The 72,089-nt window shown below is 38.6% G+C and overlaps 4 protein-coding genes across 9 annotated transcripts in view; 3 read left to right on the top strand and 1 right to left on the bottom strand.

Annotated features, from left to right (window-relative positions):
• Nucleotides 1–397, top strand: part of Smp_009310.1 (putative plasminogen activator inhibitor 1 RNA-binding protein (PAI1 RNA-binding protein 1) (PAI-RBP1) (SERPINE1 mRNA-binding protein 1)) — a gene marked incomplete at both ends in the record, with an annotated part of 1,837 nt that extends 1,440 nt beyond the window's left edge. For 3 of the 5 annotated variants that reach the window (XM_018798484.1, XM_018798485.1, XM_018798488.1), the window contains one exon: nt 1–397. This exon is cut by the window's left edge. In XM_018798484.1, coding sequence (XP_018653421.1) covers nt 1–115 — 115 coding nt within the window. The other 2 variants (XM_018798482.1, XM_018798483.1) reach the window with 1 other exon arrangement.
• A 31,660-nt stretch (nt 398–32,057) lies between these two features.
• Nucleotides 32,058–36,736, bottom strand: Smp_009320.1 (hypothetical protein; the record flags this gene model as incomplete). 2 transcript variants are annotated; one of them, XM_018798481.1, is made up of 3 exons in its annotated part: nt 32,058–32,560; nt 32,595–32,686; nt 36,564–36,736. In XM_018798481.1, the coding sequence occupies 3 exons, from the start codon at nt 36,727–36,729 to the stop codon at nt 32,549–32,551; spliced, it is 270 nt and encodes an 89-aa protein (XP_018653418.1). In that variant the 3' UTR covers nt 32,058–32,548. The 2 variants fall into 2 exon arrangements, with proteins under 2 accessions (XP_018653418.1, XP_018653419.1); XM_018798480.1 differs by having other exon boundaries at nt 32,058–32,686; nt 36,564–36,729.
• A 14,876-nt stretch (nt 36,737–51,612) lies between these two features.
• On the top strand, nt 51,613–66,765 carry Smp_127110 (hypothetical protein; the record flags this gene model as incomplete). The annotated part of the gene is made up of 7 exons (XM_018798478.1): nt 51,613–51,718; nt 51,775–51,838; nt 51,879–52,138; nt 52,963–53,276; nt 54,647–54,754; nt 58,520–58,637; nt 66,701–66,765. 7 exons carry the CDS (start codon nt 51,613–51,615, stop codon nt 66,763–66,765), a joined length of 1,035 nt encoding a protein of 344 aa, XP_018653416.1.
• Smp_101220 (hypothetical protein) lies at nt 61,339–61,497 on the top strand (the record flags this gene model as incomplete). The annotated part of the gene is made up of 1 exon (XM_018798479.1): nt 61,339–61,497. The coding sequence occupies one exon, from the start codon at nt 61,339–61,341 to the stop codon at nt 61,495–61,497; it is 159 nt and encodes a 52-aa protein (XP_018653417.1).
• Nucleotides 66,766–72,089: the final 5,324 nt, after the last annotated feature.

Raw genomic sequence — 72,089 nt, 5'->3', positions numbered from 1 at the left:
AGGTCAGATAAGGAGTGACGGAAGAGGTCGTGGTTTCGGCCGTGTTTTGCCTATTAACGATCACATTCCACCTCCAGCAATTAACAACGACCAGGAGTTCCCTTCCTTGAAGTGAAATCTCAAAGGAAAATGAAAACAGATTGTTGGGTTGATTATATTCTTCCTTGTCAACTTTTACTTTCTCTAAGGCTTTTAGTCCAAGCCTCTACTTACTCATACTCATCTTTCCCTATTAAACTTCAGCTTTGTAATCTAGTTTCTCCTAAAAGCAGTTCAAGGACTGGATTTGGCTGTGCTGCTGGAGATCTAATTGCAAAGCTTTGTACATGAGTGTTTTCAGAATGTCAGTTTTGCGGTTGAAGTGACCAATCGCCCCAAATAAAAATTAATAAGATGATCTTTTTCAGCCTTTTCACAGTACATTTGTACTGACTCTTGTTTGGGTATGTTGAACTGTTTGTGCTTTGGACGTACATGGGATAACGTTTTCAGTTACATACGGGCATTTGTGCCCGTCTAGTGCTCGAACATCGTGTACACATCGATGTGGTACGGTTGGATTCGTTTTCAGCTAGTATGTTCATGTTGGACCGCTTTCGCTCTCCATGATAGCTGTTAGTTGTCAGGCAAACCACAAAGTGGCTGGATCATGTTGCCGAGTGTTATTCTAAGGTATAGTTGTGTGGGTCTCTGACGTTAGATCCATGTCTAGTTTGGTAAAACTTGGTTAGGATGACTCGGACGGGGTGAGCGCTTGTATTGTGCTAGAACTCCAACAGACCAAGTGTGTTGAGCCTGACAACTCGCGCTTGACAGATATGAACTACACCGGTGGTGCTCTCCATATTGATTAGAATTTGCTCATACTTGCGACGCCCGTTAGCTGTACTGTGACTCACAGTCAGTCAGCTACAACGTAGGACCAGGCACGTGTATGCACCGGCCGAGTTGCCGTGCCTCACTAACGCATGATGAACAACAGGTCCATGGAAGTAGTTACTTCACTGATAGTAATACGTAGAAAGGGTTGCACGCAGAAATATGGTACAGGGAGAAAGAATTACTTCGTTGAAAGAAAGATATAGAGTAAGATTAGTCTGACGGTTTAAGGGAAGACAAAGTGTATACACATACGTCAATGTGACTGACTCTGAGCCATGTCACCCAGGCCCCAACCATTGGTTACGAAAGTCGAGCGGACCCCGACCAAGTATTTTGCATTCGCGAGATGACTCCAATTGTTCATCACCTGATGGGGATGATGGAAGGTGGGGAGTGAATCCACTGATTCGTGGGCGGTGGGACTCTTCACTTTGTAGAAATCTACGAGATCGATTCATTACATTTCGTAATGATTAGTTTTGTCTTGGGAATGCGTATGGTGATCGTGCCTGTGGAGGTCTCTCAGTTTGTGCAGTCTTTGAGTTAATCTTTTCATTTTACTGTTGACTCGGTATGTTTTAAGTAGTTTTATAGGTAGATATTGTATGCCTTTAATTATAGGGATGTGTTCCGTAATTTACTTGGTGTACCTTTCGTTTATGTGGACATGAAAATCCTGTTTGTAATCTATTAGGTTATTTAGTTAATATTTTTGATCCTAATTATATTAAGATAATGTTTTTGAGACTTCGCATCTTAATGGACTAGTTTGCTGTAAAAATTTGTCATCCTATTTACCATCGGAACTGAAACAGATTACTTCCGTTTAGTGTCGTGTTACGTGTATACAGTGATGTGCCCTATTCTGTTACGCTATCAATCTTGTTGAATGAATAGGCGCAACGTCATCAACTGATGATCAGCATTTAAGGAAACACATAACACTTGGATGTTTCTCTTGTTTATTGTACAAACTTCTTCAGTAATAAGGATAGAAGGTCTAGTGACCTATTTTAATCCTTGCAGTTTGTTACACTGTGGAGGTCCAATCTCGTCTTGAATATATCAACAGAAGGTGCTGATATTACGTGTTCTGGTAGAGAATTCCAGTAATTCACTACTCGGTGCGAGAAACGAAACTCCAGACGTAGACGATTTGATCTCGGTTTTTGGACTTTCTTTGAATGTCCTCTCAAATGCTCAGCCCTAGACGGGAGGAAAAGATAGGACATGTTAGTACCAAGGTCATCGTTCAGGATTCGATATGCCAATATTAGATCACCCCGTATTCGCCGGTAAGATAACGGAAATAAGTTGAGGTGTCTCAGTCTGTCTTCATAAGATAGGCTAGATAAGCCTTTTACCATTTTTGTCCCGCGGCGTTGGACTCGTTCCAACATATCCGCCTCATATTTGAAACAAGGACTCGCTGCTTGAATCCCATATTCCAAATGTGGCCGTACGAAAGTTGGGTATAATAATCTAAACATTTCCCCATCCAGATACCGGAAAGATCTACGAATAGACCATAATGCCCTATAGCCTTTTGCAGCAGCAGCCTTAGTGACTGGTTGTTTTGAGATCATTACTTAGTATGACTCCTAAATCTTTATAGTTTCTTACTTTGGGCAACACTAGTCCACATAATGTGTAGTGATACGAATCATCATAGTTATTTAATTGCATCACAACACTTTTATTAGGGTTTACTTCTAGTGACCACCCATTCATCCATGCAACTAGTGAGTTAAGATCTTCCTGTAAAACTATTCTGTCTGACATACTATATATGGGTCTCCAAATCTTAATGTCATCGGCGAATAGTGGGACGGATGACTTAGCTATAGCTGGTAATTCATTTATATAAAGTAAAAAGAGAAGAGGACCTAAAATCGTGCCTTGGGGGACGCCACTTTTTACTGGTTCCCACGATGAGAGAGCCCCATTTACTCTTACCCTTTGTCTCCTTTCATGAAGAAAGTCACTTATCCAGTCTATGACTGCATAATGGATTCCAAAACTTTCTAGTTTCAATTTAAGACCAGAATGGGAAACCTTATCAAAGGCTTTACTTAGATCTATGAAAATGACATCTACAGGAATATTGCGATCTTTTGCCTCAGCCCAATCTTCTCTTGCAATGAGAAGATTTGTCAAACATGATAGACCTTTTCGAAAACCATGTTGTTCCTTTGACAAAAGATCATGTCTTTCCACGTAGTTTATAACAGCCATCCGAATAATTTTTTCCATTAGTTTTACAACTGCACTAGTTAAGCTGACGGGTCGATAGTTACTAACTAAATCCCTACCCCCAGTCTTATACACCGGACTGATTATTGCGTCCTTCCAGTCTCTGGGCAATCTGGACTGCCGTAGGGACATATCGAACAGCATCGCTAAGGGTTCAGCAATAACATCTGAGAGGGCTTTCATAATCCGAGGATGAATATCATCAGGACCACTAGACTTATCAGGTTTGAGATGCTGGAGTAGGCTTAAAACAGTTTCTTTCTTAATAACTACAGGGTCCATCAACAAGTCGCCACAATCACAATGAATAGGTGATCGTTCCTCATTATTGGAAGAAAAAACTTTACTGAAATATTCCGAAAAAGCTTCCGCTTTTTCGGTATCATTTCTTGCCAAACTTAACGGATTTTCTTGTATCAAAAGTGGTGGTATTCCATCACTTCTCTGAGTTCGCCTCTTTATATACGAGAATAACCGTTTTGGACTATGTTTGCAATCCCTAACCAATTGTTTTTCGTATGACCGTCTAGTTCTACTAATTAACGCTTTACAATTATTTCTAATCTTACGATAACTAGATCTGTACTGTTCTAAGCCAGTAGAGATGAACATGTTCCAGTGTTTTTTTCTACACCTAAGGAGTTTCTTAACTTCTTTATTTATCCACGGTGGACTATTGTTCGGTCTACGTGGCACCAAGTATGGTATGAACGGGGACGTGACTGCACTAAACTTGCCTTTAAATACAGACCACGCCTCATCAACTGATGAGCTAGTATCTACTGACCAATCTATCTTAGTAGCACAATCCTGAATTTCTGGTATGTTAGCTCTCCATATGTTTGGGCGAGGCTTAATCTGATCGTATATCATATCGCTAGCTCTAAACGTGAATGATAAAACAGCGTGATCGCTATTTACTAACGGGGGAAGAATATTTAGGTTGGCAATATCCTCAGTCTCATGAGTAATTACCAAGTCCAACAGAGAAGAACCTTGGTTTACACCAAAACGTGTAGGTTTGGATACATGTTGTACTAGTGCATGTTCCATTACTGTTTCCAAGAGCCTGCTATCAAATGAGTTTATAGAGCATTTCGTGGTCATCTCAGTCCAACTAATGTCAGGTGCATTAAAGTCTCCTAATATCAAGCATCTGTTATTTGCACTCCATAGCCGAATGTGCTCTAAAATAAAGTCATCAGCTAAGCAGATTGGGCTGCGATAGATGACACCGAGTGCAAATGTACAACATCCGACAGTGAGTTCACAGCTAATGGCTTCACTAGTTCCACTATCATGGGATTCGCAAACGGAGGAGCGGATATTTATACTATTGGCTATGTATAGAAGGACGCCACCTCCTTTCCTGCATCTATGTCTATCACTTCTTAAACAATGATATCCGGATAATTCTGGGGTGATATCGAAGTCATGGACTAACCAAGTTTCCGTCACAGCTACAATGAGTGGCCTTAATTTGTCCACCAGTGTTCCTAGCTCGTAGAATTTATGTTTTAGACTACGGGCATTGGCATATAAAACTCCTAGGGGGAACGACCTATCCACACAGGCCTTGGTAGCATTCGCTTCCAAGACCTGACTATTCGAAAACCCACCAATCGGAGATTTTCTTCACCGTTTTGTCGACGGGTTTCTAGTTCAGCTAGTGCCGTCTTCCTTTTTATTCTATCTTCAAGAGATACATCCGGTCGCATTCGAATGTCAGAGTTGTCGTGACTTCGAGCGTTACTTAACAGAAGATTACGTTGTTTCTCCGACCCTAAGATTACCTTAAGGAGTCTACACGGTCGGGGTAGAATACTGTCATCGGCTCTTTTACCTATTCTAACTAATTTTTTGACCTGAACACCTTTAGTGTTATCTGGTAATATGCTACGGATATATTCTCCGAGCCTCTCTAAGTCATGGGTGTGTCTAACCTTAGGATCTGGATCGTTAGACTCTGGCAATTTACTCACAATAATATTCGATGATATTAAATTCCTCTCAGTCGCACTAGGATGATGATCTGCCGTTCTATCAGAGTGCGATAATGCATTGAGTGACTCAGACTGTGAGTTCCTCAATGGCTTGTCAACCAAGTGTGCTTTATCATTAGCTTTTTTTCCTTTCCTTTTCCTCTTTACTGCGGTCCATTTTTGGTCATTCAGGACAGCTGCATTGGGACTATTGGGGACGGTGACGGTTTTATCCGGGTCCTCAATTTCTACTAAAGATACATGATTACTCATGTCAATACCATGTGGTGATTTACTCCTCGTTGGTTGTAACGGAAGTTTCACTTCGTCATTAATTAGAGTAGGTTGTTCAGCGCGTTTTGTAACAGCACTTACAACACTGACACAGTCTTCACTGTCAGTGCTTGCGTTACTAGCGCACCCATTATCTTTCTTTTTACAGGCTAGAGCCAATAGGCTCATAGCCTCTTGAATTAATGTCGTCTTGTTAGTACAGCAGAACATACAAAGCCAGTGCGAGTTAGGCTTAGAACATCTTTTGTATGCAGCTGGACTGAGACGGGTACACATCTTGTGGTACCATTTTTTGCATTCATCGCACTGCATCCCTTCATCTACGGGGAATAAACAGTTCGGCTGTCCACATTTGAATGAACTACCAACCATTGTAATCAGATTAGGTTTAAAAACAATATGATCACAATAATAGCACAAGCGTCAGAGTATATGCAAAAGAAGGAACCAAGAGACAAAGTTTTCAATAAAATTTCAAACCTTAACTAGATTGATTTAAGTTAAAGTAGACCAAGAATGCTTTTGATACAGCAAATACACAAAAGCAACGATAATCACAACAAGTATGAAAGTCACTGCCCTTTTTGAAACTTGAGACACTGACTGCTTCGAAAGCATTATTGGTGATCTTGTTCTGGAGTTTTCTACTTGACAATTATATTTGAGGTGTCATAGACAGAATAATAACTTTAGTAGAGGTGTTACATGTTCATTCTTTTTGAATATGCTTCACTAGCGTCATAGTTTTATAGGAAGGAGTTCATGGGTCGACAAATCGAGTATTAAACTATACCGGCAGTTTCTTAATAAGCTTGACCATGTAACGTAAGCCGTGTTTCAGTTTCAGTTTAAAAAGGACAGGAGGCTTGATGGCCTGTGTTAGTCCTGGCAATGATGGTCTCTCAGCCGATACAACTTTCTTTTGAAGGAGTCGACGGATGGAGCCTCAACCACGTGCTAAGGTAATGAATTCCACTCGTTGATGATTCGATGGGAAAGTCGGTAGTCAGCTGACAAGTAATTCGTTCTGGGCTTGTGAACATTTTTGGAGTGTCCTCGTAGATTTTCTGTTTTGGAAGACAAGAAAAATGAGGGCATATCAGGTGCAAATTTGTGATTAAGCAATTTGAAAACTGTAATCAAGTCGCCTCTGATTCTTCTATATGACAGCGGGAATAGGTTTAGCTTGGTCAGTCTAGTACCATACGGGAGCTTCGCTATTCCGGGAATCAGCCTAGTTGCTGTTCTCTGAACCCTTTCCAAGAGTTCACTGTCTTTTTTTAGGCATGGAATTGCTGGCAAATAATTTTTATACTGTCCTAGTCCCATGACTTACTTTTTCAGCCTGTGGAATAGTATCCATTAGAAGTGTGTCACTAAATTGTAACTACTTAACTTTGGCATATTAATGTATATCGTCTGAGTAATTTTTGTGGATTACATTGTAATGTCGAGCATGATTTGTGGCAGAATAAATTCTCCATTTGCTTATGATAAGATGGATTTTACTTGCAATGAAAGTTCGTTTGGTTCATTCATCACTGTACTAACTGAAAGATAATTGCAGTAGCTCAAATGTATCTGTTCTTGATATTATTGTAATTTGTGTAACTGCACTGTCATACATACTTCCATTATTTCTAGTATCTTTTTATTACTCGCATCTTTGATTTAAAAACTATAATTTTCCTGGAGTTTCAGCAATTTATCAAGAGAATATTGGAATTTCCCATATTTCCAAATAGTTTGTATGCTACGTTACCATTTGTTGCAGTAATAGCCGCTTCTCTTAGTCTTAACATTGAGATTATATTAGGAAAACGGTTTTAGACTATTCTTTATAGCTCGATTCTCATAATGATGTATCAAGCTCATCATCAATTAAGCCTCTATATTTTATAAATTCCAAACCTGATTATTATTTAAAGAAAGTACAATAGTGCTTAAAGTTAGGTGGTGTCACTGCCTCCACACCAACAGGTTTGTAACCGATATGACACCGCTGACTATCGACAAAAAACATGAACAGATAACACGACATACTGTTCAAATATTAGATAGCATCATATTTTCACTGCCTAGAGAATCCTACTCTATTTCTTCACAATCATAGGTCAGTCAGTCACAACGTAGAACTTCGTACGTACGTACATCAGTTCAAGTTGCCATACCACATTAACACAGAGATGCAGTTGTCGATTCAATCCCATAGTGGGTAGAAGTAGTTAGACTAATAGCAGTAATGTGAAAGAATAGGGGCTTGGAGATGTATGTGAAGAGTAGTATCCAGTGAAATAAATTTGGAAAAGAGAAAAAGTTGGGGACATGAGGAATTCCCCATCATAGGGCCTACCAATGGCTGTTAGCATAAGTTAAATTAGTGATTTGCGATTCTGTGACTTACATATATTAAAGACCTACATATCCAATAATTAAGCTGTTAACAATCAACTTGTTTGTATATGTAATGAATGCGTGTTCACTTTATCCCTTTTAATTCATCTATTTTGGCTAGATACGATTTTCTAGTCTTTGATTTTAACTCCTAACTCAGTACTTCCAACAATAGAAAAGAGTTCAAGTATAGCAGATGTATTTTAAAGTTTAATTACTTTCCTATGAAATCAGATAATTTCTCTTTACGTTTAAAGTAAATACTTTACGACCCCTACAGGATGATCAGTAAGCTTTATTACTTTATGGTATTACTGATCACCAGCATTTATTGAAAATCAAGCAAACTTGCTTTTTAGAGGTCTCTGTACTCAGTATTCAGTCACGAATTAACATATTCGAACCCTATCTCGTCTACCTCGGTTTGAGAAATTGAATATGAGCATCACTAAACTTAACATAAAATATAACTGATGGTAGCTTGATCCATAAATCTATTTGCTTACTGAGCAAAAATGTCGCTAGTAATAGTGTTCATTGGTTTGTGTGCAGTAACTTAAGTTCGTGGTTGTCAAAGAAGTCGCGACATCCGTTCATGATGGGTAGTTGAATTTTCGATCTGAGCCATATCGAGAACTCTCTGATTCCAGTTACCACGATGACTATAGTCTGTAGTTGTAGTCGTTTAGTGTCAGAATTCGAGATTTGTTACAGTAAAGAAAAAAAACAATTGTTATCTCTCACGAAGTTCAAATTTTTATGTGGAATATCATGTCTTTAATTAGTTGACACAATTACTTATGATTCAAAGATTGGATCGTGTCCAGTTTACATATTCTGAGATGATCATTAAAAAGGAAGCTAGTCGGTCTTAGGATATGTCTACATTAGCGCATAAGCATCAGTTCAAGCTGTTGCACTTTATAAACACAGAAGTGAAATTGGCAAGGAAAATAGTAGCATGGTTAAATAAAAAAAACAGTAGTAGGAGTAGATGAGGCTAAACATGAAAAGCAATTCGAAAAGAAATAATAATACATAGATAGTGTAAAATAGTCTTAAAACTCAGGAGCTGAGGAGGGATACATAATGAATTTGTTTGTACCATTACAGCCTATTCTGAGCCATATCGCCTGACATCTGCCAACACTCATTTTAACCTGTTAACCCTTTCTAGGCATAGACCTGTCAGAGATCTAGCGAAACTTTGCTACGGGCTCTTTTCCAGCTTTCACCAAGCTCCTTTTATGATCATGTCCGCCCCTGATTGCATTCGCTCTGTTTCTTTGGTTTACCTCTTTTCATTTTGCCTTGAAGATTCCAATGTCTTGCCTTGTGATAGGGTTTTACGGTTTTTGTATATTGTGTCTTAGCCACTTCCAGCGGCTTTTTCTAGTTCCCACTTAAACTAGCATCTGGTTTATTCTCTGACACGGCAGGTTTTTGCTGATGGCTGCTGACCAACGAATCTGGAGTATCTTGCATGGACACCTGTTTATAAATATCGGTGCATTTTTTATGATAGTTGTAACAGTTCACCAAGTTTCAGCTCACTAAAATAAATCTTTAAAAGTACGTATCGGAATTCGGACTTTGGTGTTGGACGATAGTTATTCTGAGTTCGAAATTATCTTCAGTTGTAGCTGCGTTTTCGTTGCTTTGAGGATTTGTGCGCTGACATCTGCATTGGTTTCTCCTCGCTTATCAATGCTGGTGCCTAGTTATGCAGGGGTTTATCCTACCAGAGCTTCGCCATCAGTTGTGATTCTGTTGATAATCTATCCTTTATTTTAGGGTCTTGTTTTTCGTCTTGTGAATGTTGAGATCTATTGCAATGGAAGCCACTGTCATAGTGTAGCTCCTCTCACACATCCTGTATTGACGACGATCTTCTTCAAGTACTCCATATTGTCAAGGAAGATTCCTGCTACTCATGTTATAGGGCACTTTCTCTTAATCAAGGGCATTATATGGTGATGAGTTGCATTGTTGATTGTTTAACAATCACTCAGTGTTGCTATTTGGTTGTTACATGGAAAAGCCAACTTTTTCATCTTAAATTCCAGCACCTGATGAGAGCTTCGATTTGTTCGGTCACACTGTCGCCATCTGATCTGTGCACGACCGATCCTTCTGGAATCCGGCCTGAAGATCTCAAAGTCTGGCGTCTACTAAAGTGCTCTACACGCATGTTCCGTTGTTCTTGAGTTTCAGTGATTTATTTTCCTTGTTTGTTATTGACTGGTTTCTCTGGTTTACTATATTTCCCTATTATCTTCTTCGTTGTGTCATATAGTTGTTTCATATTTCCTACTCTTACAGCTTTTTCTGCTGTCGTTTATAGGTCTTTCACGTATTTCTACTTGTCAACTCCAATACTTCTCTTCACTCACCTGTCTGCTTCTGTGTATTCGACGTGTGCCTTGGCTCCCCCACTTCTGTTTAACTGTCGTTAATTGCTGTCATCTTGTTCGTTTTTCCTAAAATCGTGTCCGAAGTTTCGATTGAGAACCACTCCCTATGAATTTGTTCCTTGCAGCGTGACACGTTGGAGTTAATACTTCTCGGTCTCTTTCCAGCTGTCCTTCATAGTAATTTTCTCCTTCTGAGTAGATATTGTAAGGCCTTGGAACCTATTATCTTGAATTCGTGTCCGGCAAGGCCGTCTATTCTCTCCATTTTTGTTCAATTTAATCACAGATCTTACTTAATTACTCCTGTTACTCCTCGTTCAAGAGAATAGGCCGCCCACCAGCATTCTCCATTCAACCCCGTCTTGTGTGATCCTTTCCAAGTTCTATTCATCCTTCTCATGTCTGCTTTTAATTCCTCTTTTCTGTTTCTCATCAGGATTCCAAGTTAGGGATTGCCTCGTGATGCACATTGGTGATTTCCTTAATGTATGTCCTATTCACTTCCAGCGTCTTTTCCTAATTTCCTCTTCAGATGGAAGTTGGTTTGTCCTCTCCCATAAAACGCTGTTGCTGATAGTATCCGGCCAGTGAATGTTGAGTATTTTGCGTAGACAACTATTTATAAATACTTGTATCTTGTGGACGATGTTTGTAGTAGTTCTCTACGTTTCAGATCCGTACAGTAGGACTGTTTTGAAGTTCGTATTGAATATTGTGACTTTGATGTTGGTTGACAGTTGTTTGGAGTTCCATATGTTCTTCAATTGTAAGAATGCTGCCCTTGCTTTGCCTTTACATCTGCATCAGATCCTCCTTGTTCATCAATGGTGCTTCCAAGGTACTTGAATGTTTCCACATCTTTCAGAGTTTCTCCACCACATGTGGTTGGGTTGGTGTTCTCCGTATTGTATTTGAGAATCTTGCTTTTTCCTTTGTGTACGTAGAGGCCTATTGATGCAGAGCCTGCTGCTACATTTGTTGTCTTCGTCTGTAAGGCATGGGAAGGCTAGGTCATCTGAGAAGTCCAAATCGTCTAATTGATTCCGAGCTGTCCATTGTATTCCATGTTTTTTCTAAGATGTTGAGGCCTTCATAATCCAGTGAACCACGAGGAAAAAGAGAAAGGGTGAGAGTAGACAGCCTTGTTTGACTCCGGTCGTTACTGGAAATGCATCTGTGAACTGTCCTCCATGAACGACCTTTGTAGCTCGTGTGTGAATTCTGTATGTTGTTGACGGTCTACTCATGTACACTATAGTGTCGAACAGGGTTCCTTAAAGTTCTGTTCACATTGCTGAACACCCTCTCATAGTCAAGGAAGTTGATCTACAGTGACGAGTTCCATACAATTGCTTGCTCAACAATGATGTGTAGTGTTGCAATTCGGTCTGTACACAATCAAGCTTTTCTCTCAGGCAATGTCGTCCCATGATATCTTCATAAACGTTGTTGGCCATTTCGACTTTGGCGTTTTTAATCTCCCATCTCGATTGTCAGGTCCTTTCCTGTGGACTTCTCTACGATCAACTGCAGCTCCATAAAACTGATCTTTATCATCTTCGTTGTTATCGTTTATGAATGCATAACACTGGATAACATTCATTGTGAATACTTCATTTTATTTTGAAGAATCCTTTGATGATTCTGGATCCCTGGGATTCTTATCTTATAAGTGTATTTCGTGCTTTTTTGGATAGCATCAGAGCAACTCCCGCAGTATGCGGAGAATTTTCTTCGTGACCAGAGTACGGTAGCATCTCTCCTGAATCTAATTTTTACTGCGCAGCTTGAGTTTTATTAGTTCTCATTTGGAGAACTGTTAATTTGTATCTTCTCATTCCCATAACTATTTGATCAGTCTTCCTGGTCTCCCACATTGTCTGAACGTTCCATATACCTATAAAACTTGTTGCTCTGGTTGTTAGAAAAAGTATCGGCCTCATGACTTTCGAAGGATCTCGGCTTTCACCAAGAGGTTTTATAGTCCTCCTGAATGAAGATCCTTCAACTCTGAGGGTGGAGTTCAAATTGTTCAATTTATTCATTCTGGTTAGTGTTCTTTTAGTAAGATTATGTTCTACGAGATGAAGTTGCTAACTTTATAACAAACTCTCCTCTACCATCCCGTCTTAGGAACGTCAGTAACCCTAGAACGGCTACAGACGGAATTTAAAACAGAACATATTAAAATAAAAATTATCCTAAATCTTTTGTGCCTTACAAGTAACCTAGCGATCATTATTCATCTATTCACCACACTGTTAACAATCATTCCCGCCTAAGTAACACAATGTATATAGTGTTTAAATGCATTTTGCCTTCAAGACTACATTTGAAGGGAAAACCTTTATAATCATCATTTCTATCTAAAAAAGATAATATCTGTTAATGTAAAACATGTTTTAGATTATCGATGGGTATAATTAAAAATAAAAAAAATCGGTATATAATTTAATATCAGTAGGGGTTTTGTGGAGATTTCAGTACTTTCATAGTTGAAATCATGAGTCAATGGAAGCTAGACCACCAAAGAAAACCTAGAAGCACTGAACGACCGTTTCGTCCTACTGTGGGGCTCCTCAGCAGTGCGCATCCACGATCTCGCCTCGCGAGATTCGAACCCAGGATCTACCAGTCTCGCGCTAGAGCACTTCCTGGAGTTCTAGTGAGAGGCAGTGACCAGTGGAGTTCAACCAAGTCTGTTGTGAGATAGGGACTCATTTAAGACAATTGGTGAACGGTTGCTCAACTTCATGGATTGGTCGAAGTTAGACATTAACACCATCGGATGCCGGCTCAGTGGCCTATCGGTTGATTAGTCTGGCACGAGACTGGTAGATCCTGGGTCCGAATCTCGCTTGCAAGGCGAGATCGTGGATGTGCACTGCTGAGGAGTCCCACAATAGGACGAAACGGCCGTACAGTGTTTCCCGATTTTCCATGGTGGTCTAGCTTCAATTGACTCATGATTTCAACTATGAAAATACTGAAATCTCAACAAAATCCCTTTTTGATAATAATATTACAATTACCAAGATTTATTTCACTTTTTTGTTTTGTTTACAAAACCACTTTGATTTTGTTTTTGTAAAAAGTAACCCTCGATAAATACCCAATAATAATAATAATAGTAATAATAATAATAATAATCAATAATTTGCATGGTAACTATTTTAGTGTAGTTATGTTATAATTAGTGATGAAATACATATTACACGTTTCATTCCTTTTTTCCGATTCATAAATTAGATGTACCTATAATAGTATAGTTTATTATATTATAACTTAAATTATGTAACTGTTATTTTATATGTAAATAAAACAAAATAGACTTTCTGGATTTAGTTATTAGTTACTATGTGTAGATAGTAGAATGTATAAATGAAAACTGACTTAGTAACTAAGTGGATAATGTGATGGCGTTTGAAGTGAACGATAGTGGGTTGGAGTCCTACAGTGAACATCAACTTTGAGATGCAGGTACATTTAGATGACGAGTCCCATATAGGACGAAACGTGGGTCCTAGATTCCACTGCTAGTCACTATCCATCTTTGCTTATAAAGCTTGTGATTTCAGGCAATATCAAAGCAGTCCACATAGGATGTCCATATGCTAACAAGAAACTGATCAGCTGCAGTCCTTAATAACAATGGGAAGATATAAGTAAACAACACTAAGTGAATTTAAAAACCCTCTACGTTTAGGTCATCTACTCCTGTTGGACATTATCTAGCAAAAGGAAAATGATTACTTGTTATCTTGGATACCCCAAATGGATAATCAAAAGTGTTACTAATGAATATGATATAATTTATTTGAAATTATTTATGATGACTGGAAGTTAAGAGGAATATGGAGAATTTATAATCATTTGTCTTTCAGGAAGTCGGTTTATGACAACAAAAAAACGTTTTGACTTATTTGGTTATTAGTAAAGCTTCAAACTGAATAATAAATAAAATATGGCCGAGTGGATAACGCGATGGCGTTTGAAGCGAAAGGTACTGGGTTCGAGTCCTACAGCGAACATCAACTCTGAGATATAGGTACATCCAGCTGATGAGTACCAAATAGGACGGGACGCACATCCTGGATTCCGCTGTTGGTCACTATCCATCTTTTCTTACAATGCTTGTGAATTAAGGCTATATCGAGGCAATACGCACAGTATGCACATATGCCAATTAGAGACTGACCAGTTGCAGTCCTAACACATCAATGGGAAGATTCAAACAAACAGTACTATATGAATTAAAACGATGTTAGTTTTTAGTATAGTGAGTTTTACAGGTTGTAATTTGCTGGACCAAACTGTCTGAAGGTCGAATGGTAACTAGGAAATAAAGTGCATTGTTCGGACTATTGATAGGAAAGAGAACTAAGCACAATGTTCAGTTATTGTCATAAATATATTAGATTAACAGAGGTTTACACAATAATACAGGACTTCTACAATTTTCAGTTCCAAAGTATAGTGGTATAATTAGTTACAGACCTAATAATAATAGTAACTAACCAGAGATCATTCTTATGAATAAACAAGGAAACAGATATAAAAAAGACAGGACTATTTCTTAAGAATGAAGGGACTGAGATACTTTCAACCCGCACGATTAAAGAGATGGATAGAACAATTTAAGCAACAATATAATTGACCTCCAGCTACCTACTATCTTTAAACAACCTGAGTGATAAATTGACACGAGTCCTTTCACCTATAGTGAGGTTGAGACTATCATACCTAAAATGAAGCGATCGAGAGCAGCGGGATCCTAAACGTTGGTTACAGAGACCTTTCAAGATGATGTTTCAATTTTATTAGTCAAAGTGACTGAGATAGTACCCAGAGTTTTGGAGCTAAATATGAACTTGTCTGTCTGTCTCAATGGCTGGTCATACGAGTTCATAAGAATGAACTGAAGTCTTCTTGTTATAACCTCAGAGAAATCAGTCCACCTAATATGATGTCCAAAATATCTTCCTCAATAATAATCCAGCGCTAAACTAACACTGATATAGCCCGAACTCTGGAAAACAACACTGATTTCACACATGGTCATAAATGTGCTAACTAAATATTAACTTTTAGTCAAGTTTTAGAATGTGGGTTTATTTAAAGACCTAGGACTACAGTGGTATTTCTTGATTTGAAAGTAGCATTCGATCCCGTTTGTTGATAGGTTCATTAGTAAAGTTTATAGTTGAATGATGTGCTAAATAAGTACATTAGCCTTGTACAAGCTCTCTCCTTTAAGACTATTAGTCAAGTAAGATCTTATAGCAAACTACAATCAGAATCAGTCACACCAAATGCTGTCCGTCAGGGTTGTCTATTTCCCCATAGGCATCCTCTCAAAGATAATGCCTCCAGGGATTGATCATATACAGGAGGACTTAAGTGTTAACTTGATATACGCAGGGGATATAGTCCCGTTTGATGAAGACCCTAACAAAATATAGTCTTTTCATTATCGTGAAAGCATATGCGAAATATGCTCCTCTCTCAGTAAATGTAAAATTTTTCCTTCGGACAGGTTTTCCTTATCACCTAGTCGAGTATGTAGAGAAATTCACTTGTCTTGGTAGTCTTATTAAACCTGATAGTTTGGTGCCTGATGAAATCTGAGAATGGATTCAGAAAGTTCTTCACGTCTTTGCCCACTTATGTCACTTGTTAAGTAGGCGAAAATTCGTATTCCAACCAAAGGATGGGTATATTGATCAGCACTTTATTCTGTCCTACATTAAGAGTGTGAAAAGTGAACTTCAAAAGTAGGGCGTATTGGTTTGCTACTAGTACTTGACCATAGTTGTCTTCGAATTATCGCTCGCGTACACAGGAATAGCTGAGTAGACATTGTTAAGGTTAGATACAAGCTACAAGTGGAATAAGATGATCTGTTGATAAGATTGTGGATTTTCATCAAGTGAAGTGGTTAGCACATGTGATATAAAATCTCAATCACTGCCCAACTCGGGGCGTAGTACATGGAGGAGTATGAGTAAGTTGTTAGTAAAATTAAGGGCTGCTGAAACTGAATGTAGGATCATCTCATAAAATCATTAACTGTCGAAGTGATTCGTGTCGGTAGGCAAGAATTTTGTGATGAGGGTTCATTGCAATAACATTGATCAAATGTCAGATAATAACAGCTGGTGTCGGTGAAAGTGGCATAGATGTATTTAGCCTTAATCCTCCTCTAAATTTTGAGTTTCCAAGTATTTATCCCATTGCTACTACTTTGGTACTTATCTCAATAACTTCATCTCTTTGAGTGGACAGACTGTAGAAATTTGAAACCAGTGTACATACGTGCTAGACTCTGGATTGATTATGACTGGTTAACCTGTAGTGACCGGCTTGTCTCGACAAGAACACGATTGAAATAATAGGAACAATTATTATTATTGTAACCAATTGTACCAGCGATTGTTTTACTGTACTTGTTTAACTGTATCAAAGTAACTTCTCTTCTCGTTCCTCTCTCCATCTTGTTGGTTTGGACTCTCTTACGCTCTGTCCTTTTTGCCTGTACTCGTTGGCATGTCTCAGTATTCTTTCGATACCATGATATCGCCAATAAATATACTCTACTTGGACCAATCACAGTCTTCTGCTTTGCTAGTTATCAAAGGAACCAAGTGGATTCTGGACGCGTAATCTCATTGTAGTGGTGATCATAGTCCATCAAGACTCGACGCTATCTACAAACCTATTCATGTTCTTTGGTTTTTGATTAGAATTATCATCAAAGATGTTTAATAAAGCTAACTAGATAGGATCATAGAATTGACAGACTGACCCATTGAACAAAGTTATGGAATGAACATTATCTGTAAATAAGACCTAATTTTTCAACACGTTTGTGAAGATAGATATGATTGTTAACAACAAGTCATTATTCTGTTCAAGGTCATTATAGTTACAAGCAACCAATAAGAATACACTAATCTAGGTCATTGAAAATCAACCTAACCTTCAATAGAGTATATACGTTAGGAATCATAATAATCTAAGAAAAGAAACATAATTCATTTCAAGTATCCAGTTTAAATATTAATAAAAAGGTCATGATAAGTCAAACACTATATGGTCATACAGAGATAGTAATTGAGTTATTAATAAATATAAACAAAATGTGGGTATTATAAGCAAAGATGAATAGTGGCTATCAGTGGAATCCAGGACGCGCGTTTCGTCCTATTTGGGACTCTTCAGCTGTGGATTTAAACTTCACCCCATTGCACAAACAAGTGGCTTTAAGGACTCAGTAGCTATGTGGATAACGTGATGGCGTTTTAAGGAAATGATACTGGGTTCAAGTCCCAGAGTGACCATCAAATCTGAGATGCAGGTACATTCAGCTGACGAATCAGAAATAAGGCGAGACTCACGTCTTGGATTCTACTGCTAGCCACTATCCATCTTTGCTTATAATGCTTGTGAATTAAGGACATGTCGAGGCAGTAAGCACATATGCCAATAAGAGACTGATCAATTGTAGTCCTAAACATCAATGAGAAGATTCAAACAAACAATACGAAGTGAAGCTAAACCATCATGGAAAACCTGGAAGCACTGGATGTACGTTTTGTCCTAGTGTGGGACTCCTCAACAGTGCTCATCCACTGATAATAATCATATGCTCACTAGTGATTGGTTTCAAGAGATATTTCCTAGTGTTCTATTGAGAAGTAGTGACCAGCGAAGTTCAACCGGGTCTAGTATGATATAGTAACTCATTGAAGACAATGGTGGACGGTTGCTCAATTTCGTGGATTGGTTGAAGTTAGACATTTACACCGTTGGATGACAGCTCGGTGATTTAGAGGTTAAGCATTCACAACGGAGACCGATAAGTCCTGGGTTTGAATATCGCCAGGCGGGATCGCGGATGCGCACTATTGAGGAGTCTTACAATGAGACGAAACGGCCGTCCAGTGCTTCCAGGCTTTCCATGGTGGTCTAGCTTCAATTAACTTATGAATCCAACTATAAAATTACTAAAATCTCCATAAAACCCTATTTTGATAATACCAAGTGAGTTTAAAATGTAAGTATATTTTTCCAATGCTTGTCACTAAGTCATTTATGAGTGTGTAAACTACTTAAACAGTACTGGATACCAGATAAATAATTTGCAAGAAACAAAACAAGACAATTTCTGGTTTGAACATGAAAATCTTTTCTTTCTTAGAATGGTGATAATTAATGATAATAAGAAGATCTAGGTAATCAATGCTCTTGAGGACTTCTATTCTACTAGTGTTATAACATGTGAGTGCGTAGGTGCCCTGTTAATATATGAACGTTATAAGACCGCCAATCAGAGAGCCGCGATTTATCGATCGCCGAATGATACCCGAAAGCCGTATGAGCAGTCTAGAGTACTTGCCAGTCTTGCTTATACCCGGCCCAGCCAGTTAAGTCCAGAACACCCATAACAGCCTCTGCAATATGAATCCTTATATTTCGAACATACTGAGTTTATATACCAATCAAACTGACCACATCGTATCATAAGATAGAAAATAACATTTGTACAAGATTAAGCCAAATGTGGCTATGAATAAGGGGAACAGTAATTAATAGACTGGGGATAACTCAAGAATGGTAAATCGTACAGTAAGAGTCTATAGGTCAAAATAAAGCTTATAATAAAAGGAACATCAATATGAATAGTTTAGTTACTCAACAACTATACAATAGGAAATATACATATCACATTGGTTCATAGATAGTTCTCAAAGTTACCATTCATAATTCTTCACGGGATACAACAAGTAGCTTACTAGATTATTTACAAGAAGATTGAATTGATCAATTAACACATGGATGGAAACCAACTTTAGGTCGGTCGGAATTATAATGCCTAGTTTAGTTATATTGATCAATAGAATCAATAATTCCATATTACTTTCAATGGATAGTTGTAAACAAATTGGTCATCAATTCTGTCCACCTAAAATATGTGTAATGATGTTACTTAACAACAACAATGTGATAAAAACATGATGGGAATAATGATGTGGAACAACGGATTTTTATTCTTCATTGTCAGTAAGTATGTATTTGACAGAAATTATTGTTATATCCCGTGGAGATTTATGAATGGTAACTTTGAGGACTATTTATGGACCAAACCAAAACGTGGCATCAGTGGATGAAGTCACTAACTTCTAGTCTGAGCCATGTTGGTAGATACAGACTATTTGGTTGGGGTCCATGTGACTATCGTAACCAATGGTTGGAGACTCTAGGTGACATGACTCAGAATCGATCACTATGGCGTAGGTGTATACATCCTTTATCTTCCTTTAAACATTAAGATTAAAATTGCTTCATATCTGTCTTCCTTCCTATTGAAGATACGACGGATATTCTAGTTTTACAACTAGCAACCAGTAGTACCTTCTATATTCGATCGTTCCCGGCCAAAGGAAATCAGAAGTCAGACGAGAAGATGTAGGAGAGATATATTTGATACGTTACCAATATATCGAGAGGCGTTCGTTATTAGCTGACTGTGGAAACGTAGGAGCGGTGTCCCACGCCGAATTGCAACGTGATCTAGTACGGATGCATGACCGAAAGCCTTCAGTTAAACAAGTCCACTTAAACAAAGTGGTCAGCATCCAATGTCGAACACTTAATGAGCTATTGATTTTGGGGAATTATTTACAGCTACACTATACTATATCCTTATATACAACCTTTCTTTTATATACTACCACCACTAAATTAACTACTTCTATGAAATTGGTGTTAATCTTGTTGTGCTAATGAGGTATGGCAACTTGAACCGATGCATATATGTGCCTGGTCCTACGTTGTACCTGAGTGACTGACTATGGACCAATATGATATGTATATCCCCTATTGTATAAATGTTAAGCAACTAAACTATTCATATTGATGTTCCTTTTATTATAAGCTTTATTTTGACCTATAGACTCTTACTGTACGATTTACCATTCTTGAGTTATCCCCAGTCTATTAATTACTGTTCCCCCTATTCACAGTTACATTTAGCTGAATCTTGCACAACTGTTATTTTCTATTTTATGGTACCATGTGGTCAGTTTGATTGGTATATAAATCCAGTATGTTCGAGAATAATGATTCATATTACAGGGGCTCTTATTGATGTTCTGGACTTAACTGGCTGAACTAGGCAGAAAGCAGGACTGATAAGTACTCAAGACTGCTCATACGAATTTTGTGTATCATTGCTCTGATCGATAATTCAGTCCTCTCTAATTGGCGGGAATCATTACGTCATATATTATTAAACAGGGCACGCACTCAATCGATATAATAACAAATACCAATAATTTGAAGAGAACAGGGTTACTTGTAGTGAGTTCAAAGTGTATAGGTGATCAACTATATAGATACTGATCCTGATCATACAATCAATAAAACCAGGTTGATAAAAAAATTTCGTAATCAAAGATATATTAGTCAAGATTGAGTTGTCATTGAATGATAAACGATTTAAAGGGATACCTATCTTCGTCATATAAATGAAATACATATGGTATGTAATACATAATACATCCTGGGTTCGAATCTCACGAGGCGAGGTCGTGGATGCGCACTGCTGAGGAGTCCCACAATAGGACGAAACAGCCGTCCAGTGCTTCCAGGTTTTTCCTGGTGGTCTAAGCTTCAGTTGATTCACGAATTCAACTATGAAAATACTAAATCTACACAAAAAACCCTTCTGATAATAAAATCAGAATAATCATTAATTTGACCTACTTATAATATTGAAACTAGTTAGACATTGATCTATATATATCGTCATGGTGATATGATGGTTATAATAATTGTAATAAGATTGAAGATATAAAATCATATTTCAAATAAATATAATACACATGATAGTATGCCGTGCAATGCTTCGCTAATTGTTCACCTCGATAACCGTGTTTTCGATCTGAGTTGTGTTGATATCCTGTGTAGCAGATACTGATAGGGAATCTAGTGTAGGTATACTTCTAAGTCAGTCAGTCAGCTACAATGTAGGACCAGGCACATATATGCATCGGTCCAAGTTGCCATACCTCGTTAGCACAACAAGATTAACACCAATTTCATAGAAGTAGTTAATTTAGTGGTGGTAGTATATAAAACATAGGTTGTATATAAGGATATAGTATAGGAAGGAAGACAGATATGAAGCAATTTTAATGTCAAGGTTTAAGGGAAGATAAAGGATGTATACACCTATGCCATTGTGATCGATTCTAAGCCATGTCATCAAGAGTCTCCAACCATTGGTTACGATAGTCACGCGGACCCCAACCAAATAGTCTGTATCTACCAACATGGCTCAGACTAGAAGTTAGTGACTTCAAGCACTGATGCCATGTTTTGGTTTGGCCGCCCCCAACTCTCTTCCAACCATCCCCTACACTAGTCAGCATTGCACGTCGTGGTAATCGGTGTTCAGGCATACGTAACACGTGGTCCAACCATCTCAGTCGATGAAGATTCATGACCTCATCAACTGATTTACCATCATTCCCTAATACCCTGTGTCTAACCTCCCTATTACTTACCCAGTGATCCCAGCAGATGCGAGGTAAATTAACGATCCATTCGTGTATACAAGAAAAGGGATAGTTATAACAGTTTGGTTTAAGTAACCTAATTGAGCATTCAAGTCACCCGCTACGAGTACTATGTCTGAGCGCTTAGCTTTTTGAAGAAGTTCAGAGTGCTTTCCGTAAAAGTCATCTTTCATTTCATCTGGGCTGCAGTCAGTGGGAGCGCAAGCAGAAACGACGAAAAGGCAACGACGTGTGTGCATATACTTCCGAGTTCTTACGGAGCTATTTAACCGAATAGCACATAGGTAACTGTTAACGGGGACCCACTCTAATATTGCTTGTTCTGCCCTCGTACTAAGTGCTATGCATACACCTACAAGTCCACGAAAACTAACCATAGGGTCATCAGATACACGGAGGGTGCATCTTGTCGCCTCTCCGTTTTGGAGAGGTGAGGTCAAGTGAATGACCACACTAGGATCCTGTATGTGTGTTTCGGAGACACAGCATACATCATTCGTACGGGATTCTATGGTTTTAGCCAAGGAGGCCTGCTGGCCTATTCGGCATAAGGTGCATACGTTAAAGGCTCTAATGCGTAGTTTGGAGCGAGGTTTCAGTACATCTGGGACGGTGTTTTACGCACTAGAATCGTTAGCTATGGTGACACTTGAGGAGGAAGCCGAAAGATGTGGGAAGAACATTAGGAATTGAAGAAGGAGATTGATTATGAATACAATGATCTTGAGTGCTGTTAGAGTTATAAGGGTGATTATCACTTCTCGGTTCCCCACACCGTGGAAGGGTTCTTCTAGATGTACTTGAGAAGGAAATCAGATTAGAAATGGTCTTAATGACCTGAGAGCGTGACCGCAGTGCCTAAGGGACAACTGCTTGAGGTCGGTCACACACGACCTCTTTCTGAGTAGTTTTTGTGTTAGCTCCGTTCTTTAAAGGACCTTACCGTCGGAGACGGATATCCGTGGGATAAGGCGAGGTGCGCATTTTTAGGGTCAACCTTTTCTATTTGCACTCCTCCTTGTGAGAAGGCAGCATCGCTGTTATACTGGTTGTCTGAAAGAAACGCCTTACTGCCGTCACACCTCTGTACATTCAGCAGTACGACTTCGCCTTCAGACCTTAGGTTTGCTGCTTTTACTCTTACCGCTCCTTAACCGACCTATCTGGCATGGTAGGACCTTAAGGAGACGATTGTTCCACCTAGTATAGCTCGATTGGTTCATCACAATAGGCGAATGCAACCATCACATCAAAGTAACAGCAACAGTCAGGTTAATTATAGTTTAGTACACAATTGAATAGAAAGGAAAATATACAATAGAAAGTCATTATCTAGGTCAACAAATAAATAATGGAACAAGTTAAATGTGCCAATAAATTAATCTTCGGTTAAATGTACATTGAAAGAAATTTGGAAAAATAAAAATCGATCAATACAAGGTTGGAATTCAGGCTACAAACGATTGTATTTTCACACACACACACACACACTCATAGAGAGAGAGAATCATTAAAACAAATATCTAAGTGTAAATCAATTATCTTCGATACTTTTAAGCAACTTGTGACATGGTGAGAAACTATATTACTATTACTAATCACATGAATAATTCAGTATAGTATTCTATTGTGATATTAGACTTGTGCAGAAGTTATTCTAAGATTACTTACTTACTTACGCCTGTTACTCCCAATGGAACTCCGCCTGTAGCTCCTCCGGGGGCTACTGCCGGTCCCAAGTCCGGGTAAAAGAGGAGGGTTGGGCATGGGGTTAGCGACCCCATCCCGTAGAAAACCAACTTGCTAAAAAAACGCCAATCAGAAAAAATTATTCTAAGATAATGTTGTGAAATCTTAGATGTTGTAGAATTTATATCAACCTAACTGACACATCATTTGAAGATTTGTGATGATTTTGTTCTATTTTCTACCTTGTAGATTGTTCATTGAACTCCGCATGTAGCTCTTCTAGAGTTACTGCCGATCCCAAGCCCGGGTACGAACATCAAGACAGTCCTACTGTACGGATCTAAAACGTGGAGAACTACTACATCCATCGTCAATAAGGTACAAGTATTTATAAACAGTTGTCTACACAAAATACTCAACATCCATTGGCCGGATACTATCAGCAAAAGCGTTCTATGGGAGAGGACAAACCAGCTTCCAGCTGAAGAGGAAATTAGGAAAAGACGTTGGAAGTGGATAAGACATACATTGAGAAAATCACCAAACTGCATCACGAGGCAAACGCTAACTTGGAATCCGGAAGGGAAGCGGAAAAGAGGAAGGCCAAAGAACACATTGCGCCGGGAAATAGAAGCAGATATGAAAAGGATGAATGTTAACTGGAAAGAACTGGAAAGGAAGGCTCAGGACAGGGTTGGATGGAGAATGCTGGTGAGCGGCCTATGCTCCTCGATGGGGAGTAACAGGCGTAAGTAAGTAAGTAAGTAAGTAAGTAAGTAAAATTGTTAATGATTTAACCTGCAGTATTGGTTGCTATATTAAACTCACGTAGCTTATTCTAGTTTCTGGACTGGACTATAGTGGTAAATAACTCCTCAAAATCAGTAGCTCTGTAAGTTTTTTGACATTTAATGCTGAGCACATTAGTTTTAATGGACTCATTTAGCTGAATGCGCTCGGTCACGTATCCGCACCAGATCACGAGTGGGTACGCCGTACTTCACATCTCTTAGGATCACTAACCAGGTTAGATCAGTCACTTCTCGATATATTGGTAATCTATCAAACATATTTTCGAACCTCTTCGCTTCTGATTTGACTAGATTGGCACGTCTCGATTATTGAAGGTGTTATTGGTTAAGGTATCGTCAAATTCCAAATACTTATGGCATCTTCAGGCCAATTTATTCATTCTACTTGAGTCACTTTTTGACCTTGTTAATTATTCACCTATCAACCTTTACTGTTTTTATGTAAGTGTATGTGTGTGCGTTTCTTATCTTACTCATTCAATATTTGTAACGTATTCTTGTTCGGCTCTAAATATCGATTAACCCTCGAATAAATCGAGTTGGCTCACTCGCCTTCTCCATTGCGCGCCATTTTGTTTTGCCTCGCTTTCTGATCAACGATTGTACAAAATATACGTATTCAGACATCATTCGTCCGCCCCAATCGGAGTCAAATATAGGGCTACTAAAAACCAAAAGATGAAGTATTCTAGTTGGTGACAGAGTATGTGTCAATTAGACAGAACTTTACACACTACAGTGTATACTGTTTTTTTCGGGGGGGGGATGGGGATGTTTTTTAAATAAAAATGACATCAACAACACATACATACATACAATAATACTTATGTGGATATATAAAATTATTAAGAGAACAAACCAGATTTCAGTGGAGGAAGAAATCAGAAAGAAGTGGTGGAATTGGATAGGACACACATTAAGGAAAGCATCCAACTGGCTCACAAGGCAAGCTCTAAAATGAAATCCTCAAGTCCAAAGGAGAAGAGGAAGATCAAAGAACACATTAGACCGAGAAATAGAGACAGATATGAGAAGAATGAACAACAATTGGATGGAACTAGAATGGTAGGCCCACTACCAAGTGGGTTGGAGAATGCTGATCAGTGGCCTATGCTCCATTGGGGATAACAGGCGTACGTAAGTAAGAAAATTATTAAACGCACCATGTCAGTTTATAAGTTGGTGATAACAACGAAATAGATTGTAAAACTAAACATAATAAGTTAAAAGTACAAATTGCTAGAGTGTGACAAGAAGTGTACTAACAATGACAAGAATAATAAAGCTTTAAACCCACGTTTCAAAGTGAGAAGTAGGTCAATGACATTGAAATAACATTGATTAAAAAGTCATCTAAATCACGTAATAAGAAGAGTTCAAATCATTAAACAATAAAGTACTAAAGAGAAATAAATGAACGAAATTTGTGTAAAATAATCATAGGTAAGATTATAAGCAAAGATGGATAGTGGCTAGCAGTGGAATCCAGGACGCGCGTCTCGTCCTATTCGGGACTCATCAGCTGGATGTACCTGAATCTCAGAGTTGATGTTCACTCCACAACTCCAACCCAGTACCTTTCGCTTCAAACACCATCACGTTATCCACTCAGCTACTGAGTCCTAATAGCCACTTTTTTGTGTAATGGAATGAAGTTGAAATTCACTTGGTATTGTTTGTGGTTATTAAGACTCAGTAGCTGAGTGGATAATGTGATGGCGTTTGAAGCGAAAGGTACTGGGTTCGAGTCCTACAGTGAACATCAACTCTGAGATACAGGTACATCCAGCTGATGAGTACCAAATAGGACGGGACGCACATCCTGGATTCCGCTGTTGGTCACTATCCATCTTTGCTTATAATGCTTGTGAATTAAGGATATATCGAGGTAATACGCACAGTATGCACATATGCCAATTAGAGACTGACCAGTTGCAGTACTAACACATCGATGGGAAGATTCAAACAAACAATACTAAGTGAATTCGTAGGTAAGATTGTTTACTAAGCTTAAATTTAGGACTGGTTTTTAAAATATTACTTTTATTTTCTTCACTCTATAGTTACTAAGTATTTGGATTGTTATATTTGTGTTTTCCATTTATTGTAAGCTTTCGGTTAATTCATTAACTACTGTTATATAGTTTTTCTTTGTTCTCAGTCTATTAATTGCATCCTGCCTCATTCACAGCCACTTATGGCTCGTTTATGACGTGATGCAGTCCAGTATATCTGTATATACACCATGTCTGGTTGAAATATGATAATGAAAGTTGGCTGCTGACTATTCGGACTCAAGGTAGGGCATTAAGAAGAGGTTGGGAATAATGATTCAGTAGAAACTTAGCTTCGTTGTAGTACAAGGTCAGTAGTGCTGGTCGGGCACACTAAACTATAGAGGAAATAGTAGAGGCGAAGTTGACAAAAATTCAAATTAGGAACCTTATGGTGACTTGGCACTTGGTATTGGCCAGCCGTCTCAAGACACAACATACCACATGACCTTTATTGACCAAGTGTGATAGAATGGAGCTGTATATTGTTTTGGATGTATCTTTTACAAACCATTAAGGGAAATGTTCACTAACTAGTTAGGCCAGTTGTCTGGTTGTACGCCCGATACAGCTTTCTCCATAGGTGAAGCAGAATTCGTAGATGCACACGGATGTGAAAAAACCAGGTAACTTATCATTTAGTTGAGAAACTATTATAGGTCTTAGTAACTTATATGGAAAACACCCCTTTATGATAACCAGGACAACAATTAATATTAGGCACACGGAATATCCGGACATCGTGGAAGATCAGGAGGACCATTTAAATGGTCGCATAAATAAGAAGACATAATCGCCTTATTCTTGGAAAAAGTGAAGAGATAGTTTGTAAATAACTTAACTATTTACCTAATCCAGGCCATTGACCATATATCCCTGTCAAACTGAAGGAGTATAAATTTTGCGAGTTACAAATATTGTTAGGATTTTGACTATAAAGCTTCCTCTTCAATGGTCTTATTGTCTTTTTGAAATACCTTATCGGTTAACCAATGAGATTATGATCATAACTGGATCCAATAGGCGAACATTGGTTACCGTAGATCATTCACACTTAATACAACTTAATCAAACTTGATAATCATTGATTCAACTATTAAGAATATAATGCTTAACTTCTACCATAGCAGATATCAAATGCCTGTGGAAATAGAATAATGACATCATTACACAAAATAATTGAGCCACTACATTTGTACTGTTTCAGTCGATAAAGGCAGAATGGGATAGAGTGGATTGGAGAATGCTGGTCGGCGGCCTATGCTCCATTGGGAGTAACAGGCGTAAGTAAGTAAGTCGGTAAAGGCTAATATGACAGGGAACTCTATTTCACCCATATTTCATAATCATTAATATTCATTAGAAAGATGTACATATAAGAAGTTTCTATAAGTTATGAAATTATAGAAGGAGTATGGATATGTACGTTTAGTTACCTATTGGTTTCAAGACAAATCAATGTGAGAAAAGAGGTTCAATATGTTTTGATTATAAAATCCTCATAATTATTAATTTAGAATTTTGAAGGTTTCGTAGAATTATTTTTTTATTTATTTAAACACATAAATATTGGTACAAGGAAGCACCAGATAAATATGCGCCATACAAATCTCATTTGATTTGTGTGAGGGCCGTGACACTGCTCAGGTGCCCAAACCGAAACAGGTGGTTTTCTTAGGGGGCCACACCAAGAGCCTTTGACCTAAAGGTCTGATCCACAAAGCAGTGGAGCGTCGTGAGGAGATGCAGTCCCAAGGTAGCCGATGACCAACGATTGAATCATACTCCATTTGCTCCCTCAGGATACTGGAGTCCATGTGCACCACTGGTTTGGAATCAGGGTTTTCCGATTCTTCTAGGTGGACTCACTGTGTCCACCAACCCGGTTAAAGCGCCGGACATTCGCTTTTCGTCCTCTCAATTTCGTAAACAAGAATAGTGCCACGAGAAGGCAATGATTAGGACTTCTCTGGTGGATGCTATATACGCGTGGCCATGTGAGAGCATTTCAAGAGGGAGAGCGAACTCTCCCCACTCTCGGCCGTACCAGGGCATTTGGGGGCTCATATGTTTCGTAGAATAATCGATCTTGATAGATAACTACAAATATGATAGGTTATTGAAAATAACTGATGAGTATTGGTTTTTTGGGCTTGCTTAAACTAGATAGGACTAGGTAGGTACCACAGAGATATGACTTACTTATTTACTTTTTTCTGGTTAGCGTTTTTTTAGTAAGTTAGTTTTCTACAGGATGGGGTCGCTAACCCTATGCCCAACCCTCCTCCTTCACACGGACTTAGGACCGGCAGCAGCCCCCGGAGGAGCTACAGGCGGAGTTCATAGAGATATAAACACTAAATATTGAACGTCTTAATTTGTGGTTTTACAATAGTGCAGTGTACATCGTATTTCCATACAAATGTAACGATTTATTCTGAAGAACTGACTTTTCTGATTTTACTATAGTTACTAGATTTTCATTCTATTTGTTAGTATTTGAATGAAGCACCGAAAACATTGTCAACTTTGACCAAAAGATAATATGAAACCCTAGTGACACTATACTACTTAATACTGTAAAGTAGCGTAACACGTTTCGTAAATTTATTTTGAAGAAGAGACCGTTCAACTTCCATTGATATAATGTTCGCATACATAATTTCATCTTCATATTAGTTATATAGCCTTGAAGTAAAGCCAGATGAAAAGTGATATGCTTTGTTTCATTTTGTGACAGTATTACTGTATTCAAATTAACACTAACCTTCAAGGTAGTAGAAGAGGAATCTGAATCAATATTATACATACATATAGGGAGAGAGGAACAGAGTAAACAGTAATTTAAGACAGACAGTCCCCATGGAAAATCATATTATTGATTAATGCTTTCAGCTATTGTCTCTTCATAAGGATTCAATAACGTGGTTTTATTCATCTGTTTGCGAAATAAAAATACAATAATTTGACCAGGATAGTAACTCATTGAAGACAATGGTAGATGTGTCGCTCACTTTCGTGGATTAGTTGAAATTAGACAATAACACCGTTGGATGCCCGCTCAGTGGTCTAAGGGTTAAGCGTTCATGCGCGAAACCGATAGGCCCTGGGCTCGAATTTCGCAAGGCAGGATCGTGGATGCGCACTGCTGAGGAGTCCCACAATAGGACAAAACGGCCGTCCAGTGCTTCCAGGTTTTCCATAGTGATCTAGCTTCAATCGATTCATGATCTCAACTATTAAAATTATTAGGATATCACAAAAAATATATTATTAACGTTCTAATCGATGTGAAATTTATTTAAAGCTATCCATTTCAACCTTAACTCCGCCTGTAGCTCCTTGTGGGGCTACTTCAGGTCCCAAGCCCATATAAAGGAGAAGGGTTGGGCATAGGGTTAGCGACCCCATCCCTTAGAAAACCGAATCGCTCAAAAAACGCTAACCAGAAAAAGTTATTCATACCATTTAAACTCTGCCTTGGGAGTTTAAGGAATAATTATGACACCTCATGATGAAAGCCGAGTTCCTTCGGAAGTCATGAGACCGATGCACTTTCTAACAACCAGAGCAACAATTTTTATAGGTACATGGACTGGGAGAAAGGAATGAAAATAGTAAGAGACTTGCAAACTTATGTGCCTTCAATAAACTGGTCATAGGCGGCACTATATTCTCACATATACGCATTCACAAAACCACATGGACTTCACCGGACCACACTACGCAGAACCAAATCGACCATATCTGCATCAACAAAACGTTCAGGAGGATGTGGGAACCAAGAGAGGAGCTGATATAGAATCAGATCATCATTTCAACCTTGTCACTGATGCTTTTTGGTTCTTTAATAATCGAATCAAATTGTTTCTTACGATTTAGATATGGTTGAATCATCATACTACTTATTTGAAAGGTGAATAACTTAAACCGATTTAACGAAGACCTTGCAAAAATATGACTAAAATCTTTGCCAACTCCAAACTTTGATCAGCCTCCAACGTTTCAAATTTTCAGCTGATATATTGAATATTCCCCACACATTTCTGATTGCTCTACTGTTATAGATATTTCGATTTGAAACTGTCTGACCAGTACTTACTATCCTAGCAAACACACTAGTATCATTAAAAACCAGTGAGCACTGGGTAATTATTTAACATGGTATGCGACTCCTCAGTTATGATTTTTCTTGATAACAAGACTAAAGTCAATCCATAACGAATGCCACCTACAAATCTCCACTAACCCCCGAAATAAAAATGTAATTATGAGATCACTAGCAACTTATTTAGAGATGAGTTCCTTAGGTTCTGGTGATAAATTATTATTGGAGAAGTTCAGGCATGTTGAGAGTATACCAACCATTACATGATGTAAATGTTACATAGCGAATTGACTACGGATGGAAATGGGTACTATCAGTCTGTAACTCAGTGTTTACCACAAGGCATGTAGGTCCCAAATTTGCGTCCTAAAGAGGTTGTGAGTGAAAACTGCTGCATATCAGTTCACTGAAACAAAGTATTTCCCAAGTGCGCCCTGGTTCCCAACGGTAATTTAACTGAAGTCAATATGTGACGAATACCAAATATTAATGAAACAAACCACCATCATATCCTTATACCAGAAAATAAAATTTTATAAATTAACAATTTACTACACACAAACACATTTGAAAATGATAGTCAAAAGGACCACTCTACTGAACTAATTGTTATCTGTATGTTACAATGTTTACAGCGGATTGGGACATAGTAGTTTGTCAAACCGCTTACTCTTATTTAGATAGTTTACTGACATGGTATTGACTAGGGTTAGATAAGGTCATCGTGACCAATATAATCGTATGATAGTCTTAATATTGGACGCTGTAGTTAAAGCACTCGATTATTTTATTGATTTGTGTACTGGGCATCGATTCACACTTTAAATATGAGAGCTGGTGATATTACGCTGCTGCGCAAACAGTAATAGTCGGAGTGGGATTCGACCCGAAAACTTAGTGGATAAAAGTTGAAATTATTATTATTGACCGATCAGTTTGAGTTTATTTTTATTTAAACACATAAATATTGGTACAAAGGGGCGCCAGATACATATGAGCCACACAAATCTCATTTGATTTGTGTGAGGGCCGTGACACTGCTCAGGTGCCCAAACCGAAACAGGTGGTTTTCTTAGGGGGCCACACCAAGAGCCTTTGACCTAAAGGTCTGATCCACAAAGCAGTGGAGCGTCGTGAGGAGATGCAGTCCCAAGGTAGCCGATGACCAACGATTGAATCATACTCCATTTGCTCCCTCAGGATACTGGAGTCCATGTGCACCACTGGTTTGGAATCAGGGTTTTCCGATTCTTCTAGGTGGACTCACTGTGTCCACCAACCCGGTTAAAGCGCCGGACATTCGCTTTTCGTCCTCTCAATTTCGTAAACAAGAATAGTGCCACGAGAAGGCAATGATTAGGACTTCTCTGGTGGATGCTATATACGCGTGGCCATGTGAGAGCATTTCAAGAGGGAGAGCGAACTCTCCCCACTCTCGACCGTACCAGGGCATTTGGGGGCAGTTTGAGTCCCTATATTAACGAATTCAGTTTGGACAGTCGACTAGTTTTCCCATTGGTTTAGCCAGAAAAGACGACTCAAATCCCACTACACGAACCCCACAATGAAATTACATAACTATGAAACAACATTATAAAGTTAAAAGTACTAATATATATATATTTTTTTCTTTAATATGTTTAACAATCAAACAGAGGAAGCACAAAGGCAGAAGTAGTAGTAGTAGTAGAGACAGTAAGGGTTATTTTTTTGTTTATTATCACGGTATGTTTTTTGTTGTAGTAGAAAATATTAATTTTAAAGAAATGAAGACATACGAATAATGAAGGTATTCCTCACTGTCTATTTTCACGTATTAGGAATAATAATAACAAGCTAATAATGAATACTCCACTCCACTCCACTTCACAAGATTATTGTTAAGATAGTAACAAACCAAAACACAAAACAAAGCGCAGCATCATTTAAATTGAATGAAGCGCAAAAAAGGAAAAAAATTAGTGACCATAACAACAATGATAAAAAATAAAGAAAGTATATAAGTGGGATTAATTAATAATAACTAATGAATTAACAATCTAAAAAATTAGCAGCCATTAATAATTCTAATGAAATTTCTGGTGCTATAGGAAATTCTGGTATTTCACTAGAACTATTTGTATAACGTACTTTATATGCAAAATAACTGCATACTTTTTGTAATACATGTGATGGTATTTCACGAAAATGTACAACATTTGTTTCATTCTCTTGAAATTGACCTAATAATAACAAAAAGAAAAAAATAGATAGATAGATAGTTATGATCATTATCAGAAGGGGGTTTTGTGGAGATTTTAGTAGTTTTCAAAGTTGAAATCATGAGTCAATTGAAGCTAGACCACAAAGGAAAACCTGGAAGAACTGGATTGCCGTTTCATCCTATAGTGGGACTCCTCAAAAGTGCGCATCCACGATCCCGCCTCGTGTGAATGGTTGCTCAATTTCATGGATTAGTTGAAGTTAGACATTAACACCGTTGGATGCCGGCCGGCTCAGTGGCCTATCGATTAAGTGCTCTGGCGCGAGACTGGTAGGTACTGGGTTCGAATCTCACGAGGCGAGATTGTGGATGCGCACTGCAGAGGGGTCCCACAATAGGATGAAACGGCCGTCCAGTGCTTCCAGATTTTCCATGGTGGTCTAGCTTCAATTGACTCGTGTTCTCAACTATATATAATTATAATCAGTCAGTCAGTTAATTAGTCACAACGTAGAACTTCGTACGTACGTACGTACATCAGTTCGAGTTGCCATACCACATTAACACAGAGATGCAGTTGTCGATTCAAATCCCATAGTGATAGAAGTAGTAAGAGTATAAGCAGTAATCCGAAAGATTCGGGTTTGAAGATGTTATAATAATGATACAAAAGATTTTATAACCCAATATAATATTACAAAATAATCACAAATACTTATATGAAATCACATAAATATTGTGTTCAACTGAATACTTAAGATGGTAATTATAATTTCGATAAAAAACATCTAGAAAAAAGTTAATGAGTAATTCCCATAGATATCACCTGCTTCGGTTTGGGCACCCGGGCAGTACCACAGCCCTTACACACAAATAATAACTGTGTGGCACATATGTATTCGATGCTCTCTTGTACCAACGTTTGTGTCCAAATAATAATATTAATCAGTTTAAAGCGAACAAATATATGAAAAAAAGATAGGTTGTGTACAATTTAGAGAAAGATATGAAATGAGTATATGAGTCATGGTGGCCAATATTCAACCATACTAGCCATTCTGTACACTACTAACTTATTCACTAAATACAAATTTGAGTACCCGATTTCCGCTACTGATAACGTAGACAATGGGGTTCCTATTCATCAAAAAAACTAGAAAATTGTGCAGCGTTTCTAGAAAGAGGGAACTTGACGAAATAATCTGTCTGTTGAGAAACAGTGAGCCATAACTTAAACCATAGTCTGTCCGGGTACCAATAAGTTATTTAGATTTGATGATGACGGTATATTTGCCATAGATTTATTCAAAAGAGTAATACCATAATATATTTATCCCAGAATCTTACACTGGTTTACATTTTGTGTTGTCAAGTCTTAAGGGACATATAGACTAGTCAATACTACTAAGATAAATATGATTTAGTCCTGGTGTTACTTTCTTACGAATTGTTGTCTTGACGTTTTAACTAGTATTGAACTGTGTTTATAACATTTTTTTAAAAATAGACTTTTAATTTTTTTTGGACAGAAACAGTCTTTGCTCTTGGGAAGGAAATAGTTTAGGAGCCTCCCAATTTGAAATAAATGTCGGAGTACATGAATTATTACGACTATTATTTTCTTTCAATGGTAAAAGTATGCCATAAATGCTAGATTTAGTAGTCCAACCATACACCACGATTTGAATAATTAAAGGTTAGAGTTAACAGGACTCCTAAGATTACTAAAACACAGTCAGCGTATTAACTCACTTTCTGCTGTTTTAAGAAGCACTATCACTAAGAATGTGCATGTTATGAACGAGAATCCTAAGAATAGTTTAAAAGTGATATTACAACTGGAATATTAATTAAAAACTTGTTAACAATCTGTTAGAAATTAGGAGAATAAGAGTCATTGTTTCTTCATAAAAAAACTCATACTTAACTTTCAATTCAGTGTGTAATGTTAAAAGATGAAGAAAACAAAAATAGTATTGTTAAGACGAACACGTATAAAGACAAATATTATGGTTTATGAAAGCTTTTTCATAGAGAGTTGGTGTTCATATAACCAATAAATTTGCACTATTTTGACCGAAAAATTAGTCAAAACTAATTTCCTTCCAAAATATTTCCAAAAACTTCATCATGAGCCACCCCAAAATAGGTGCTTTTGCAAAACTATTTGCACATTTATATTAACCTCTGGCAAAATCATTTTACTGAACAAATATTTTGGTCATATTACCAAGTCATCATCCACCTGTTGATGTAGACTGTTCTCCAATGATTGCAGAATATATCTATATTAGAAGTGACAGCCATAAATCCAAAGGGAAAATGCAAAATATTACATGTTAGAAATCACTTTCATGTACAATCGAGTACATCAGAGGCGAACGACAGTGGTGCATGTGAGGTAGCTTGTTGAACAATTAAGTCCAGACATAGGTTAGTAACTACAGGAGGAATATACCGTAGCCCACGTTGTCTTGCTGACAATTTTGTTTTCAGTAACATCTGTTCTTGAAGTAAAGCTGATTGTTGTCTCATCGTTGGAGATTTCAAAGACCACGTATGAGCTGAATAGATCTTACAACATTAGGTAGATGTTTCGACGGCTGCCTGTTTTCAACCATTTTTCGGTATGCACTTGTAAAACGCACCGCGAAACCGATACGTATTGACTTGAAACATAAACGATCATTGCTGAACCTCATCTTAGCACACCGCTGTGGTGTCACCGAAATTCAGTACCTTCCTCCATAGCAGACAGTGATCACGTTGTACTGTACTTTAGGTTTCAGACAGATAATCAGTATGTATCTGTTCCGGTTTGGGCACTCGAGAAGTATCCCAGCCCTCACAAAAATCGAATGATTTATGAGGCGAATATCTGTTTGGTGTCTCCTTTAACAAATGTTTGTGTTAAAGTAAATAAATAAATATGCACCCCGTCCCAATATTTGGCGGGCTAAAATTAAGGCAATCAGAGACTATGTTACCTTAAAAGGTTGGTCGATCAATATAAATGGGTAGGGCGAAGACGAATGGAATAAGTTTAAAGACACATTCGAGTCCGTAACATTACCATACATCCCGTGGTCAGCACTTAAGCCATCACACTGCCCCCCATGGATAGATAAGGAAGCCCGAATGCTGCTGAGGCGTAGGAAACGCTTCTCTAGCAATTTTTTGTTAAAAGACCACGAATTCCTTAAATGTGAATACCGAAAAACCCGGAATATGTGTAGAAAGACCACAGCTGAGGGCCGCATCACTTACGAAAGATAGTCGGTATACGATAGCGGTACCTGTCCAAAACGATTGTTGTATCTTTAACAACGATGTCTTATTTTGATGTTTCCTTCAGGATTAATAATCTTCGAGGCCGTAGCAAATAGTTGCAAAAACTGCGGTATAATAAAATCAATGTTGTTTCTTTATTTGAGTGGTCAATGACTGGAACGCCTTACCTGAACAAGTAATGTTAGCCTCATCAGTGAACATTTCCAGGAAGCTGAATTGTCATTGGGAAACAAGTTGCAAGGATTAGCACAGATTCACCGACCTACTATCCTTATGGCTGAAGGCTGATAGGAATGCAGAGTATTGAGCTGTCACAACAAACACAAAGGTTCTGAAGAATGTTTGATAAATATCAGAAGGGGTATTGTCATAAGAACTTTTAAATTATGAAAGAGGCGATAACAGTCACTATTGCTATGACGCAATATATTTCAATATTGTTTACAATAATATATGGACGTCAATCACTGGTTAAGTTATGTGACCTGACCAACCATAGCATAGAAATGAGTGGATAGTTTTTATGAAAACTAACTGGGATTATATGGCGGAAACAATTTTTAACTTGAAAAATAAAGTGGTTGAATATAAACAAATTAACCTACCTGGACCTGAGAGCATTGCTTTTATGGTGCCGCTTGTAAGAGCATGCTCTCGACGAACGTAGAACTCATGGTCATCTGACGATACGAGCTTTACATACATAGCATCTGCCCCTTCAGCACCCCCATACTTTTGTTCTGCACCAGCACTCGACTGAACCTCAGTCATTACAGTCAAGTAAAGCGCGAAAACCTAGACGCAAGCGGTGCGAGTGACCTACAAGGAGATAGTTTCAAATGAAGAGATACGAAATGGGATGAAGCCTACAAATTCAAATTTGTCAGACATAATTAGAAAAATATTTGTTCCTTAAAATCTGGGTCTCTACAGAGAGGTTATGGAGAAGTATGTTTCTTGTTATATTCCTCCTAGAGACTGTAGATCAGGACAATTTATATGATAGTAAGTTATCGAGGACTAGCACTTATAACAATTCTTCTTAGTACCTACATAACTAGGGAAATCGCTCAGTTTTTTTCCCAAAAGATTCAGAAAACTGGTTCTTGCCTATAGCTACCAGTAGAGTTTTGCAACTTACTGATTCAAACATTGAAAATATTTGACCAAATTTTTGTGCGAGCTCTCTTGTTTTCTACCTTGAGTGGCTCTCCTCTTAAGTTTTGCTTAATATTGAAACTTATCGGTGGTTTACTTGAGGAGAGATAACTATGGGCAATATTACTGTTGATGATGATATACCACCTAATCCTACCATGCTGCACTGGCTGTAAGTTAAGAGCTTCTGAGCGGGTTAAGTTGTGTTATTTTTGCAATTGAGTACCTTTCTATTTTCATTTTTTTGAATACACTTCAGAATAGCAGTATCCTTCTTGAGGTAAGGGGATGTAAGATATGACTTTCTCCCATATGAGGTTCTAGGTAAACAGTGAGACAATTTCGAATAATCCTATAATCAGGCTATCACCTGTTCTAAAGGAAACCCCGATAATAAATATACTTAGTTAGCTGAAGAATGTCTATGAGAAGAGATACCTAGAATATCCTAAACGTAGAAACGCTGGTCGTTCTTAGTAGTGGAAAGTGTAATACTAAGATCTAGGAATTACGTGGTATATGAATAATTATTGACGCCCATCACTGGCTTTTCGTGAGGGGCCTCCTTGAACAGTAGCAGTTCACAGTTTCTTTACTAAAGATAGGGCCCGTAATACCTAATTAGGGAGAAATAAAAATTTTAAAAAGTTAGTACTGGATGGTATTTTGAGTCCAAGAAAAAGAACCATGTTTTCTCACGAAGTTTTCCAGATTAATGTCTCAAACAAATTTGAAAGGTATTTAATTCGAAGAAAAGACAACACATATCTTGTAAGAACTATACTCGAAAGCACACCCTTCATGTTGGAATCCTAGTACTTCTTCTATTTCCGGGGGAAATAATGCGGAATTTCCACTTTATATCTCCAAGTATTTCGAATATTGCTCAATCGTCTACTTAAGTAGACAATTTTGGCATAAATATCCACCGATTTTTCTATTTTTCACCTAGACAAATGTTCGTAAAATATATGTATATTACGAACGTTTCAGTTTTCGTGTGGTATGTTCTGGGGATGATGGAGAACACAGGAGATGTTTGGGGTTAAGCCAAAGGTGTTTTTAGAGTGGATGCAAAATTAGAAAAATCGGTCTGTATATGGGCGAAAAGTAGACGATTCGGCGGATATTTAGGCGAAAAGTAGACAATTGAGCGATATTTGAAATGCGGAGCGACATAAAGAGGAACTTCCGTACTATTTTCCCTGGACAGGCGAAAAAGCAGACATTTTGGAGCATTTCCGCTGAAGATACCACGGGTATTGTAGTTTGACAACACTTTACCAGTGACACCTGTAATTGAATCGCGCCCACATAGTAAAATTAAAGGTCAGAAGCGAGGAGGTTGGAAGATATATTTGATGGGTTATCAATATATCGAGGACTGACTGATCTAAACTGGCTAGTGATCGTAGGAGATGTTTCGCACACCGTTCTGAAACGTGATCTGGTACGGATGCATGACCGAGCGCCTTCAGCTAAATGAGTCCGTTGAAGCTAATGTGGTCAGCATCCAATGTCGAATACTTACAGAGTTATTGATTTTGGGGATTCATTTACAGCTACACCGCATTCTTTCCCCCTTATTTTCAAATGTATTTTCCCCTATATTTCCCCTTTCTTCGTCTTTATTCGTTGTTCGGGTTTTAGATTAAATGTAAATGTAATCACACTCTAAAATTAATGTTTGTAAAACGCGATGCATTTCTCAGGTACAAGGTACTCAAAGTCAAATTTATTATGTGAAGTCAGAGTAAACAGTTGTAAACGTAAGCCTTTTGTTCTCAATAGATAAATCTGATAGTGATCACATAATTGATTAATTTCAATGTATTGGTGATCCACTTGTACTAAACACGGAAGCCCGTTAGGCGAAAGCTCCTTCTTACTGGTGGGAAATGGATAACGTGGAAACGTAAAAGACAAGGTAAGATACCTAAACAGAGCGCGCGTATAGTCGGCAAGTCCTTGTTGGACTCACGTCCTGAGCATCAGGTTACTCCGCTTAAGTCCAAATGTAAGAAAATATTTAGCCCTGTCGTGAATGGGAACATTCTGGCTTCACCAAATGTTGTTGTGAGTCACTCGCTCGACTCACACGACACTGTTAAAAAGAAAGCTAACATTAAGAAGCCAGTAGATAACATGCAGGACCTGACATCACGGTCGAAAGCCGTGAACACGAATTTTAGAGGAGTAAAACAGGTCCCTAGTGTAATCATTTGGAATCTAGAAGAATCGAAAGACGCCGACCCTGCTAAGAGACATGCCCACGATCTGCAGTTAGTGGGATCTGTCGTCAGAAGTGTACTGCCCGATGAGGTCTCAGGGGTACATATCACGAAAGTCATCAGACTCGGTAAATATGTTGGAGGCGAGACCGAACAAAGAAGGATCCTTAAATTAGTACTCGGTAATCTTGAGGAAAGAGACGTAGTACTGAATAACGTACGCAAAATTCGGGGCTCAAATATTCGTATTCGACCGGACTGGCCACGTGAGGATCGGGTCAAGTGGAAGAATGCCCTAACAGAGTTAAAAACTCGAAAGCTAAACGGTGAAACGAACCTTACGATTAAGGGTTTTCGGGTAGTCAGGTCTTGGAAGCCAATGCTTCTGAGATCTGTGTGGGTAGAACGTATGTTTCCAAAAACACCTAAAATGTGTGTTACACGAATGCCCGCAGTATTCGAAATAAGATATCTGAGCTAAGTTTGATGGTGGACGAATTAAATCCGGATATAATTGTTATCACCGAAACTTGGCTCACTGTAGATATAGACTGTTCTTCAGTCATTTCAGGCTACATCTGTATCAGAAGTGATAGAGTTATAAGTCGCAAGGGAGGAGGCATAATATTATATGTTAGGGACCACTTCCGCATACACTCCATCATATCGGAGGCGCATGTAAGTGGTACGTGTGAGGTAGTGTGTTGTACAATTAGGTCTAGAAACGGGTTAGTGACTATAGGAGGAATATATCGTAGTCCGTGTTGTCTCACTGATGACCTTATCATAAGACACGTCTGTTCTTGGAGTAAAGCAGAATGTTGTCTCATCGTTGGAGACTTCAATGCACCCCACATCAACTGGATAGAGCTCACAGCTCCAGGTGGGGGTTTCGATAGCATCCTTCTATCATCAATTATTCAATGTGCACTTGCACAATGTATCGTTAAGCCGACGCATATAGACTTGGAATATAATCCGTCATTGATAGACCTTGCCCTCACACACCAATTTGAAGATGTCGTCAACATTCAACACCTTCCCCCACTGGTGAATAGTGACCATGTCGTACTTTCCTTTAAGTTCCGGATACATGGTATAGAATTCGCACCTGTTCCACCCCGTCCTAATATCTGGAGAGCTAATATTCCGGCAATCAGGGACTATGCTATCTCGATTGACTGGTCGGTCGATGCTGTTGGATCGATCGACGATGCATGGAATAGGTTTAAGTCTACGTTCGAATCCGTAACCCAACCGTTTATCCCATGGTCAGCACGTAAGCTATCACATTGCCCTCCATGGATTAATAAGGAAACCCGGAAGCTGTCGAAGCGTTGGAAACACTTCTGTGACTTATTCTTGTCAACAGGTCAAGCATCATATTAGTGCGAATATAAAAAACCCGGAATATATGTAAAAAGATCATGGCTAAATCCCGCACGGCTTACGAACGACAGTTGGCATACGATAGCCGTACCCGTCCGAAGCGACTGATTTAGTACGTTAAAAGGCGGACGAAACGTAGTGATGGTATTTTCGTGCCTATTGATAGAAGAAACCAGAGAAGTAGTGAATAGGTCTTTATTTCGATCTTCGCGCAGTCACAGTGGAGCGTGGGATTATCTGTTCAGACAAACAAAGGCTCTCAACATTCAATATAAGATAATAGGGAATATAACGCTTACAAAAAGTAAGGAAGTGAATGAATACTTGAACAATACTGTTTTAGCATATGCTTGGTTGTTTGGGGTCAACTCTTAACCAACCAACCTGAGCTGTTACAGTATCCCCCCCGTTACTGTTAAGCGAAAATTCAGATTTATTGGCTGAATCTGATCTAGCGAAAGCGGAGACATTTGCTAACTATTTCAGTGAAGTCTACTCTACGTGTAGTGTTACAAATACTTGTTCCGTTGACAACGAGGTACCAGCCATAGGACCTTTACATGTGACAGAGGATATTGTTCTTCCTTTGATAACTAACCTCAAACCTTGTAAGAGTCCGGGCCCCGATAGGTTACACCCACGTTTGCTGTCGTCGCTTGCGGACATTATCTCAAGACCGCTCACGATGCTCTTCAACATGTCCCTTTCACAGGCTCAACTACCTAGAGACTGGAAAGATGCTATGGTCAGTCCTATATTTAAGGATGGTCAGAGACGGATCGTATCTAACTACCGGCCTGTTAGCCTGACCAACATAGTGGTTAAGTTACTTGAAAAATTAATTCAGACCAAGCTATTGAGTTACATAGATTCGTACAATCTGTTAACTCCCGAGCAACATGGGTTTCGTAACGAGCGTTCATGCCTAACTAACTTACTTACTGCGAGAGAGGATTGGACACCAGCCCTAGACAACGGCCTGTCTGTTGACGTGATATTCATAGATTTTAGCAAAGAGTTTGATAAGGTTTCACACTTGGGTCTTATGCAAGAGCTCTCGAGCTTTGGTATAACAGGTGCTATACAGGAATGGATAGGAAGCTTCTTATGTGACCGCAGACAGAGAGTGAAGGTCAATGGAACTCTATCCGAATGGAAACCGGTCAAAAGTGGTGTACCCCAAGGCACCATCTTAGGCCCTTTACTTTTCCTTCTGTATATTAATGAACTACCTTTATTACTTAAGTCGTCGACATTATTGTTTGCGGATGATGTTAAAATCTGGAGAACAATAAGAAGTGAGACTGATCGTTGTCATCTGCAAGCTGATTTAAACGAATTAGTTAGATGGGCTCATGATTGGGGCTTGGAAGTTAATTCCAGGAAGAGCGTGTTCATGCACATCGGGCACGATATTAGTTACTATTATACCACTAATGGTACATCTCTTCCTCGCGTTCAAGAACATAAAGACTTAGGAGTAACTGTAAGTCATGACTTGAAAACTACTACGCACTGCAATGCGGTTGCTTCCAAAGGCTATCGAGCGCTATGGTCGCTTCGCAGAGCATTTAAATGCTTTGACGAGGTGATGTTTCGAATTTGATGTCCCACCTATGTAAGGCCACACTTAGAATACTTTATCCAAGCAGCTAGCCCATGTCTGATAAAGGATACTAAATCACTTGGGCGTGTCCAGCGTGTGGGGACAAAATTAGTGAAGGGTCTTTCTAAACTCTCTTACAATGAGCATTTGAAACGTCTAAACCTTTTCCCCTTGTCTTATAGTAGGACACGAGGTGACCTTATACTGGCATTTCGTATCTTTAATTATGATTAGGGTGTTAATATGTCTTATCTTTTTGCTCCCTCCAGCACTAATAATCTCTGAGGTCATAGCAAGAAGGTTCTGAAACCGCGATCTAATAAACTGAAGGTGGGGTTCCGTTTTTCCCATCGACTGGTCAATACGGCGCGCTATTTAAAAAGGACAGTGGTATTTTTCCTCGTTGAGTAAATTCTATTGTTCTGATCGTTGTTAACGTATCAAGACTACTGTTTATAATTTGATTGAATTTCTTTCAGTTAAAGTATTCGTTCAGAGTATCATTTTTGGTCTCTAAAAATGTTTATCGTCGGTACTCTAGAGTACCTTGTTTCCTCTATTGTATCCGTTAGCACTTTGGTCCTAACTATTTACAGTCTTTCTATTTTTTGGCCAAAGTTCACTCTTTTCCCCTCAACTGACTGGAAGGTGCACCAAAAGCATTTGCCAGCGTTCGTGCCGTTGACAGCGGCATGCAGTGTGACGAGTGCAAAGGATGGTACCACGAATTTTGCACTAATCTAACGCCTGCGGCTTTTAAGCGGTTCAGTAAGAATGGATGCATATGGCTATGTCAACAGTGCTGTTTGGATGCAAATAGCCTGTTAACCGAGGCCATCTCAATGGTCAATGCCGCAAAAAAGTGTCTCGGCAAGCGCGGTTGGAACACATCGGTCAGAACTCAATCTGTCGACACGCAGATTGACATAAGGCAGGCCCAAATGAGTCCAAGAAATGCTGACCCACACTGTCCAAAGGAGGAAGGACAGCCTCCAAAGAGGTCTGTCACAACTAGAAACTCGCGAAAAAAGTCTCCTCTGTCCCTCGTATCAAAAATGGTACTCAGAAGGGAACTTCCGGAACCCAAAATCGCAAGGCTCGATCGGTTTCCAGCGCGAAAGACGATCCAACCTCCCAAGTCGTCCCTAACCTTCCGGAATCCCATAGTACGCCTGACGCGACTGTGGTTACTACTCCAAAGAACGTCGACGATTGGGTACGGGTCGTAAGGAAAAAACGGCAAAATGACGTAAAAGGGAATCCTGCCCCCACCAAAAGGGTCGAAAAGCCAAAGTTTGATCACAGCGACAGATCAGTCATTTTCCATAGAGTCAAGGGGAGTAAGAGTTCAGAACCGAAAGCTCGTTTTGAGCACGACATTGTGTTGATAAAACAACTACCCAACCAAGTTATGCCCCAAAACATCTCCGTAGTCACCTTGCTAAAGGTGTATAGACTAGGAAACCTAGCGCATCCGAAGCCAAATCAGTCTAGACTGCTCAAAGTCGCTTTCAAATCCCCGAACGAACGCGACTTAATCTTAGAAAATGGACACAAATTAAAGGGTTCAGGAGTTTTTCTCCGTAAGGACTTACCGTTGGCGGACCGTGTAAAAAGACGGGAAGCCGAAAAAGAACTACAGCTCAGATTAGACGCTGGTGAAAAAGACCTGAAAGTTGTAAATTTTCGGGTTGTGAGGCTTCGACAGAGGATGATGCCAAAGCCAGTCTGGGTGAAGCACGAGGCCGCTTAAATAGGCTTCGGATCTGTTATACCAATGCCCGGAGCTTACTCAATAAGCTACCGGAACTAGGTGTACAGATTGACTCAACTAGGCCAGACATAACCGCAGTCACAGAAACATGGCTGACGCCGTCTATAGATAGTAGGGAACTTGATTTCGAGGGTTTTACATTAGTAAGGGCCGATAGAATACAAACACGTAAAGGAGGGGGAGTAGCTCTAATCATTAGGAATACTATTCCATTCACCATTATCGACAGTGTATCCCATGAGAGTGGGACGTATGAATTAGTTAGCTGCCACCTGAAATGCAGAGGACAAGAGTTGCTGCTTAGTTTGATCTATCGCAGTCCAAGCTGTGAGGTGAACGAGGTCCTGCTAAGCAGTCTCAACACTTTATCACGAAGTGATCGATGTCTAATCCTAGGGGACTTTAATGTACCCATGGTGGACTGGGGAAATCTGAGGACTGAATCATCAGCACATTCCTTCGAACAGGAACTAGTTGATGCGGTAATCACATGTGCCCTAGTGCAACACGTGAAGGAAGCAACTAGGTACGACCCGGGTTCTGCATCATCCTTACTAGATCTTATATTGATTCATTATGAGGATGACGTTGCAAACCTGGATTACATACCACCCCTAGGCAAAAGTGATCATGCAGTTTTAACCTTTGACTTCCATATAACTGTCGATCACGAGCACACCTCAGCCCAATCCAGACCTAACGTCTGGAAAGCAAACATACCAGACATCATGAAATCAGCATCATCAGTAGATTGGAAAATAGACCCAGAGTCATCAATCGAAACGGCTTGGGACGTATTCCGGAATTTATACTTAAAAGTTACCGCCCCCCACATCCCTTGGACTAAACCTAGGGGGCCGAGAAACTCTCCACCGTGGTTCAGTAGGGAGGTTCGCATCCTTCTCCGTAAAAGAAGGAAAATGTGGGATAGATTTAAGTTACTGGGGACTGACGAGGCAAAATCTCAGTATTAAAAGGCTCGAAATACCTGTGACTCGACCCTCCGTAAGGCCAGAAAGCTGTACGAAGAGAAAATCGCTAAGGAATCCATAGAATGTCCTAAACGCCTGTATTCGTATATAAACCAAAGGGTAAAAAGAAGAAGAAATGTTCCTTCACTATGGAGAGACAGTACTGCCTCATCACTAGTGGAGGACGACTTTGGCAAAGCTCAAGTATTCTCCAAATACTTTAGCAATGTATACACCATAGAAACACCCTTCTCACCAGTCCATGAAAATCCCCCACACTAGCACTGGACAGCGTGACCATTAAAGAACTTGATGTCTTTGGTCTGCTAGTTAAGCTTGACATAGGTAAATCCACTGAACCCGATGAACTGCATCCTAGGTTACTAAAGGAATTAGCTAACTTTGTTGCGAACCCTTTAAGTGTATGTTTTAATCTATCCGTAACCCAGGGTCGTCTACCAAAAGACTGGAAGAACGCCATGGTAAGTCCAGTCTTCAAAACAGGTACAAAACATAAGCCTGAGAATTACCGACCAATTAGCCTAACTAGTGTGGTTGTTAAAATCTTAGAAAAGATTATTCGGAAGGAGCTGTTAAAGTATCTCGATGAAAACCGGATCCTCTCGGAAAAGCAGCATGGTTTTAGAACAGGTTACTCTTGTCTCACAAACTTATTAGTCGCTTGTGAAAGCTGGTGCGCTCTTAAAGACCAAAAGTTACCTACAGACGTAGCTTACATCGATTTCAGCAAAGCTTTCGACAAAGTTCCGCATAACCGGCTGTTATATAAGCTAAGGGATGTCGGGATTGAAGGCAATCTATTGATGTGGATAAAAGACCCCCTAGTTGGGCGTCAACAAAGAGTAAGGGTGAACTCCAAGTTGTCTAGCTGGGAAACTGTGCTTAGTGGAGTCCCCCAGGGTACAGTTTTGGGGCCAGTGTTATTCCTCCTGTACGTAAATGACCTCCCTCGTCTACTATCGTCATCAGTCTTACTCTATGCTGACGATGTCAAGATATGGAGAGCGATACAAAGCAAGGGCGATAGCTTAGAACTCCAAAATGACCTGGAGAGATTATCTGAATGGTCCCAAACCTGGCAATTGCCGATAAACACTTCCAAGTGTATTGTGATGCATATTGGCCACCAGGGTACAGATACATACACGATGAATAACACTGAGTTACCTATTGTCCAGGCACACAATGACTTAGAAGTCATCGTTAGTCAAGACCTAAAGACTACTGCACACTGCCGTGCAATAGCCACCAAAGGTTTTAGGACTTTATGGTCCATACGCAGGGCTTTTAGGCATCTCGACGCTAAAACGTTTCTGACTTTGTATACAGTGTTCGTACGTCCTAAACTTGATTACTGCTTACAAGCAGCTAGCCCCTGCCTAAAAAAAGACAGTGAACTCTTGGAAAGGGTTCAGAGAACAGCAACTAGGCTGATTCCCGGAATAGCGAAGCTCCCGTATGGTACTAGACTGACCAAGCTAAACCTATTCCCGCTGTCATATAGAAGAATCAGAGGCGACTTGATTACAGTTTTCACATTGCTTAATCACAAATTTGCACCTGATATGCTCTCATTTTTCTTGTCTTCCAAAACAGGAAATCTACGAGGACACTCCAAAAATGTTCACAAGCCCAGAACGAATTACTTGTCAGCTGACTACCGACTTTCCCATCGAATCATCAACGAGTGGAATTCATTACCTTAGCACGTGGTTGAGGCTCCATCCGTCGACTCCTTCAAAAGAAAGTTGTGTCGGCTGAGAGACCATCATTGCCAGGACTAACACAGGCCATCAAGCCTCCTGTCCTCTCCAAACTGAAACTGAAACTGAATGACTGGAGCGCATTACCAGAACAAGTGGTATCAGCACCATTAGTGAACATTTTCAAGAAGAAGCTGGACCTTCGCTGGAAGGAAATCTGTCAGGGTTTACACAGGTTCATCAACCTACTATCCTTATTACTGAAGACTCTTTCGTCCACAACCACTTGATCCACTTGATCTCTCCATACCTTCCAAAATTATGGAATCCCTAGTATACGACGGTATACTAGAATACTTATCATCCTCAAAGTTCTTCTCGCCTCAACAGCATGGTTTCAGAAAAGGTCATTCTTGTATGACCAACCTGCTGACTGCGGTGGATAGATGGACAACCATCCTTGATCGCAAGGGGAAGGTTGACGTTATCTATCTGGACTTCTCCAAAGCTTTTGATAGGGTCAACCACGCATGTCTTATCAAGAAGCTTGGACGATTGGGTATAAAACCCCCTTTGATTGATTGGCTCTCTTCATATTTAGAAAACCGACACTTTAAGGTCAGGGTTAACTTCACTCTCTCTCAGGCTATGGAATGTCCTAGTGGGGTCCCCCAGGGCTCAATACTAGGACCTCTTCCATTCCTGATTTATATTAAAGATCTTCCTCAACAAGTTTCATCTGACTTATTGCTTTTTGCCGATGATGTGAAACTTTGGAGAGAGATACGTAATCAAAATGATATACTAGTTCTTCAGGAGGATCTGATCCGACTTCAAAGTTGGGCAGACGACAACGGACTTACCTTCAACACTTCAAAGTGCAAGGTAGTCCATCTGAGACATGTTGCAGACTATAGTTATAACTTAGGTAACTCCCGTCTAGAAGTTTCCCAAGTTGAAAAAGATTTAGGAGTGTTGGTACCCTACGACCTGAAATCGTATGCGAACTGTGACAAAAATGCCTCTCAAGCAAACCTTGCACTGGTAATATTGAAGCGCATTTTTGGCCAGTTTGACGGTAGAACCTTCCATATAATCTTCAACAGTTTTATTCGTCCCCATTTAGAGTACGGGAACATAGTATTTCCTCCCTCCCTCCAAAAGGATAAGGACACTCTGGAACGTATACAACGTCGAGCCACGAAATCAGTTCGGGGACTCAAATTCAAACCTTATGAAGAGCGCCTCAAATCACTTAACTTTTACCCGTTAGAGTACAGGCGTCTTAGAGGTGATCTTCTTATGACTTATAGTATCCTTAATACTTCTGGTCATCCCCTTAAACATCTTCTTAAGCTTAGTCATAACACTAACCTGAGAGGTAACACCCAGAAATTGGAGACCCTACATAGCAGAACAGACTGTAGACACAACTTCTACTCCGTTAGAGTTGTCAAGTGCTGGAGTTCGCTGCCGACTGAGCTAGTCTAAGCGACCTCCCAGGAGTCCTTTAAGAGGAAACTTGATTTATTCTTAAGGACTAAGGATAACATATTATTATGATTTACCAAATTCTTTTTTTTCCTCTATTATCGTTCATATACCTAGGTTCTTGCCTGGAGGTATTGGTGATCCACTGCTACCAGACACGGAAGCCCGTTAAGCGAAAGCTTCTTCTATTCCGTCCTCAATCATTTGAACTATTTGATCCATTTAGGCGTTAGCGCGTTCTACGTCTTTTGCGTTACAAAGGCTAGGAGTTGTGCAGTTTTTATTACTTGTTGGCTTACCTAAAGCACGCTGCCGAATAAGCAGAAGTATGAAAGTTGGTTCTGGGTCATAAGGCGTAAGAAATTTAATTTGAGACTTGACTGATAATACGGAAGGTTAATAAAGGAGAAATAATGGGGAATTTTGTGAAATACTAAGGAAATTCCTTAGGAAATGTTTTTGTGAATATGAGCGAAAATACATCAGGTTTTCGCTTTTTTCCCAGACCTATGGGAATAGTTGGTTTCCTCCTGTGAATTTCCCTATCAAGTGGAAATATCTAGAAATAAACGTTCGTTTTTATTTGTCAAATGTGAAAATGGAAATTTCATACTATATAGCAATTAACTACTTGACCCTCGCCAAGATTTCCTCCGGATTGTCTACCTTCCTTTTATATTTACTTTTTAAGCCGTTGAATTTATGTGTTATTAATAGACTAGTCCACTACCATCTTTATACATAGGTAGTTTGCCTTCAATTCCTTAGGGCAACCTGATTTTCTACGCACTCTAAATGGTTCGTAAACGTAGTTTGTCTAAAGAAAATAGTAACACGTTTTGCTTGGATAGTCTATAGTATTTACCTACAGGTGATAGTTAAACGTCAAATTTTTGACTAGTAGATATGATTATCTTTAACCATTCCGTAAAAGGAGAAAGGATATAACTAAACTGTGGTTTGATAAACGTATTTATTTATTAGGAATTCTCTTTAGTTCAAACAAAGTACTAATGCATACCAGGGTTTATCTGCTATACGTAGGTCGGTTCAACGCACTCTAAGCAATCGAGATTAGTTTTAGTTTTAAGAATGTTTATTTAATGAAAGCGGGTAACATTATGGGGGATTGGCGCGACAAAAGCGCTTTTAATAAGAAACAGCATCGTCACTTGGATTTTGAAATGGAACAGCGATTGACAGTAGTGTATATGTTTACGTAAAATGTATGTTTCAAATTTGTTACCAAATAAGAGTAAATTTACTGTGTTATCATAAGGGTTTGATAACGGCTTCAAAAAAAATACCTGGAAAGCTGAAGTTTATAGTGTAGATGGTCACTTACATTATTCTCCTATAATAACGCTTGTTCGTTGAGGTTCCCTTAGGTAGCGACGTCGCAGACTATTGCAAAATCGTTTACACTAATACCGAAGATAATATAATACAAATCCGAGTTAGGGACACATTTTCGAATGTGGGTACTAATTGACCCCGGATATATTCACAGAAACACAAGGTGCAACGACATTCTACAATAATTCTTGCTAAGTGCAAAAGCTACGAGGGCTTATGAAGACCTTCTAAATCCTAGAGCAGAGTTAAAATAGTTTGAATGATTTATTCTGTTTGGCGATTTTTTGGCGAGTTGGTTTTCTACTGGAAGGGGACGCTAACTATACGCTCAACCCTCCTCCTTTATCCGGGCTTGGAATCGGCGGTAGCCCCAGAGGGGCTCCAGGCGGAGTTAAAAACCACGAGGGACTAGATCACTTTTCTATCTGTTCGAGGCTGACAACGGAACGACTAATGCTTCCAGTGATGTGCTGGGTTTCAGGAGCAAAAGTGACTACAGCAGCAGGCATGTGGACTTATCAGAATTCTCCGTCATTTAGTAGTACGAATATTGTCAATAAAATGTTCTGTATTAATGATGAGAGTTACACTTTGGGTGGAGTGAGCAAAATAATGGAGATTGGTGAGATAGTAGTATACAAGCAGGAATACAAGTTAGCTAGGTATTAAAATAGGAATCAGAAACCAAAGCGTTTACAATGACATGTTAAAACCTAGAGGGTGATGAATGATTGCATCCACAACTGGTCGATGTACTATAAGCCATCTCACGCAACGTTTTCAGTTTCGGATTAAAATTATCGTTCCGGATCCAACTGGAAGGTTCATACTATCCGTAGCTGATGTTTTTCCTTGGTTTTCAAATGCTCAGGATTTGTTCAGCCCACTCTTATTTGTTAGCTTACATAGAACAATAGGGTAAACGACTACTCAAAGTGTATGAAAGATTTCTCAATAAATGAAGTCTCACATTATCAACTTATCTAGCAATTCTACACAGTAGTCCATGTCTAACATCATCATTGTTCATCCACTAATTGCAATAGTCACATTTACGATCAAATAATAACAATCTAATCATTTCTTTTACCTTCATATACTATGTTTCAAGTCTAAGAAACGATAAAGTCTGAAAAGCTGCACAATTTTCTGGTTTTTGTGATAAATAGGAACCCCATTGTCTACGTTATCAGTAGCGGAAATCGGGTACTCAAATTTGTATTTAGTGAATAAGTTGATAGTATGCAGAATGGCTAATATGGTTGAAAATTGTCCACCATGACTCATTTCATATCTCTCTCTAAATTGTACACAACCTATCTTTTTTTCATATATTTGTTCGCTTTAAACTGATTAATATTATTATTTGGACACAAACGTTGGTACAAGAGAGCATCGAATACATATGTGCCACACAGTTATTATTTGTGTGTAAGGGCTGTGGTACTGCCCGGGTGCCCAGGCCGAAGCAAGTGGTTTTCTTAGGTAGCCACTGCCCGAGCCTTTAACCTCGAAGTCTAATCCGCGAGACAGTGGAGCAACTTTGGGAGATGCAGTCCCATGGTGGCCGGTGCCCGACAATAGGTTTATACGCCATTTGTTCCCTCATGATCCTGGAGTCCACGTAGACTTCTGGGTTTTCAAACTCCCCTAGGTGGATCCTCCATATCTACTGACCCGGTTAAAGCACCGTACATTCGGTTCTTGTCCTCTCAATTTCGTAAACAATACCCCCCACCACGAGAAGGCATTGGGTCGGACTTCGCCGACAGTGTCTGTATACGTGTGGTCATGTGAAAGCGTTTTGAGAGGGGGAGCTGATTCTCCTCGACTCCGACCGTACCAGGAAATTTGGGGGCTGATGTTCTCGTTTGTTTTGGTAAAAAGGTATGGCTAATTTTTTGTGTTGATGTCTATGTATATGGAGTTAATTTAATGTATTTTATTTTAGAAAATGAAACTGTGTACCAATCCTAGTTTAGTCATCCCATATGGACCTCATTCTTCAGGGCAGTGTGGTTATTGTAAAAATAGTTCCGACGACAAAAAGACTAATTGGGGTAACACTATACAACTTTAGGAAAACACGTATTAATATGTTTTTTTTTCATCAAAGGTATGATGGCTGAACGACTTACTGTTTCAGATTATCAATATATGATCGATCGAGGATGGCGTCGGTATGCTCTTTTTTTCAATTGCTGATATAACTGTTTACAGGTCAGGTACTTACTGTTATAAACCTTTGAATGATATTACTTGTTGTCCATCATATACTATTCGATGTGATGCATTACAATTCCATTTAAAGAAATCACATAAAAGAGTGTTGAAAAATATGTATAATTTTTTAAAATTTGGACAGTTACCTCATAGAAAAATGTCTCATCCAAAAGAGGATCCTAATAATCTTAGAATAGACGATCATCGTATATTTGTTTCTGAGGAAAAAGCACCGCCCGTTTTATCGTTTAAAAATGGTAAATTGATTATTAGCTTTATGTTGGTAACTATATGTATTGTTCTGTTGTCATTGTTTTAATTATAAACATACGAGTGTCAGTCGTCAGTCATAATCAATATAACGTGTGGTAAAATTACGTATGACTATTTTATTGAAGATAGCAGAAATCCTTGACTATTGGTGTGTACTTGTGTTCGTAGGTCTTATTCCCCAAATCATTCTTTTTTCTCAAATCACAGTGTAGCAGTTATGCCGTAGTCATTCAAAACATACGTACGTCCAAACACTTCATATCTCGACGTACAATTTTGCCTATGGTAGGGGGATGTTGGACGAAATCTAGGGTTACTCAGATCTAACAATGGAATCAATCCATAAAACGATTGATTGTTGAGCTGAGTGGCATTAGCATGTTCAGATTATCTGATGTGATTCTGGGCAATGACTGCGACTAGGCGTTGAAGAGATCGGGTGACATGGTACAGAATTGATTTTGATGCTATTTTTGCATTCACTTTTTGTCTTCCCTCATATATTGAGTTCCGAGATACTCTTTAATTTCTAAATTCATCGTTTTTTGGTTGTATTTCCTAACATTTAATCTTCATTGCTGTTATAATTTCAACTCTTGCTATTCATCTTGTTTTGTCAATGTGATATAGAAACTTGGTCTGACACAGGTTAGTTTCAAACTTGATTTTGGTCATGGCTGACATCAAAAGTAAGGACGTTAAGTTGTCTAACTAAAGTCGGTCCATGATGTAAAACCATAAATTTAACAATTTCTAATGACCCTTCACACTAATTACTGTTTATACTTAACAATTTAATGTTAAACAGTCATCGCAGTTCAACAAAATGAAGAGAAAACTAAAAACCAAACAAATATATATCAAACAGATTGTTTCAGCGATAAAGTATCTTCATCATCAACAAAGAACGCTCCTAGTACATCACATACACTAAATACACCAAATAATAATGATGATAATAATGTGGAATTTCAAAGTATTTCATCAAGTAATAGAATTCAAAGTTCATCGTCGTATGGCAGTCACAAAATGAAAGCTCATCTTCGTCGTTGGTTAGCTAAACAAGAACATTTACGTCATAGAAGCCTAAAAGAGAATCGTTCATTTGAAATTTTGCTTCAGGTATTATTTTCTAGTATATTTTTCAAAAGAAGATATTGTAAATTTTCTTTTATGTTGTGAAGTTAAAGATGGTAGTTGGCAAATAGATTGTTTAACTAACTATGTAATGTGAATACTCGACTTGTAACTAAATAATCCATGGTTTGAAATCCGTTCATCAGTCTTTGATATGAAGTAGAAAACTTATGTTTACTGAGACCAACACTAACTGCAGTACTATAATTGTGTACTTAACTTAGACTGGCCTGCTTCGGTCTTGGCACCCGAGCAGTACCCCAGCCCTTACACAAGTCGAATGATTTATGTGACGCATATGTATATGGTGCCTCATTGTACCAATGTTTATGTGTTTAAATAAATAAATAAAACAGACTGGGTGTAATGGGTATTTGTGTATACTTACCCATATAAATTAATTATGGAAAGTATATGCTTAAACCGTTCGAAGTGAGAGAAACGGCTCTTTTTATTAGTGTTACATTTTACTTGCTGGTTTGGGAGTCTCTGTAATATGTTATTCATTGTCAGCTATTGAGTAATCACATTGGAACCTTTTTATCTAACTTAGTGTAAACAAGCGTATACTTTGCAGATGTACATCTAGACTACGGAAATATTTAAAAATATATCAAGAGACTATAATATGAAGTAACAATGCACTAAACAACTGTTTTGTTCTACGCGTGCTTGTTTGCGAGCTATACTTTAAAGTTTAAACCATCCAGAATTCAACTATTGGGTTGTTGGTTTAATATGCTACTTCACCTACTTTAGTTCAGTCAACTATATATCAGTAGTTGTTCTCACCCACATACTATCATTATCAGTTGTTGAAGGCTCTGGGTTACACACCTGAGAGCCACTTGAATATGTGTTTTGTGCTGTTTAGTACTCATCAGCGAGGTGTAGCTGTATTCTTATGGGAAATGATACTTCATCGCAGATTCGACCCCGTGTCATTCAGCTTTACAGTCTGAGACGTAACCACTTATCGATTATGATCGCGACTAACCTGTAGAAAAGACTAAAATATTTACGATTTTCCGGTCACTGAGCAGTGACCAATATCGTGTTCGTCAACCCTTTTTTAATGCTGATCGGATTCTATTTCAGTGTCTCCTGTCGATCTCTTCCAATCACCTGATATACCAATATGGTACACGTGACATCAAGTCACTTAGGCTGGTGATCATATTGCAACTTAATCGATAGAATTCAATCAGTATTAAAGGACTAGACAAACATGACATTAATCGCTACTCCAAAAATCAACCAATTGTAAGTGTTGCTAACTAACTAACTAAAAACAAACATTTTTCATCCTGAAAAGTTTTCAATTGTTTCTCATTTGTTGCTGTTATTGCTACCAGGAGTATTATGAAAGACGTCAGAAACGTTTAGATAAAAATAAACCAAAACAAATCGAAGATTTTCTACAATCTGAACCAAACAAAGGGGAAGGGAAGCACTTTATCGAAGTACGTATGCAAATTTTCGTTTTTTTTATTCTAATGGAAAGAATGATATTTATACCACTAATTCATAAAATTTATAATTATTTGCTTCACTTTATTCTGGAATCCTTTAATTGATTGATGGCTTATGCCATTATCTGGGTTTCGAACTCTACATCCATTAATTCAAATCTTATACTATTTTTCATAGTTGAAATCATGAGTCAATTAAAGCTAGACTCATGATTTCAACTTTGAAAAGTACTGAAATCTCCACAAATCCCCTTCTGATTATAATCATATGCTCACTAGTGACTGACTTCAAGATACATGTCCTGGAGTTCTAGTGGGAAGCAGTGACCAGTGGAGTTCAACCGCGTCTGTTGTAAGATAACAACTCACTGAAGACAATTAGTGAACGGTTGATCAAACTTAGTGGATTGGTTTAAGTTAGACATTAACACCGTTGGATGCCGGCCGGCTCAGTGGTCTATCGGTTAAATGCTCTAGCGCGAGACTGGTAGGTCCTGGGTTCGAATCTCGCGAGTGTGGGATCGTGGATGCGCACTGCTGAGGAGTCCCATAATAGGACGAAGCGGCCGTCCAGTGCTTTCAGGTTTTCGATGGTGGTCTAGCTTCAATTGATTCATGATTTCAACTATGAAAAATACTGAAATCTTCACAAATCCCCTTCTTATACTATTTTTTTTCATATCAAAAAGCTTGTGGTCAAATTCCATTGTATGGTTCTCGTTCATTCATTCATCATTTAGACATTGAAATTTAAACATAATCATGGACAACAGTTCCACTGGAATATGGACTCTCAGTATTATATGATGACAAGCAGATTTCCTGGATTTTATAGATTTATTATATTTATATATGCCATAAATATATTAAAAGTTAGGTTTTCACACTTACGTCTAAGACACTGAGATGCGTTCCGACATAAGTGTTCTCTCTCTGTTGAAAGCGTGAATCAATTGAAGTTAGACCACCAGGGAAAACCTGGAAGCATTAGACGGCTGTTTCGTCCTAGTATGGGACTCAGAAATGCACATCCACGATCTCGCATATGGAATTTGAAATCAGGACCTATCGGTCTCATTCGCGAGCGCTTAATCTATAGATCACTGAGCCGGCAACCAATGGTGTTAATGTCTAACTTCAACCAATCCACGAAATTCTGCAACTATCCACCGTTGTCTTTAGTGAGTAACTGCCTCTACAACAGATATGGTTGAACTTCACTGGCCACAGTTTCTCACTAAAACTCCAGGAAATACCTCATGAAGGCGGTCACTAGTGAGCACATGATGATTATCATCAAAATGGGTTTTTTGTGGATTGTAGTAGTTGATAATGGTTGAAATGGTTGATATATGCCGGAGTACTAGGCAAATATAAAAAATCGGTTGAGGTAGTAAATCTGCCTCGACTGAGGCAACTGGGATATGTGTATTGTATTTCCAACCTCAGATTACCTCGATAAATAATATTTATTGGTGTATGAGGAGGTTGTAAGTTAGTAGTGAGTAAATGAAGACATGACATTAGTTTGTGAGGTCATTGATTATCTGTAAAGGTACAGACCACCATTAAATTTATTGTGTTACTGGTTAATATAGTATCGGTCAGAGTAAACTGTCGCTTTTAACATACTTGATACTATGTCTTGGTCAGTGACAATACCCGTCAAGACTATAATTCATAGGTAAACCAATTGGATTTAAGAGAGTGAGTCTCCGACTTTGCTGCGAAATCCATTCATCCATATGGCTAAATAACATTTTGGCATTATAGCTTATGTCAGTTCGTGATGAAAACCCTAACTCTAATTATTAAAACATGTCTAAGCTACTGAAGTGGGCGAACACACTGATAAATATGAAAATTACCAATGTAGTGTTGCCATCCTATATCAGTAATCCTTCAGCGATGACAACTATCAAACACAGAGAGTCGCCTAAAATCTTCATCTCGGGGAGAGGGTTTCACAAAAATTGTGCAGAAATGCTCTCACCGACTCGTTTTAAGCCCGATATTTTACAACTAAACTAACACCACAACGAATCAAAGATGATCCAGATTGGTATACACTGCTCTGGCTTTCCCTTTGCGCAGATTGATTTCATTAGATACACCACAAGTAAGACTTACACAAATACCCAGATATATGAACTTTTCGACTATTTCTAACGGCCCTCTATAAAGTGTGACTGCAGATGCATGCTCTTGTCAGCTTTGTAAAAGTACTTTGGTTTTGCTAGGTGTAGAGTACATGCCATCTGATTCTTTAAGTATCTATATTTTATTGATTTTCGAGGTATTTGGTAACAAAATATTTATTATTAGAAGGGGTTTTGTGGAGATTTAGTATTTTCAAAGTCGAAAGCGTGAGTCAATTGAAGCTAGACTAACAAGGAAAAACCTGGAAGCACTGGATGGCCGTTTCGTCCTATTGTGGGACTCATGGGACTGCTTAAAATGAATGCATATGAATCCATATTTTGATACATGTTATCAAATGGTTGCTACTCCATTGGTCATGATCATTGACCATATCTCAAGGAAATAGTCATTCGCTTCCATAGACAGATATTTCGTCTTTATTTAGGAACCTATAGATTTCTTTCAATATACTCTCGCGTTAGCTAGTACTATACGTTCCAGGTAGATGTTGATTAGAGATGCGTAACACATATACAGTACAGTAGATGCTACATATTTGTACAAAGTTATACATTACTTATGAGTAACTACCATCATTACTACAATTATACCATTCAAACTGAGGTAGTTAAACCTGGTAGGGTTCACACTCATTGCAACCTAGTAGTTGAAAGAGTAATATTTCACTATTATATTGTTTAATATTCATTAGGCGTTATATTTCACTCGGCTATTTCCAAATAATGACTAGAATCGGGCGGGAACCTCGTATATTTTAATAATCCAAACTACGGAGATATATCATTACAATTGTAGTTTATATGTGATTTTTATAAGAATCTTCTAGTATCCTTTAAACTTATCCACTAGCTCATTCCAATTTGATCCTGATACTGAAATGCAATATATGCATTCAGGGCTCTATCTTTCTAACAAGTAAGGTAAATTCACTTAGTATTGTTTGTTTAAATCTTCCCATTAATGGTTAGGACTGCAACTGGTCAGTCTCTAATTGGCATATGTGCATACTGTGCGTACTACCTCGATATAGCCTTATTTCACAAGGATTGTAAGCAAAGATGGATAGTGGCCGGCAGTGGAATCCAGGATGTGCATTTCGTCCTATTCTGGACTCGTCAGCTGGACGTACCTGCATTTCAGAGTTGATGTTCACTGTAGGACTCGAACCCAGTACCTTTCGCACAAACGCCATCACGTTATCCACTCAGCTACTGAGTCCTGATAGCCACTTGCTTGTGCAATGGGGTGAAGTTTAAATTCACATAGTATTGTTTGTTTGAATCTTCCGATTGATGTTTTAGGACTGCAATTGGTCAGTGTCTAATTGGCGAAAGGTACTGGGTTGGAGTCCCAGAGTGAACATCAAGTCTGAGATGCAGGTACGTCCAGCTGACGAGTCCCGAATAGGACGAAACGCACATCCTGAACTCCACTGCTAGCCACTATACATCTTTGCTTACAAAGTAAGATAAATGTTTCAAGTACTGATAGACCATTTACTATTTACTATTTACTATCTTTATTTCATCTTTATCAATCTCTGCATCTGATAATATCACTATTCTTTTGTAATTAATCATTCTCATATTACAGATTCGTTTAATACGTACATCTTCACCAACAGATATCGATTATGAATCCCGTATAAAATTATCTCATAAAATTTATGAACAATATCAAATTCACATACATAATGATGATAAAGAAGATTGTACTTGGGAGAGATTTCAACGTTTCTTAGTTAAATCACCATTAGTATTGGTAAGAAATATAATAATAATGATAATAATAATGCCCTGGTACTGTCGAGAGTGGGGAGAGTCATCTCTCCCTCTCAAAATGCTCTCACATGGTCAGCGAATATATAGCCTCTGCCAGGGAAGTCCTACTCACTGCCTTCTCGTGGCGGGGGTGTTGTTTAAGAATTTGAGGGGACGAAAAGCGAATGTCCGGCACCTTAGCTGGGTTGGTGGACACGCAAAGGGGCACCAGGTACATGTGCGCCACACAAATCTCATTTGATTTGTGTGAGGGCTGTGATACTACCCAGGTGTTCAAACCGAAACAGGTGGTTTTCTAAGGTGGCCACACCCGGAGCCTTTGACCTAAAGATCTGATCCACAAGGCAATGGAGCATCGTAAGGAGATGCAGTCTCATGGTAGCCGGTGACCAACGATTGATTCATATGCCATCTATTCGTTCAGAATACTGGAGCCCATATGCACTATTGGTTTGGAATCAGGGCTTCCCAACTCCCCTACGTGGACTTTCTGTGTCTACCAACCTGGTTAAAGTGCCGGACATTCGCTTTTCGTCCTCTCAATTTCATAAACACCCCTGCCACTAGAAGGCAATGAGTAGAACTTCCCTGGCAGAGGCTATATACGCGTGGCCATGTGAGAGCATTTCGAGAAGGATAGCGGACCCTCCCCACTCTCGGCCATACCAGGGCATTTGGGGGCTGTGTTAATAATAAATTGAAATTCTATAGATGTGAATAGTTTTAATATATAATTTCTTCTAATCACCCAATGTCAATTAAATTATGACAAAATTTTAACTCTTGTTGTTTATAATTGTCAAATTAAAACTTGACTGATAAAATCCAATCAGTTTTAGGGAATAGACAACACAATGTTGTTTACTACTCAGTTATCGATCAGTGTAAACATCTCAGTTTTACAGTAGACCATTAGTTATCGATATAGATGTGACATTCAGTGGTGCAAGCTTGAATTTTATATCAAGCATCAAAACTTACCCTCCTCAAGATTGTTGATTAGCCTTCCATGATGAGTAATATCAACTAGTTTAAAACCTAAATTCAGAGTTCTCTTCCGATTTCTTTTAACTGTCTGAACGTTTGAGATGATACATGTTAATTCGATCATGATTAACTGGCCGAATCTAAAATATATAGTTTATATCTGAAAACTGTATGTGCAAAGATGTCAACACACACTTATACCCAGTTTTCTAACAGTATCTGCTACTTAGACATAGTGGTTGGTCTTGTCCTTCGTGATGGGCCAGTCAAACTGTATTAGTAGGAATACTCTTTCCGTTAAGTTATACTGCACTAAAGAGGCCGGTTGGAGAGCAGTAAGTTTGAAACCAGAGCAATCAAGGTTCAAGAGTGAAGTCGTACTACCGGCTATCCTCTGTTGTAAGGGAAGTAAAGTATTTTCCTCTAGAAAACCTACATCTATAGCGGTTCTACCTTCTTAAAAGGATAGAAGATTATAGAATGCCGACCCTAAAAATAATAAGATTGAGGTTACCTAACGGATTTTCATCATCGGCGGTAAGGTTTGACTGGTACAAAGCTGATATATCAAGAATTACCTTCTGAAAAACCGTGTATGACCGCCGATGTATTGGAGGTCATTGTTACAATGCTCTTAAGTTTTGCTAACTTCTTACTTAGTAGTAAAACTTATCTATAACTATAATCACTAACCATACAATGATCTTGAGTGCTGTTAGATGTATGAGGGTAGTTATCACTTCCCGGTTGCCCACACCGTGGAAGGGTTCTTCTAGAGGTACCTGAAAAGGAAATTGGGTTAGAAGTGGTCTTAATGACCTGAGGGCGTGACCGCAGTGCCCAAGGGACAACTACTTGAGGTCGGTCACACACGACCAGTTTGTGAGTAACTTTTGTGTTAGCTCCGTACTTGTCGGGACTTTACCGTCGGAGACGGATATCCGTGGGATAAGGCGAGGTGTGCATTTTTATGGTCGACGTTTTCTAACCTCACCCCTCCTTGTGGGAAGGCAGCATCGCTGTTATACTGGTTGTCTGAAGGAAACATCTTACTGCTGTCACACCTCTGTACAGTCAGCAGTACGACTTCGCCTTCGGACCTTGGGTTTGCTGCTTTTAGTCTTATCGCTCTTCAATCGACCTGCCTGGCATGGTAGGACCTTGAGGAACGATTGTTCTAGTCAGTATAGCTCGATTGGTTCATCACGATAGGCAAGCCCGACCACCACGTCAAGGTAACAGCAACGGTCGGGAATCGATCACAATGGCGTAGGTGTATACACTCTTTATCTTCCCTTAAACCTTGAGATTGAAATTTCTTCATAACGTTCTTCCTTCCTATACTATATCCTTATATACAATCTTTCTTTTATATACTACGACCACCAAATTAACTATTTCTATGAATTCGGTGTTCATCTTGTTGTGCTAACGAGGTATGGCAACTTGGACCGATGCATAAGTATGCCTTGTCCTACGTTGTAGCTGACTGACTGACTCATTAACCATATATACTTAGACGCTATAATCATGAATGATTATTGTGTACAAAAAATTATTGATTGACATTTATGTGCAAATTTCCTGTGTATCACTGAATGAATTCTTTTAAAGGATGATTTTGAATGGAATTCAACTTCACCAATGTTTGGTTCTTATCATCAACAATATTGGCTTGATGGTGAAAAATTAATTGCTGTCGGTGTTATTGATCTACTTCCACGATGTCTTTCATCAGTTTATGTTTTCTATGATCCAAACTATTCATTTCTTCATCTTGGTACATATACTGCTTTACGGTGAGTCATTAAACATAGTTATTTTATATAGTTTATTTCACTTACATTATATTTATGTTAATAACATTGACTGCGAGTGGTGTTCTGAAGTGAAGTACGCTGAAGTAAGTCAGTCAGTCATTTACAACGTAGAACTTCGTACGTACGTACATCAGTTCAAGTTGCCATACCACATTCGCACACACTGAAGTAAATCAGAACTCATGACTCACTAGTTCTTATAGTAAACTTTTTAATCATCAGACTATTGTCCCACTACATCAGCAATACACTATGGGCATTGACTAAGTTATCTTTTGATAATTAGTTCTCGATTAACAGACATTTCTATATCTTGATAGAAGTTATCGTCTGGAATGTTTTATTGATGTGGTCGGTTCCATGAATGGATGAGTTTTCTAAACAATTGACTATGTAGCGGCAGTATAGATCGAGCTTCTTAATAGCCTCCTTAAGTGGGCCATATATTTATTATTATTATTTATTTAAACACATATATATTGGTACAAAAGGGCACCAGGTACATATGCGCCACACTATTTGTGTGTGTGGGCTGTGATACTGCCCGGGTGCCCAAACCGAAGCAGGTGGTTTTCTTAGGGGGCCACACCCCGAGCCTTTGACCTAAAGGTCTGATCCACAAGGCAGTGGAGCATCGTGAGGAGATGCAGTCCCATGGTAGCCGTTGACCAATGACAGGTTTGTCCGCCATTCGTTCCATCAGGATACTGGAGCCCGTGTGCACCATTGGTTTAGAATCAGGGTTTTCCAACTACCCTAGGTGAACTCGCCGTGTCCACCAACCCGTTTAAAGCGCAGTACATTCGCTTTTCGTCCTCTCACTTTCGTAAACAACACCCCCGCCACGAGAAGGCAGTGAGTAGGACTTCCCTGACAGAGGCTATATACACGTGACCATGTGAGAGCATTTCGAGAGAGAGAGTGGACTCTCCCCACTCTGGGCCGTACCAGGGCATATATATATATATATATATATATATATATATACAAGTATATGGTTATTTCTTGATTCGATTAGACAATAAACTTTCTCCTTCGTTTTCACTTTTTCACTCTAGTGACAGGGCTAACGCGCCCCTAAATGGCCTAATACGACCGAGGGTGGGGAGAGTCATCTCTCCCTCTCAAAATGCTCTCACATGGCCACGCGTATACAGCCTCTGCCAGGGAAGTCCTACTCACTGCCTTCTCGTGGCGGAGGTGTTGTTCACGAAAGTGAGAGGACGAAAACCGGATGTTCGGTGCTTTACCTGGGTTGGTGGACAAGGTGAGTTCACCTAGGGGAGTTGGAAAACCCCGATTCCAAACCAATGATGCACATGGGCTCGACGATCGTGAGGGAAAAACGGCGTATGAACCCATTGTTGGTCATTGATTATCACGAGACCGCATCTCCTTACTTTGCTCCGCTGCCTTTAGGTTAAGGACTCGAGGAGTAGCCTTCCAAGAAAACCACCTGTTTCAGTCTCGGCATCCGCACAATATCACAGCCCACACATAAACCAAGTGATTTGTGTGTCGCATATGTATTCGGTGCCTCTTTTGTACCAATGTTTTTGTGTTCAAATAAGTAGATAAACAGGGCTCATGCATAGTAAGAGTGTGTATCATTATCAGACCTTAGACACCATGTTTAACGATAGATCGTTAAAAAGTAGCTAGGGATCAATCAGTCCATAAATTCATCGATCTAACTAACTAGTCTACAGAGTTTTAGATGCACAAATATTGTAAACACTGAAATGTTTTATTCTGTGTTTACTTTCTGTTTATTTTCTATTCGGAATCTGTGTTATTGTTGGGAGTCTCATCAGCCCTTCTGGTCTGGTGTGTGACGAAATCTCAGCACGGATACAGAAGGCTAGACTAGCTTTCACCAACTTGCATCATTTATGGCATAGGCGAGATATCCGTCTAGCAACCTAAGGAAGGTTTTACTGCTCAGCAGTTCGTTCCTTCCTACTTTATGGCAATGAAACATGGCCGATAAGAGTAGAGGATATTCGTAGGCTACTAGTATTCGATCATAGGTGTCTTCGACGCATTGCTCGTATATCTTGGGACCACGGAGTAAGTAATGCAGTTGTTAGGAAACGGATAATAGGTAAGGATGGCGAATCAACCGATGAAGTAGTGAAACTTCATCAGTTGAGATGGCTGGGACACGTGTTGCGTAAGTCCAACCACCGACTGCCCCGACGTGCGATGTTTTATGGTGTAGAAGTAGGTTGAAAGAAAGCTAGGGGCGGCCAGACCAAAGCGTGGTACAAATCCATGAAGTCATTCACTGACAAGTGGACTGAGCCATGTTGGTAGGTGTAGACTACCTGGTTGGGATTCGCGAGATGATAACAACCGATGGTTAGAGACCTTGAATGACATGACTCAAAATGGTTTGTAATGGCGAGGGTGCATCCACTCTTTGTGTTCTCCCAAATTCTAATCTTCTGAATTCTTCATGTCTCTATCTTTTTTCTCTTTCCAAGTTTATTTCATTGGATTGTACTCCTTCAATAACATCTTCAAACCCTAATCTTTCACATAATGCTTATACTCTTACTATTTTTACCACTATGGGATTTGTTTTATTTTATTTAAACACATAAATATTGGTACAAAAGGGCACCAGGTACATATGCGCCACACTATTTGTGTGTGTGGGTTGTGATACTGCCCGGGTGCCCAAACCGAAACAGATGGTTTTTTTAGAGGGCCACACCTGGAGCCTTTGACCTAAAGGTCTGATCCACAAGGCAGTGGAGCATCGTGAGGAGATGCAGTCTCATTGTAGCCGGTGACCAACGATTGATTTGTACGCCATTTGTACCCTCAGGATACTGGAGCCCGTGTGCACCATTGGTTTAGAATCAGGGTTTTCCAACTACCCTAGGTGAACTCGCCGTGTCCACCAACCCGTTTAAAGCGCAGTACATTCGCTTTTCGTCCTCTCAATTTCGTAAACAACAGTAATGCCACTATAAGGCAATGGTTAGGACTTCCCTGACAGAGGCTATATACACGTGACCATGTGAGAGCATTTCGAGAGGGTGAGCTGACTCTCCCCACTCTCGACCGTACCAGGGCATTTGGCGGCTTTGAATGGACAACTGCATCTCTGTGCTAAAGTGGTATAGCAACTCGAACTGATGTATGTATGACTGACTGTGGAAAATATTTGCCTGAAAACGTTCTATTTTTCAACGGAAGTCATATATTTACCGTGAATGATACAGCTTGATTTGACCTCGCAACTTAAATGAAAGAGATTGAGAAAGTGAAATAAGAAAACGGTAGCATTCGTATGAACTAATATGTTTTATTAACATAACAGTAACCATGTAAACATTTTAGATGGAGAAGTTTTTTCATGTTTCGTGTTATAACGGCATGAACACGAGATATTCCAATTATCCAATCCTCAAAAATGAACCTGAAAGTAAGCAAGCAAGAAAGAAAGAAACATTTAGGTAATTTGAAACAAGGGAACGGAGATTCAATATAATTAAAGACATTCAGACAAGTCAAATCACTTATTCCATCATCAATGATTTGAAGTTTGGCTAATTCCACCATCTTAAGGTGAATGTGACTTATCAATGCACAGATCACAATAATTTTGATCATAAGAGACTTTTGTGCTTGAATAAAATTCATGGCCACAGTGTTAAGTTGAATATTCGTTTCCAATTCAATTCCATATTTATAGACCACAGTTGTAGTTGAGTGTATATAGTTTTGGCCAATAAAAACAACCTGATAGAACACTTTGAATTTTATGCAATGTATGTTGGCCAATATCGTTTAGCTTACCAACCGATTGAATCGATAAGTTATAGTGTGTCGTTTCAACACAGTACTGACATTTACTCAAGTCATGTACACTCTCAATAGGACAAATTGTCCATCATTTATGATATGGAAGATTGAGGGAAATGGACATGCAGTAGGCTTACATGATTGAGGATTTGGATTATTGATAAGTTTGGTGAAATACTGTATTCTTTTTTAACTGTGCGAGGAAATTCGTCTTGAAATTCGATTATCCATAATCTCAAGTGCCTTTTCCGTTGTATTCTGCAGATTTTCCTGTACATGTCGATCTAATGTAAGGTATATTTAGGCCCCCAAATGCCTTGGTACGGCCGAGGGTGAGGAGAGTCCACTATCCTCTAAATGCTCTCATATGGCCACGCTTACACAGCCACTGTCAGGGAAGTTCTATTAACTAATATTCTCGCAGCGGAGGGTGTTGTTTACGAAATTGAGAAAACGAAAAGCGAATGTCCGATGCCAAAACTGGGTTGGTGGACACGGAAACTCCACCTAGGGGAGTTGGAAAAGCTTGATTTCAAACCAATGGTGCACATGGACTTCAGGATCCTGAAGTAACAAATTGCGTATCAACCAATTGTTGGTCACCAGTTATCATGTGATTACATCTGCTTACATTGCTCCACTGCCTTGTGGATCAGACCTCTAGGTCGAAGGCTCCGGGTGTGATCCTCCAAGAAAACCATCTGTTTCGGTGTGGGCACCCTGGCACAAATCCATGAAGTCATTCACTGACAAGTGGACTGAGCCATGTTGGTAGGTGTAGACTACCTGGTTGGGATTCGCGAGATGATAACAACCGATGGTTAGAGACCTTGAATGACATGACTCAAAATGGTTTGTAATGGCGAGGGTGCATCCACTCTTTGTGTTCTCCCAAATTCTAATCTTCTGAATTCTTCATGTCTCTATCTTTTTTCTCTTTCCAAGTTTATTTCATTGGATTATACTCCTTCAATAACATCTTCAAACCCTAATCTTTCACATAATGCTTATACTGTTACTATTTTTACCACTATGGGATTTGAATCGATAACTGCATCTTTGTGTTAATGTGGTATGACAAGTCGTACTGATGTACGTATGTACATACGAAGTTCTACATTGTGACTAACTGACTGACTGACTGACTTGTTTTATTTTATTCATTCATTTACTCGTTTTCTTTCCATAACATTGTTATCTACTTTAGTTCATTGTAAATTATTTACCTTTCAATATGAGTTAATCGATCAGTAGTTTTTTTGTTTCCAACAGAAATCCACTTTTTTTTTACCTTAGTTACATCATGTTTTGATATTTTCCCAATGTTTTTTAAAATTGTTGTATATCATGAATATGTGTTCATTTTCCAGATATGAACAAGCAAATGATTCATTTGAAGTATTTATCATTCAATCAAATGCATAAATATTGTTAATCTCTTTTATTATAATAGTTTATCATCATTGTCACTGTGTAATTTTGCATAAAATAATAAATTGGTTTTAACCGTAACTGAGTTTTTGTTCACTATAGTAGTAGTGTAGTGGACAAGATTGTTTGTCAGTAGGGTGTAGCGGAATGTAGGGTCGAAGTTACAACAGCTGTCAGACGGAGGGAGCAGTTTCAGTACAGCGAAAGCATAACATTAGTAAAACACTTGAAGGCCAGAAGGGACGACAGTTTGGATAACAAAACACACTGAAAGATGCAAATGAACGATTGATAGCTATGTATATGTATTATGTAAATACTTTTTGATTTCTCACGACAAATATACACTCCAGCCTATTGCCTTCATACATTTGGTGTCACTGCCTACGGCAAGGCAGAGAGAGGCAGTTTTGCGAACGCCGTTGCGGGGCTGGGACAGGTGTTGCTTCTTGGGGCGGTCTGACCCTGGTACATGTCGAATGGGTTGGTCTGGTGAGCTGGTGTTGGGTTTAGCGGTCGCTGTAGACAGAGAGGAGGCGTTGGACGTCCTCAGCACTGGGCTGACATCGGATTCAGATAACTCGGCAGGTCGACAGAGCTATGTTGTTGTGTCTTCCATTTTATTTATTAATTTATTTGAACACATAAATATTAGTACAAAAGGGGCGCCGAATACATATGTGACACACAAGTCACTTGATTTGCCTGTGGGCTGTGATACTGCCCGGATTCTCAGACTGAAATAGGTGGTTTTCTTGGAAGGCTACTCTCCAAGCCCTTAATGTAAAGGCAGTTGAGCAAAGTAAGGAGATGTGGTCTCATGATAAGCAATGACCAACAATGGGTTCATACGCCGTTTGTCCCCTCACGATCCTTTTATGTGCGTAGCTCAACATTCTCGCCGCTTATATGTGTACTACGTAATATGAATTGTTTTCTTTTTTTGGAGGAAAAGTTCGCGCAATTCAACCTGAATCGATTGTTATTAGTTCTACGATTCTGATTTTTTGTTCTGGATATACTAGAATCAATATGCTACAACTCAACTTGTAGATCTTAGTGTGAACAAATGATTGAGGATATATATTAAATAATTGACTTATTTTAACATAACCGACAACTTGTCCGTTAATATTCGAATATTACTTGTATAGCGATTGGAATATACACGTCCTTATAGAGAATGAAATACATTGTTACTAATTATCCCCAAAAAACAATGACATAAGGATTCGTTCCACTGAACAATTAAACCAGTTTCGTTCACTGTTACTATATTATCCCCATGTCAGTAACAATTATGTTAGCATCAGAAAATGGAATATTAGCACAATCAAACAAGATCAATCGTGTCAACACAACTTGTTATGCTAATGAGATATGGTAACTTGAACCGATGCATATGTGTGCCTGGTCCTACGTTGTAGCTGACTGACTGACTGCTTCCATAACACCCTTACCTTATGGAATAGATGTTATTATAAACATTATTTAAGGATTCTTCTATTGTATAACGTACTACCACTTTCTTATAATTGCATGTTATCTATGCAAAATGGTAACTGAATAAACTATTGACTGTTTCTTTTCAACATAATTACTAGTTAGTTTAATTAATCAAATTTTATCATTAAAAGACAGAATAATTCATCTCAGTAATCATGTACAACTTTGGATCGCTGGACGTTTTAGTCACACATTATATATAGAGATATATGTGTGAGAGGGTTAATGGTCATCGATCTACCCTGGTTTTTTTTTAACTGAATTAGATACAATAGATCAATCGTATGCAAGATATATTACCTTAAATCAATAATATGGTTCGATCTAAGTCACCATATTGCGTCGGTATAACTAAATAGAATTATTTAGAATAGTTAAAATGGGATTATCAATAGGATCCAGAAATCGGATTTCATCCTATTTGAGATTCTTCAGATGAATGTAATAACAATGGGATGATCCTGTTGTGTGTTCGCACGTCGGGATTACCAATTATGTAGTGCCGTGCTCCATTAATCGTTCACCTCGTTAACCGTTATAATACAAATCTTAACGGTGCATTAAAATCAGAACGCAAAGAGAAGCTGCAGCTATAGTTTTATTGACAAATGATGCAGGCCAGAAAGTTATAAGCACATGAGTAAATATCGGCAAGCGAAACAAAAGTGACACACATTGGAGATGGCGGGTAAGCCAACTCACTTTAATCAAGCGTTAATCAATATTTATAGTCAGACATTTGATAAATAGGATAAGAAGTGTACACACACTCATGCTCATATAAAAATGGTGAGAGTGGATAAGTGAATAATTGACGAGGTGAAAACATGACTGATGATGTATAGGTGAATTAAGTTGTCTAGATATTAGAATTAATGCATATGGGCTTAACATAACAACCGATACTACAATCCAAAATATTTAAATTAATAAGATCGATTATCAAAAACATTGCTGTAATACAATTGAAAAATAGGGATTAACTTCTAGTAATAAAAAAAACCCCGTATACAATCATATTAAAACTTAAGATTGAAAGTGTGATAAAATGTAAATGTATTTGTACTATTGTGATTGGTTTTTAATCTTTCCTATATATCAATCACAACTATCATTACTTACTAACTACTTACTTACGCCTGTTACCCCCCGTCGAGGAGCATAGGCCGCTAACCAGCATTCTCCATCCAACTCTGTCCTGAGCCTTCCTTTCCAGTTTCTATTCATCCTTTTCATATCTGCTTCTATTTCCCGGCGTAGTGTGCTCTTTGCACAATTATCATTAGAACAAATTAAACAAATCAAGATTCAGAATTACATAACCGTCGTAGTCGAGAATCAAGGGTAAACAAGAATTGGATAATAGTGCACATGGGCTCCGTTATCCTGTAGGAACAAATGGCGTATGAATTAATTGTTGATCACCGCCTACCATGGGACTACATCTCACGATGCTCCATTGCCTTGTGAATCAGATCTTTAGGTCAAAGGCTCGGCGTGTGGTCTGTTTCAGTCTAGGCACCCGAGCAGTATCATAGCCCTCACAAAATTAAATGAAATGACAATTTTTGTGTGTGGCGCATATATGTCTGGTGCCCCATTATACCAATATTTATGTGTTAAGATTAAATAAAAAAACAATTGGATAGAACTAGAAAGGAAGACCAATGACAGAGTGGGTTAGAGAATGCTGATCAGCGGCCTATGCTCCATTGGGAGGGGGGTAGGGGTAACAGGCGTAATTAAGTAGGTAAGTTGACAATCAAATACTTTAATCACTAGGCTATTGATTTTTGTTGTTACCATGTATAATATTAATATGGCAACCACTATTCATTTTAATTATTTTTTTTAGTGAAATTGCATATGTACGACATTTATCTAAATTATATAGTAGTAACAATTCAATTCAATCGGATATATTATATTCCAATTTCAATTCATATTATATGGGTTATTATATACATAATTGTCGTAAAATGTCCTATAAATCCCATTATACACCTGCTTATTTAGCATGTCCTATAACATATCATTGGATACCTATAAATGATTGTTTACATATATTAAATCAATTCAATTCAATTCATTCTATTATACGTTTCTCATCATTCACTACTATGGATAATAATTCAATACCTGATACAATAGATATAGATATATTAGATTCAAATATTTATTTTTATATCAAAGATAATCATAATAATAAGAAGTCATCATCATCAAGACGATCATCATCATCGACGTCGTCGTCATTGACATCTTCATCAACAACAACTATATATACTAAAGAAGATTTCATTCAAACTACACCAATCTCATTATATAATTTACGTTCTTATTTAAATAAACATGCTATACCAATATTTCGTGAATGGGCTAAATTATTAGGTAAACGTGTATTATCTGGACATTTTCAAATTATTATTTCTTCAAGTTAATGATAATAATAATATTATTATTGTGATAGTTACCATGGTGATAACATTCATAATCTATAGAGAAACGAAAAAAAACAACAACAACAACAATGTTTGGAGATAATTCAGTTTGGTAATCATTATTGTTATTTTGTTTAATGAGTATTTTTATTGTTTAACTGATATTATTAACACCCACCCCCCTCCCACCTCCATCCTCCTCCCCCCCCCAAAAAATACAAAGCATTTTGGCATATAATATCTTATTGTGTTTTTTTTTTTCATTTTACAATGATATTTATTATTTTTTTTTTGTAAAGTAATTCATACATACACTGGTCTACATTAACAGTAGTTCATAAATCTCATCAATTAAAGGGATATAGTGTTTTTTTTTATTGTAAGAAGAAAGTATTTGTTACTTTTCATTTATAAAAGTGTAAGTGATAGTGTAGTGTGTGCTACTGATGTCAACAGATATAAGTAGTATGTGTTATATCCTAGCAAAGACATAAGTACGGGTAACTCCCAGGACCTATTAATGGACGATTATTCTATATGTATTCTTATTGTATGGCTATTCAGTAACTAAATTATCTATATCTATATTCATCTTATTATAAGCTTCATTTTGACTTATGGATTATTATTATACGGTTTAATGTCCCTAAATTAGATTCAGTTTATTGATTATTGTCTCTCACGTTCACAGTCACATTTGGCTTGATCTTGTATAAATATTATTTTCTATTTTATGGTGTGATGTGGTCTGTCTGTCTGGTATAACAAGCAAGTATGTTTGAAATAAAGGATTCGCATAGCAGAAGCTGTAATTGGTGCCTTTGGACTCAATTGGAAGGGTCAGGCGGATAAATGACCAATAAGGACGCTAGATTACTCATACTAATCGAACGTCATTGATTGTCATAGTGTTAAGGTCGGAAAAGTCGTATTTCCATTGGTGGATAATTCACATGATAGAAGTAGGGCATAAAAACCAATAACGAATTAGGATACGTCCTTTGTTTATTTTTGTAAAGTCATAACAGTATGTATCATCAATCGAAAAGGGGGATGGCTAGAGGTAGAAGGTTATAAAGATCAAAGAAAAGAGAACTAAAACAGAGAATTATTAGTATGGAAACGACGAAAGAACAATGAACTATGAGATAATTGATGGTGTTATATCTGAAACGTTTCGAATTTACTAGTCAGCGAACGGAACAAAGACTTGTGACCAGAGACCGATAAGCTAGCTATTCTGACGCGTCCCAGACCCAGCTAACGAGAGTAAGAAGTCCAAAGTTACCATTCACTATTATTATCGGGATATAACAGATGAATATTTTGCAAATGAAGAATTTATTGTATGATTCTTACATTTTACTAAGTGATTGTGTAA

Source organism: Schistosoma mansoni, chromosome 6 (genome assembly GCF_000237925.1).
Source record: "Schistosoma mansoni strain Puerto Rico chromosome 6, complete genome".
Classification (NCBI taxonomy): Eukaryota; Metazoa; Platyhelminthes; class Trematoda; order Strigeidida; family Schistosomatidae; genus Schistosoma; species Schistosoma mansoni.
The sequence above is the reverse complement of the archived record's forward strand: the minus strand, read 5'-3'. Positions and strand labels throughout refer to the sequence as shown.